Genomic DNA, 71,477 nt, shown 5'->3' with positions numbered 1-71,477 from the left:
GTTGTTGGAAGAAATAAAAAGACAATTTATGTTGTTGTACTGACGTAGTGCTTTTATTTTGAAAGAGACTGCATGAAAACATTAAATTTCCTGTGAAAACAGAAGTGTATTTTGAAGGAAGACAATGCATGTAACAGGCACTCAGGGTACCTTTCACATCGTATGTAGATGTGGAAGGTCCATGACCAAATGTCGATATCTTTACTTTACACATGAACTGATTGAGGCCACGATAGTCCGACAACTCCAGTGTTCTACTACGTAAAATTACTATTTTTGTCAATGGAATCTGGTGGTTGCTTTAACTTATTCTTATTAAGTGAATGTTGAATGCAAAATGTAATGGCTATAGACTAATGACACCATCAGCATCTCTCTCCTCCTGGAAGACAAAGGCTCAATTTACGGCACAAAGGAAGTATGTCAACTATTGCACAACCTAAACAGGAAGAAGACAGTGCTTCTGTTTTCCTGGGCAGCTATCGATAGCTATCACCAGTTACCAGAGTATCAATGTAAGTTCTCTGTCATTACTATCTCCATGCCCCCCCAGGCTTCTTTTTACTGGGCTCTGACAACAAATACTCTTCTATAACTTGTCAGAGGTGGTGAGCAGTGGAGAGACACAACCTTGTGTCAGCTACAACAGACAACTGTAGGGTTTGTATCAAAACTACCCACCAGAATTACTACAAAGCTTGCAACAGTCATGTGGCAAGAAAAGAGGCTTTAAATGTCGTCAATGTCATGGTTATCTTGTGTGAGTCATAAAGCTCCAAAGTAGGACAGATTTTTTTTTTGTTTTTTTTTTGTTTTTTTTTAGCCTGAACTCTTTGTACTAACCCGATTTTTTACACACCGCTCCTAATTGTGTGGTTTTTCCCCTCATGCAAAGTCGAGAGTTGTGGATATATATATATATATATCTTTTGATTTTGAATATAGGCCGCTGTATAAAGGACTGAGAGGGCAAATTATTCCATGAAGTTTCAAAGAGAAATACTGTGTTTTTAGTCAATAACACGGCTGTAGTCAGTATTCTTTGTGTAATAATGTTTTGCATGCAAAATTGCCACTTAAATCTTCTGCAACATTACAAAACTGGCCATTTTTCTAATGAGTACTCTGGCTTTATTTATTTTAATGTTTTAGAACATTTCATCTTTGTATTTACTCAGAGCAAGGAAGAACTGACCTGAAAAAACTTTAACAGGTCTGTGTGATTGAATTTACATTAGTCTAATAAAGGTTAACAACCAATACGACGACACAACAGGACTTTTACAGTGAAAATCTATTGACTAAAAGTGCGATTGAGCTGATTATTTATGCTTTACATGCCTGAAAAACAAAATATTCTGTGCAGTAACAAGAAACTTATTGAGGACATTCACCAATGAAAAGCCCAGGGCTTCATTAAGGAAAAATATCATAACTGCTTGTCCTATTTTAAGTTCCAAAGATAGGAAAACACTTTATTTCCGATTTCAACAGGACAACTAAACTCATGGTTGTGTCCTCTCCTGTCTCAGACCTCCTTTCTTATCTTAAGTCTTAAATCTGTGCTCATCCTGTCATGACTGTATCTTTGATTCGAAAGTGCTTATAGGCTGCTCAAGATTGACAAGCGATGATATCAACGATTATCATGGACCAGAAGAAGAAGGTGTTTAATTTGAGCTACAAGAGTCGAAGGAACTAGTCGTGTCATTAGAGGACGTTAATCAAATTCAAAATCAGTTGTTAATTTTTTGAATTATTAATCATTATTATGCAGTCATTAATCAGTTGTCTTGGCAGTCGATATATGAGCAACTCTGCAACTTCAGTGATGCAACACACACAAATTAAATGATAGATCAGTCATTTTTATTTTCTAAAAAGCAGCATGTTATGTATACTGTAGGTTTCATTTTGCTGGAGGACGGTCAGCGACACTGAGGAGACTGGAAAAAAAGAAAAGAAAGAAAGAAATCAAGGTAATTTTTTGTTAAATCAAGAATATGTTTATTGGATTTCATTTCCAAGCAGCACATATTTTCTTTGATGACAAAAAACAATAAGATAGACAACATTTTATATTTTGTATTTTGTATATATTTAATGCAAATGCTAAATCAGACATCAGCAAGGTAACATATCATGAGATGTCTTTAAATCTGAGACAATATTTAATCCCCACCACAGTCATTTCCTTTTATTTGTTCACTGTGATGGAAAAGACACGTGGTAATGGCAGTGTTGGACAGTTACATGTAAGTAGTTCAGTCAGACAACTCTGGATTAAATTTAGCATTTTTATTGAGCATAAATATTTGCATACTGAAGCAGAGCACTGATCGGCGTCAGGCTCTATCTCAATTTATTCATTCCCTGAAAATGATCTTCATGACAGACATTACAGGGAATGAATAGCAGACCCCCAGCTGGGGATCCTAGAAACAGAGCCCACAGGTGGATGCTGGGGAGGTGGTGGGATTTGAGAAGCTTCATTAGCAGCACACAGCAGCGGCAGCAGCAGTGAGAGCAGCAGAACGCAGCAGAGCAGCAGTAGCACCATGCAGCAGCAGAGTAGCAAGGAATGATCAGGTAAGCACAAGGGGTTTAAATTGCCCGCCCTATCAGCTGGGGAGAGCATGTGGCTGATCAGCTGATCAGGATTGGCGCACTTGAGTTGTCTGCCTGAACTAGCTCCGCAGGCTTCTCATCATTTCCGTGTAATTAAACTACAAAATAAATGTAAATGTAATCAGTTACAGTTACTGAGAAAAAATAAGTTGGCTAATTTAATTAATGTGACTATCAAACTGTTGTTCATTACAAAGGGGTTAAATTTAAGTATATTCAGTAAAAGGTTAATATGTAGAATATAACCTATTACATTTCAAAAGTAACCTTCCCAACACTGGGTTGGAAATAATAACGACAGTGTTATATTACTGACAATTTTGTATCGTTACATTTCCCAAAATATGTATTAGATTTTCTAAAAAGTTTCCAAACCAAAAGAGACCGCAGTTGAATGAATGACCCAAATATCTATATATACGTGGTCTGGAAAATTTAAAGTGTCATCATCATACTGTTTGTGTTGCCACTCAGTCATTTTACTGAAGTGTTCATGTTGTTCCCCATTCACTGCTGCACAGACCTAACAACAGTGCTGCTGTCATTTGTGACAGTTATTTTGAATTACGGCAGAGTATATGCCATCCTACTTTAGGAAAATTACAGTTCTTTAATAGCTAAGTGTCATCCTAAACTTGAGAAAAGAGAGGATTTCAGATTTAGGATGTTTCTTAAGGAGACCTCAGGAATGTGTTTGTGGTGTTGCTCATAAGATCATTGAAATAACAACTGATCTTTTTTCTGACAAAGAAGAAGTTACAAGGAGACATTAAAGTCTGAGGCAAGTGAAGGAAAGAATAGAGGAGGACACTTGCAAAGCAACAAAAGCACTGTGGAGGTTGTTACACTTAACTCAGTTAAGTAACATCCAGTGTTGGGCCGATTACAAAATAAATGTAACTGTAACTGACAGTCTCTCCTTGGCTCTGACTTCCCTATGCTCTTTTCTACTTCTTCATCCTACTCCCACTCGTACGGCACTATTACTCCCACTAACAGTCTCAAGCATGTGCATCAGGGATTGTAACATCTGGTCCCAAGATGAACTGTTAAAGTTACTGAGAAAAAAGTAATTAAATTACAAATACTGATCAAAATTACAACAACAAGTTACATCCAAATCTTTTCTTTTCAGTAAAAAGTTTATATGTAGAATAAAACATTCATTCTGTTTCTTTGGATCTTCTCCTGTGCAGTAATACCTTCTTTTGGCATCGTCTATTTCTGAACATTTTTCAGCTTTATTGCCCAGTGTATAACATTTGTTAGAAAAGCAATCAAAAAGTAGTCAAATGTGATACATTGCTTTGATGAAGTAATAAAAATAGATACATGACTTACTATATTTTTAACAGGGTAACTCTGTAACCTATCACATTTCAAAGTAACCTTTCCAACACTGTGAATATCTCAGTGTCTTGACAGACAACTGAACAATGACATCACAATGTACCTCAGAAAGTCTGGCAGCACATAAAGGAGTATGATTTCAGCTGAAACCTCACAAAGGAGGGATAGCATGTAGACTTTCTGGTGGGGATGAATACTTCCCTACAAAGTTTTCAGAGTTGTGCAATGTTGACAGATACTGTGGGAAACGTTCCAGAGGAAATGCAGATTGGACGTGATCCAGAACAACAAAAATAGGAAGTGAGGAGAGAGGAACTTAAAGGCTGCACAGTTTCTATCAGCTCAGTGAGGTACAACAAAGAAAAATGTAGTTTAGAAATATCTGGCACCATATCATCATCTCGGCAGCATATAAAAAAACCCTACAGTCCAAAGGTTCAGTGGTAAAGCTTCGTTCAAAGCATTTTCCAGTGATTTAATTTGCAGCTTTTGCATTGATTATCTCATTTGCACACAAATAAAAACAACATGGACATATTGATGTACTATCTATTCTACATTCCAGCGAAAATAAAGATAATTCTTGATTTACATCATGAGATATATACATTATCAGACATCTCACTCTTGTTTCATTCAGATGCAAGCACATTTAAAATGCCTGAAGTCACACAAATATGCAGTCTGTATCTCTCACATAGCTTATATATCATTCTGAAATCTTCAAACAGTTGGCAGTGTAGGCTGACTGCTACATACAGACATAAATGAAGCTTACATCCTAATAATCGTCTAACTCTACAGAAAATGAGAAGATTAAGTCGTGCCATGCAAAAATAAAGAAAAAAGAAACTTTCACATTGTCAGACATGAATCATTGTTCATCTGATCCATAAGGGATCCACAGATTTCCCTGCTCAATTCAGTTGTATTCGCTGCTCCTAAATCACACTGACCGCTGCTTAATTAATTAGATGGAAGTGGAACAATCACATGTTGCGACTGACAGCTGCTGTTAAGTGTGTCACAAGAGATACAGCTATGACCAGCGTGTTTAAAACAGGGAAAAACACTCGCACTGTTTAGATGTTTAATTAAGGTGATGTGGGAATAAAAACCAACTTGTCTGGAGCACATGAAGATAAGAAGTCACAAAGTGGTTGTTGTTGTGGACGCAGTGTTTGTGACTTTTGGGTTGCTTCCTCTGAGAAAGCATACATGCAATGAAATGATGAGAAGGAAGTGAACCTGCTGACAAAAAATCTCTACAAAAACATTCACTGTCACGGCAATAATAAAAAAAAGAAAAAGTAATAAACACAGAGTTTATAATAAGAAAATAAGAAATGACAAAAAGATTCTCCTTTAGTTAACAGATTATACCTCAAATACATATCAGAAGGAGTGAGAGACAGTACGTGAGGGGGTAACATTTAGGATAAGGTACAGCTTTGGATGCTTTCGCGGTCTGTTGACATGTTTCCTCCTTTCATGTCTGCAGTCGGTGTCATTAGACGTGGCAATTTGTAGTCATGGTCTGCAAAGAAGCAAGTCACATGCTTGCTGCAGCTGCTTGTCTGTCTGGCGAGCAGGCACAACAGGCAAAAAATAGCTGTGAAGGCGACTCTCTGCGACTGTCCAGCGGTTAGAACAAGCAGTGGTACTCTGGCCACGAGCCACAGCTGATAGCGCTTTCCTGATGCTTGTTGATGAGTGATTGATTCACTGATTGATCGGCGGCTTAGGGCGATCAACAAAACTGGTAGTTGTTGGTCTTCATCAGAGGCTGCTCCTCTTCCTCGTGGTCACAAGACTGGTCACAGGGGCCGTCGCAGCACTTGGGCTCGTCACACACTTCACCCTCAGTGACCTGCTGCTGCACATTCTGGTAGATTAGCTGTGGAGAGGCAGCGTTCAGACGATGAGAGTTGATCCAAGAAAGCCAAATCTCAGCTTCATATTAACATTTATAAGTTATTGCATTCAAACACTATATAGGCTGGTCTAAAAAATATCCGTGTATCTCCCCTGGGAACAGCACCCAAGTCAGATTCAATTAATTTGATTTGTTTCACAGCTAAATCTGTTTGTCTGTGAGAATTAAATATAAAAAAGGAGGGTGTCCTGAGGACATTTGGGCTGGAGCATCACATGTTTTTGCTCCATTGGCAGTTCTGGCAAAGCCACAATGGTGTCACTGAACTCTGCTTCAAGTTCACACTAAGGATTCATTTACACTGTGTTAGGCGCTGCTGCAAAAACGCTATTCCTCCCATCCAGAGGTGGGGCTGTGCACATATTCAACTTTTGGAGGAAAGCTGACCTCAAGTTGCGGTGGCAAATCATGAAACCGGCGATCAGACTGCAAGACACCTGCAGTCCACTGGAAGCAAATTTATTTTTCAAAGGATGGTGAAGGCATGACCCACCTTACTCTGCCTCTGATTAGATTACCCTGACATTTTTACCCTAACCAATGAAGGCAACGAGCACTAGCCAATGAGAGGGAGAGTAAGATGTGTCATGCCTTTGCCATCCTAGAAAAGGAAATTAGCCAATAGGAGCAAGTATTACAGCCTCTTTCTAGTGTTTAATATGATAGTGAGGAAAAACAGAAATAACTTATTAACAGCTTGTGAGTACTATCTTACAAAGGTGAGCTCTTGCCTTGGTTGTGTGCGTGATGTGTGTCTTTTGTGGCAATGAACATACTACAGAAGTGATAATCAAAAGGAATTCTACAGATCTTTTAAGCCAACATCAACAAACTCACAGAAGACAAATGGTCTCTGCATTGGGGAGCTTTTTATAGTTGGTCTCCACCCTCCACTCCACCACAAATGGGTCATCTAAGTGACACTCCCTCAGCACCTGATTGTGTGTAGATGCTGCCTTTCTCACCTGTTCGAGCTCAAGTTGGTCCCCAAGTAGTCTTTCGATCATCTGACTGATCTTGCTAAACGTTGGACGCTCTGTCGGCTCCAGATTCCAGCACATCTTCATGATCATGTAGCTGAAACAAAAGTGAATCACACTTACACAACAGATTTGTTTCAGAGACATTTTCTAGACAAGAAAGCCATTGATATATACATTTCAAGGGGGGTTATATCCCAAACTGTGTGTTCCCTTTTTACAGATCAAACTTTGTAAAATCAGGAAACGGTATAAAGCCAAATTGGACAAATAAGAAGAGGTTTATGGAGGTGGTGACGCAGTTTGATGAGAGAGACCCGTTCATAAGCACTCCTGGCCCTCCAGACTCATTTTGCTGCCGTGAAATAGCAGTTACATGGCTTCCTAGCTTTGAGATCATGTGGCTAACAGGCAGAACTGAGGCCTGACACACAGCAGAACAACAGATGATTAGGCCCTGACTCAGATTCAGTCCCCTCTGATTCCACAGTTATTCCGGGTGGTGTGACAGCCACGCCAAATCAGCACACACAGATGTGAAGGCCCTCTGAGATACTAGGAAAAACCACTCTTTTCATTTTCTCATTTTGCCTTGTTAAGTTTGGAGTCTAGGCCTGTTTTGTTTTGAGGTTATAAGATAACCCGAAGCAAGTAAATCAAAATCAGGAATAATGAGAGAGCTTCATGAGGTTACCTCATGTGTCAGTTATTTCAGATGTTAGATAGAGCGGAAGACTGGCTAAGAAAAAAGGGAGCTTTGTTCTGTCATGGTGAACATTTGGGAAGCGTGATATTTGAACCGACCATTGCTGAAGTCAACTTGAGATCAACTGTTTTTATAAAAGAGTCATTATTAAAGCTTTTATCAACTTTAATTTTACTAGTTGCTCCTGCTGTTCCTCAGTGTCTTTCCAGCTGATAAAAAGACAATTCTTCCTATTGACTCAATTGTGAAACCCCTGCTGATAGTCACCTGATACTCCAGTAAAACTCAACTGATAATCAGATGACAGCATTAACATTGGCAGGACGAGTTTAAGTGTTAGTGCTGCAGGGGAAAAAAGCAGCAGTGATCCATCTTTTTATGAAGCAAACTTTATGTTGCTGAGGGACTTACATCTCAGCAGGGGCAAAGTTTGGTTGACACATCTGGTAGCCACGCTTCACCATCTTGTAGAACCTGGAGTCCACAGCCACGCTGGGGTAGGGGCTCTTGCCTAATAGAGAATAATATACAGTAAGTTCAGCAGGCAAATCAGGAAATAAACGTGTGTAATTGTAGTGTGCATATGCACATGCTCTGACCCAAAGAGAAGATCTCCCACAGGAGGATGCCGTAGGACCAGACGTCACTCTGGATGGTGTAGATGCAGTCAAAGATGCTCTCTGGAGCCATCCACTTCACTGGCAGACGGGCCTTCACACACAATGTAAAAAGCACAAGAAGTGTTTTTTTAATATAGTCTGTAACTTGATTTAAGTGATGCAAACGTCAGCTCTATTCCGGCTTACATTGCCCTTCACCACGTAGTTGGAGTCATTCATGATGTCACGCGCCAGGCCAAAGTCACATATCTTGGCCTCTCTGCGATCGGTCAAGAGGACATTCCTTGCAGCCACGTCTCTGTGAATACACTGCGCACACACAAATACAAATACACACACACACACACACACAATTTGTCTCTGGTTGTAGTCTCACACATCAAAAGACAATAACATTACTGACTGGAGTGTATCCAAATGTAGCATGAAGAAGTATGGGCAAAAACATTGACAAACTATGACGATGAGTAAATATGGAGAGTGTAATTGGGAAATACCCCTCATAGCCCCCTCATGAATGATTTCACACCCTGTATTCATCATATTCTATAAAAAGCAGTACTTTTTCATGCAGATTTGGTTGCTTTTTTCCTCAAATGCAGTTTGTTGTTTGGGTAATTCCTAGGGACAACACAGCAGCTAATGCTGTAAATTCTCACAGCAACATTATCTTTTTCACATCCTTTAAAGTGGTAAAATCACTCACGTTCTTGGCAGCAAGAAACTCAAGGCCCTGGGCCACTTGGTAGGAGAATCTCAGCAAGTCATCAATGTCCAGAGGCCAGTCACCAGTCTCACTGCACACACAGTCTGGACAAGAATCAGACGGGAGTTATGTTAGTAACACCCAGAGTCAATAAAGCAAAGAGGATTTCATTAGCGTGCTCCTGCTTGATGACTAAAGTTCTGTGAACATAAACTGGGATTGGGTGAGGGAGCTTTTCACCTGGAGATGATTCTGTATTTGGCAGCTGGCTGGGTCTCATCTCTAAGTAGCTGCTTGAAGTTGTGCTAGAGATCCCGCTGTCACTGTTGAGTGGAGAAAAACAAGAGGAGAAGGACAGAGCGGGAAGTTAGAGATTTAAAGTATCTCACAAATCCTTCATCATCAGACTGCATGTGTTCAGTTGACAGACCTTCTGATGAACTGTTTCTGACTGCAGATGTTCTTGTAGTCATTACAGTCCTCCGTAATATTGGGAATGTTCATAACAAAATTCTCAAACGTCTCTGCCTTCTGGCGAAGGAAGTTCAGGAGATCGCCGAGGCTGCAGTACTCTGTGATCACAAGCACTGGCCCTGATGAGGAGACAGACGCATCATGTTACAACCCTTTCAACAAAGAAAACCAGGTTGCATGCAAATTACTAGAGTTTCCACGGACTAGGCGGCTTTCATAACCATGTGTTTACAGTATCCTGCTTTAATCCGAGACAAACACAAGATGCTGTCTGACCTCCATAGGTGCACGCTCCCAGGAGATTGACGATGTTCTTGTGGTGTCCCAGGTGACTCAGGATCTTCAGCTCTGACATCAGAGCTTCCCTCTCATCTGAATGAGCACTGGCTGCAGAGACACAACGCACATTGTCGTCATATTATCATCCTACATGATCATGCACAGCAAATGATTTAGGATCACACTAAGTGACATTTTCTTTGGCACATTTTCATTCACCAGTCACGCTTACGTAAAAGCAAACTCTCCATTTAATCTAACATCTTTACATGTGCTCACCTTTTAACATCTTCACAGCTACGCGCAACACATCGTCATCCTTTCCCAGGCCATAGGCTGTGGCCTCAACGACCTTTCCGAAAGCTCCTGCACCCAGGATCTTACCTGGTTGGACAGAAAAATACAGCAACAAAGCGTGTTATTTACAGTCACATTTCAGATCATTTTCTTTTTCTATTCTTTTCTTATTCTATTTCTCTTGAGCACTAAATAATTGTTTCAAAAGTGTTTAAGAATGAGTCCATCTGAATTTATCTCAATTTAGGATTACATGGTGCAGACCTAGCTTCAGCTTGTCTCTTGGGAACTCCCACTTCTCATTGTAAGGCAGCTGAGTGGGGTCAATAAACGTGTAGTTGTTTCCATCTCTTGCTTCAATGATCTGCCAACGGATCTCATACCTGGGTTTCTGAAGATGAAAATGGGAGCAAAAAGGAGGTAAACAACTTCGGCAAGAACACACTGCATCTAAGTAGCCCTTCTTCTGTGGAAATAATTTAATGTCTAAATAACAGAGGTTGTTTTGCAAGTCTTAACATTTAAGTCCTGAGTCAAGTTTCAAGTCCTAAACTTTGAGTTTCAAGTCATGAACAAGTGCTCTTCACCAAAAGTAATGCACTCATTTTTTGTTAAAACAAGTCTGATGAAAAGTTACTTAGTGATTTAGCTAACATTAGCTTAGCATTAGCTCCCTGACGATGTTCATATTAGTCTCGACTCAGCCAACAATTCTTCTTGCAACTTCAAAAGTCAAACAAAGTAGGAAGTTGTTGCATCATTTGCCATTTTCATCCTGCACATTTTGCATACTGTTAACTGTTATTTGTTGATCACCAGTGCGTGCATGGTTGTTCTGCGTTAACAAAAGTAACCTACTGTATGGGGTCATTCTTTCCAACTAGTGCACAGTAATATTAGTTCTTCAAGTTTCTCTCCTGTGACATGAATGAGTGGTGTTGGTGATAGTTGGAGGAAGGTATCAAGCGTTTCAAATCAAAAAGCTCAAGTCCAAGTGAAGTCACAAGTCATTGGTGTTAAAGTCAAAGTCAGTAAGTACACCTTACCTGCTTATATTTGTATAACAGAAAAACCAGAAGCAGGAGGAGGATGGTCAGGATGCCTGCTGCTCCAGTCAAGGTGGAAGTGAAGAGTTTGTCTGCACAATCAGAAAGAGATCAATATTTACTTATTAGTTAACTTGAATTGACTGACTGTGTGTCATGCATCTGATGTTTTGTAACGTCCCTCTGTGGATTTTGTTTACTGTTTGCAACGTTGAGCTCCACAAAAGGAAACAACAAAGTCACACAGTTTAATAACAACTACAAAGGGATCTGCTGACCATGACAACACACTGTCATAAACATTAGATTTGGTTTGAGCGCCATGTGACTGAGCGACGGCGAACTGGGAAGTACAGCACTTGTGATCACATCTGGAAAAATCAACAAATGATAATCAAATGATGCTCACCGGAAACCTCCATGGCAAATGTGTCGCTGCTGACGCCGACGAGGTTGAAGGCCACACACTCGACTGTCATCCTGCGGCTCGAGGGCCCCACGGTGAGGACGCTCTCCACCTCCACGGCCCCGTACTCCTCCCTCTGGATCTCCACTGTGGGAGCCTGGAGAGGGATGGCCATCTGCAGCCCTGAGGTGTTCTCATTGCACCTGCCTCGTTGCAAAACACATACAGTCAGACAGAAGCCACACTGAAAGTTGTGGTTCAATGGCTTCAATTTGAAGCACAACACCAAACTTAACGATGTTTTTCTGACTTCTGTTCTCTGTGCAGTGATACTCACGTAGGCCGTATCCCAAGACACTGGTACCAGATGATTCTGGGAGCAGGATAGCCAAATGAAGTGCAAGTGAGTGTGGTTATGTTTTCCCATCTCACCACAGCAACAGGTCTCTCTGCCAGTGAGGAGAAAAATATTGTAAAGAAAGCAAGGATCAGATTTTAACGAAACATTTCTCTTTCACTTGAGATAACGTAACCATGCCGCAACTCCATGAACATATTTACTGATTTGATTTCTGTTTACTGTGTCACTTACGATACATTTGGACTTGGAATGTGATGGATGCATTGGTCAAGTTGTTCTTGGCGTAGAAGGTGTATTGTCCCTGCTCCTGCGCATTCATTCTCTTCAGCTGCAGAGAAGCATGGTATCTGAAAAAAATAAACCCAAAAAGTTCTTTCTTTAAACTCAGAAAAAGAGGAATCAGGGGTGACTAATTCTGGATTCAGACAGTTCCGATGTATCATCGCTGAATACGTCGCCAAATTAAAAAGAGAACGCCACTCTTCCCTTTAGCATGACCTGAGGAAATATAATGACCTTGGTGTTCCCTGTCAAATTCACACAAAATGCACCGACAGCATATTTTAAATCCAGAGTAGCTTCCCCTTCCTGTAGTACACTTTTTTAAATGTAAACTGTGCTGACATGTGAGAGTGATAAAATAGAGCAATCAGAGACCACTACAGAGAGTCCTCTCCTTTGTCACCAGCTCTCAGCCTCTGTGTTGTACCTGTTGTTGTAGATGATGAGCTTGTGCTCCTGTGTGGACGTGTTCGGAGATGTTGGGGTGTGCCATCTGTGCTCTGTAATGCTGGGGTACGCCTCGATGAGCACGTTAAGCTCCAGATCTTCTCCCTCGTTCACCTCCACTGAAAGACCCTTGTGGGCCAGTTTAGGGGACAGCTGGGGCAGCAGCCTGATGTAGGCCTTGTCTGTTGAGAAGAATTAAAACAGTTTGTTTTTAGTAGTTGATTAGGCTTTTTTTTAATGTGAGACGTAGCAAGAGAGATTGCTTCTGTGGCTCACCTACAACCAGCAGGTATGTTGTTGAACTGTTCACCCCTGCTTCATTTGTGCCTGTGCAGGAAATGTTTCCTGTGTCTGCAAGATCCACAGCAGGGATGGTCAGTATGCTTTGAATGTCCAAGCGATTTTCTCCGCTGGAGCGAACCCGCTCCTCTATCAAAGGTTTCTGAAGACAAGAAGAGTGAATAAAATCAGAGTTAAGAATATGATAATAATCAAGAAAACCCCCAAAGTGCCTCATACTGACCGATTTGGTGGTGTATTTCCAGGTGACGTTGTAGTTGAAGTTGGGGTTGTGTGTTGTGCAGCGAATCTTGAGTTCCTCCCCGACAATGCGCACATATTCCTCTGTCTCCAGGAGGACATATGGTGGGAAACGAAGCTCTAGAAAAGAGACAATCACACATGAGTATCAAACTTGATGCATGCATCACTTCAAATGACTCTCAAACAGCTTTCATCCCAAACAGCCAAGTGGCCTCACTCTGAATGACGTTGATGGAAAAGGCCTTGGAGGTCTTCTCCACTCCGTTGATCCTCGCTGTGCAGACATAGTCGGCGTTGAAGCTGGGGTGGAGCTTGTGGATGAGAATACCTCGGTGCCGGTAAACTGTGAAGTTCATCCCAGGGGGCACAGAGGTGCCGTTGTCCATGCGGAGGCCCAGGTCTGTGGCTTCTGGGTCAGTCAACAGGCAGGGCAGCAGGTAATCCTCACCCTCCTTCTTCACCACCCGCAGGGATGTGCTGCTGGTCCAGAACACACGGTTTGGATCTGATTAAAAAAAAAGGGATGAAGGCAATTCATTAGGTCATAGAACAATTGTATAATGAGACTTGCACTAATAAACAACCATAGGGAAGTATAACCAGTGTGGACAGTGTGATCCATCCAAGCACTTACAACTCAACATTAGGAAGCTTGTCCTACAGTCCTTATCAGTCCGAGCTCACCTTTTACGTACACATGCACTGAGGAGGTCAGGTGCTGTAGCCCAGCCGCTGTGTAATAACACTTGTATGTCCCAGTGAATTCTGCAGAGGGACGTTCCACCTTCAAGGTGCGGGCTTTCCCGTTGCCCCTGGACACATAGCGTCTGTGTTTGGCTAGCCTCGTTTGCCAGTTTACAGGCCCGTCACCTTCACATCTCAGATCCAGGGGGGTCCCAGGTCTGACCACCACCTCAGAACTCCCCACCACCTTTGAGTTGAACTTAATCAGTGGACGCCTCCATTCTGCTGAGAAGGAAAATATGAATACATTTATTGATATTTTAGGCAATGGAAACACAATGTTAGATCAAATGAATCAAACTGGACTTTGCTGGTGAAGTTCTCAGAGAGTATTTTGTGTTCAGGTCAAGACTTTGTTTCTGTTTTGGTCATTTAAAAAAAGAAAAACGGAGAAGCTCAGAGCTGTCTCGCCTGCACCATGATTCAGATCTATTTTAGAAGTAATCCCATGAATTCAGGAAACAGATTGAGGGCTTGGAGCCTGATAACATCCCTCAATCCCTCTCACTTCTGCTTTTTTTCCAATGTTGCTATCTTAACACTGGAGAAACAGTAAATATGAAAAGCCTCACATCTGCTTCATTGTATTTTTACTTCGGCCCTCATGTTAAACACCAAATATAAGAGAAGATACACAGAATTTCAAGTATGGATAAGGGATTAACGTATTTGGGGCATCTTTGAGGAAGCTCATGAAGCCCGTAACCCTGAGGGAGTGCTGTTTTAGTGCTGATGAACAATGATCTCTTTGATGACTTTGTTGAGGATTTGGAAGTTGTAGAAACTCTGGGCAATTCATTCAATTATAGATTGTTTTTATTTTTTGGGTTGGACCTTTCTTGTAAAAACACTGTGGAGACTGACATGTCTTTCCCGTCAATCCTGTCGTTTTCTCAGTAAGTGCTCAGTCTACACTTTCGGTAAAGGTTATAATAGTTTCCATTTAGAGGTTTGCGCTGTATTTTTTGAAGCTTGAAGCAGAACTGAGATTCCATGTTCAGCATTTTTGTTTCTATACACCACAACACACAAGATAATGTGGGAATGAAATACACTTTGAGACCAATCAGCGTTTCAGGTCGGGAAACCTCCTGATTGTCGGTGTGAACAGTCGCCGTTCCTGTTCAATCATCTAAATGAACTATTCATCCAACCTCATAATGACCCCAATCACACCTCATCCAGTAATCCACCAGGAAGCAAAACTAATTCATTCAGCCATAATTAAACCAAATAAACAGATGCTTTATGTGCTCTGATGCAAATACATGAAATTGTAATTTGATGCTTGGCGGGTGATATTCATTTACTATGTGCTGTTCAGAGCCAAACCAAACTGCAAAAAAAAAAAAATAGAGAAAAAGAGCGTGTGTTAGATCTCAGATGGAGCAGTGTTTCCCAGCTCATCTGAACTGACCACGAGTTTATGCCATGAAATGTACGATAAAACCATTAGAGCGGAATACACGAGAAGTCATGTTTGAGAATGCATTTTTAGAGGATTGTATAGTTGGTCAGTAGTAATATGTCCTTTATAGAGTATATTTGATTGTGATTTGATTTGAGTTTAAAAATCTTTTAGAGCTTTTAAAACATTAAATTCTGCATATTATTAGACTTTACATCTGTCAAATCAATATGAAAATGATGAAGAATATCACTTCTGTCATTGTTTTAGTGAAAACAAGACACTAAACAAGACACTTAATGCACCGCAGCTGTAGATGTAGCAGTCAGTGTTTGTCAGGCCTTACCTGAAGCAGCGGAGGCCACAATCCCCAGCAGCAGAGCAAGGTAGGACTGCATCCTGGATCAACTCCAAACCTGCAGTTTGAATGTTGATGCGTACGTGTGCCACAGAACACTCTTCTTTTGATCTGTGGTGTTCGAGAAAGAAATGAGAACCACCTCTTAAGTTGTGCTATCACTCATCCCCCTCATCAACTTCTCTTTTCTAACTGGTCAGAGAAGCTTTGCCCGTAAACACGAATCTCTGCTGAGGAACAATCTATTCAACTGTGATGTTTGTCTTCTTGAGTATACATTAAAATCAGAAAACAGACTAACAAATACTTTAAGGAAGCATTTCCTGATTACAGTTAGGAAACTGATAAGTCACTTCTCAAAATACAGCTTTATGGAAGCTCACTCGTTTATTTCAAATGTGCTCACCTGCTGATGTCTTCAGGTGAAAGAGAGGTATAATCACTTCCCTGGGTCGGATGTTTCCAGCATCCAAAGCTGACATACGAGTCCCTTCCTCCTGCTGTGTTTGTCTCTGCCCTTCTTCTCCTTCTGCTTGTTTACAGTGTCTTCACCACAGAAGTCACACAGCAAACATGAAATCTTCCAGACAAGCAAGTGGTAGAGGGTGGAGGGAGTGTGTGTGTGCGTGTGTGTGTGTGTGTGTGTGTGTGTGTGAGGAGGCGGATCAGCATATCACGCTCAACAAATTGATGAGCCAGTTCCAATTTGCAACAGAAAGGCACAATTCTCCCGAGACATCCGCTGAGGTGAGACTAATCGTCCCCAGCACCACAGGACCATGGCTGCCAGGCTTTTGGTTGTGTGCACTCATGGAAGTCAAAAAGATCTCAGAAATCTGACCTAGGAATCACACAAAAGCACTAACAGATATGTAGAGTGAGACAAGTCAGTTTGGATATATATAGTAGATGGGACCTGGAGATCCTTCAGGTAGATTCATACTGAAATCACTGAATTTGATTACACAAATGATGTTTAAAGCAAGAAATAAGCTGCTACCAGGCAGTATTAAAAATCTGTTCAGTGACCAAGAGGGGGGTTATAATCTAGTTTCAAAACTCAAAGTGTGCTTGCAAGAAATTATTTTGGAATTCAATATGTGAAGTGAAGTTATGGAACAGTTTTATTGTGGAGCTCGAGCAATGTCCGAGCATACGCCAAATTAAAATATGGTATAAAGACATCATATTCAGGAGGTACAGGGTTGAAGAAGGGTTAGACATTAGTTGTTCAAAGGGATTACTGCTTACGTTCTCTACTCTGTAACTGACAGTGTATTAATATATAAATACGTATTTATTCATATATGGGTATGCGGGTACACACACATGTATATACTGGCAGAATTACATATATTCATACTTTGTATAATTCATATGTTCAATTATTAGATATACAAATATAAATATTATTTTTTTTGTAAAGACAAATTGGTATTTTATATACCATACATTTAGACTGGTTTACACATGTAAGTCATGGGTAATTGGTCATTTATATTATATTATATACTAAGACAGATTTTTTTTTAAGATAGATATTTGGTAATTAATATAATATGTGTTTATATTATATACATATATACATGTATATACATATACATGGGTTATTTTTTTGTGACAAAGTTTAAAGGTAGTGACAATTGTATATTTAGACTTGCGGAGAAGAGGTGGGATTTAATAAGTTTATACTTCCTCCCACTCCTTTTTGAATGTGTAAATCACAGTAACTATACATTGACAGTTGCTTTTTATCATGCTTTTCATTATTTGTAATTACTACTTTCTTTCTGTCTGTCTGCTTGTTTGTATGTTCGTGTCTTTTTTGTTTTGTTTTGTTTTTACATGTTCAACATAAATATAAAATGTCAATGTGGAAGACAGAAATTTGACATTGGTGAACCAAACTGTAGTGTCAAGACGATGTCTAGCGCCAACATCAATTTGACATAGAATTCTGACAACAGATGACATTGATATGTTGTTGGTTTTAAGTTAAATCAAATGTCTTCCAAATGTCTCATGCTAACATCATCTTGATGTACAATACCCTCCTGAGACCCTGTGTCCTCATATGGGGACATCACATTTTGGGTTTACTTGACCTCATACTTCATTCTACTTAAAGGTAGGATCTGGAGGATTTTCAAACAAAACAAAATATAGACATATACAAATGAAATCCTGCTTAATCATCACCTATGGGCTTCTACTCATGTGTGGTGGTGACTCTGTTTGCAGAGCTCCTGCCCTTTAACTGTATTTTGATGTTTTTGTGAGCTCGGACCGCTTCTGGACGGAGATTTCCCCAGCCAATGAGAGAGTGCAGGTGCCGTGCCCGAGCGTGACTGAGTGTGTTCGAGCGTGCACCAGAGCGAGCCTTGCCTGAACCTCTTCTGTGAAGCCTTCTTCCGTACCTCCAGGCTCCGTACATCCGGGAGAGTTGAGCCTGATAGGAGGGGCCAAATTTGAATGTGTTTACAAACAGCAACTGGAAAATCCTCCAGACCCTACCTTTAATTTAGACCTGTTGTCCTCGTCCGTGGACACTTTTTTGTGCCATCTAGTGGCAGTAAGAGCACAATACACTGATCCATGTAAAAACAAGATGGCAGCCATCTCTGCCAAGTCAATCTGCAGCTGATCCCGACACAAAAGTGGACAAGGTCCAAAGTCTGATTAAATTAAATGGTAGAAACTTGTTCATTTATGATTAATTGTGTTTGTAGTTTGATATGGTGACCAATTTGAGCAATTTTAGCACCAGTAACAAGATAAGACACTTTTAATTAACAAGTTAATTAGGATTTGAAGACGCTGGGACTTGATTATCATTCACAACATTTAGTTTTTTATACTTATCGGGTCCTACTGATCCCAAATAGCTAGGATACATTAAAAAAAGCATACCGAACAAAACCTTGAGTCTCAGGAGGATATCGACATTTAGTCATAAGATATGGAGAACAAAACCCAACAACTGCAAAATGGTATATTGTTAATGTCCACACAACATAAAATTCTAAAATATCGTCAATCTGATTTTCATTCCAGCCAAAATAAAGCATCTATCCGACATCTTTCTGACATCATTTTGACGTCAGTATGATAGCTTCATATTATTGAAACCACAAGGCATTATCCTGATTCTGGATTAGTGTTTTCAGCTGTTTAGTTTCAGTATCTTTGGCTGTTTTAAAGAAGAAAAAATACATGTACACAGAGTAGGGGAGCTCGATGAGACCATTTAAATCCATATAAAAGACTCACTCCCAGTGCTGCTACGATAATACACATTTATTGTCACATTTACAACATATAAAATGTCACATATAAAAAATACATTTGTAAACGTTAAGGGAGCTTTGGTACCATAGCTTGTGATACAGTGATCATGTGCATTTTAAATTGCTACAGAAAATGACAAAGTGTAGTTTCATATGGTGGACTATCGTCAACACTATAATACTGACAGCTGAAACATTGTGTGAGTGGACGCTATACAGTGCAGCAGAAAACTAAAAGCATCATTCTTTACATGTACACATATGGCTATCTAGGTGTCATAAGTACGGTAGCCCTTCGGATCGGCAAGCGACAAAAGCTGCGAGATAAAAATCTGTCAGTCTATACAAAGGCACTGATGTGTGCCATCTTGTGCTAAGGCAGTGATATGCTGTGTTTCGTTAGTTCACTTGAGTCACCTGTTGTCACAGAAACTGATTTACTGCAACAGCCACGTGTTTAGGTCAAAAGTTGATTCTCAGAGGAACTATTCCATCGTTACTGTATACGTACGTCTTCATTATGAATATCCACATTTTTCTAAATAAAGTGCAAGTCTGGCACAGAACTATGAATTAAATCTACATAAACAAGTATTCAAAATTCACAAACGACACATTTCATATAATCCTCACACACACAAAAAGAAAGAAAAGAAAGAAGTGTCTGACACTATGGCATATGTAACTAAAAAGAAAGTATCTGTCATAGTAAAACAGTGCATGTAGATTCTGTATTTCATATCCTGGAAATAACATTTTACAAAAATATTATAATTCAGTGAATACAGCTGTTGGTCGTACTTAGGTTTTAATTGAATTATTAACTTTCCATTATTGTGGTTTAGGACATAATGTTAATGATTCCCACTAATATGGGAATGGCATGTGGTTCTTGTTTATTTTTATTTATTTGATGTATATTTGTGTAGTGTTTGTTTATATTGTTGTGTTAATCATTTTGTGTTATCAAAACAAATACATTTTCTCATTTAACAAAACAAAATAAAACAAATAATACCCGCTTTTCTAAAAATCTACTCTGGTTGTTAACAGTAAAGGGGGTAAGAGCCAAAAAGAGGCACATGGCAAAATGTTTCTAAGATAAAAAGAAAAAGCACATATCTCATAAGGCCTCATGGGTCTCTGGCTATGATAGAAAGTACAGTAAACACATGTTTAGTTACTGTAAACTGATTCTATAGGCGAGTACCATATTTGTATTATGTCAAGCCTCCAATGAAAGACTGGATCATAACATCATGCTAGTTATTTGTAACCGTTTTGTCGTTTCAGAGGTACTAAGTTTGATTCAAATCTCAGAAGCAGGGCAAAACTTTTCGAGTGCTTAGTGGAAATACAAAGATTGCCTTCTCAGTCTCAATTTTGCTACATTCTTGTTTAATCACGTTCCTCTTTTCAGGCAGCTTAGAGAAAAAAAAACAACCAATTCCCAGAAAAGAGGATGTTTTCTCAGGGTTTCTACATGTGGCTACAAGAAGCTGTCTTCTACCTCGGGCGTCCCGGAAGATCCCAGCAGAGCGTCTCTCTCGCTGGTCTCCTCCAGCCTGTCCTCCTCTGGGAGGGTGTCAGCAGTGTCCTGCGACAGGGAGTCAGTCTCCTCCTCCAGAGCCAGAGAGCTGAGGGCAGGAAGACAAAACACAACTTCACATTGTGCACTGAGTTACATATGAGTCATAGAAAGACACAACCGCAGCTCATATTTATTAATGTCCGTCTGTGGTGCTGAGCTTAATGTTGTGTTCACTTAAAGATTGTGTACAAGTAGAATACAAGAGGCAATGCTTTTTACCTCACAGGGATGTTAAGCATCAAATGTCTAACATCCTAAAAATAGTTTTAAAAGACATTATATCAGGTTGACAACTAGAGGGACAGTGATTTAATGTCTTAAGCCATAAATAGAACTGTACATAATGCATTATTTTTCATCTTTGATTAATCTGCCAAAAATCTTCTCAATTATGTGAGAAATTAAATGGTCTATAAAAATGTCACGAGGTTGCAAAAATGACTAATGCTCCTAAAGCTCAAGGCCACTGACAGTCTGATACCTCAAACCCCAGTTTACATTTGGAAAGATGACCCATGTAATGAATACTTGGATTTTAAGATGTTGTCTGAAGTGTCCATGAGTTCCTAATTGATCGATCTATCAATCTATGTCTATTGCTCATGGGCGTCAAAGACAAAGTCACAGGGGAATTACTCTACTTTCAAAATCCATACATGCCAATCCTATGGTCTGAGACAGTCTAAAAATGATCGTTAAACATGAACAACTCTCTTCCAAATCCAAAAGTAGAGTGCTTAAACTCAATTTGTGATGTCATCAAGTATGAAGTCTGGAGCTGCTCCACTGCCAATGAACCGAGAAAGATGTGATAGATGACACTGAGAGCACCCAGGGGAACATTCTGAGTATATGAGCACATTTTCTGTTTCAGAGCTGACAACACTTCAGCAGAATAAAAGCTAATTTGGACATAAATAAAGAAAAGAAAATAAGCACTGGATCCAAAAACTCAATCTCCCATTAATTGTCTATGGAGCAGCTCCAGGCTTTCAGTTTGAGTCTTAAAGTTTGAGACTTTCTTCTCCGGTTTCTGGCTCAAAGAAAGAGAGAGTCAAACATTTATTTGGCCTTTAAAGCCAACTTGGCTGCATGTTTACATCTGCCCCCATAATGCAGCTATTGTTTCAGCTCAACATCTGGATGAGTGGGTGTGTGGTGATAAAAAAAAAATGTTTTTGTTGAGTAAATACATCCTCATCTTCCTTGCAACCCCGACATTTGGCACACATCTGTAGCATCTTTTTCAGCGACTCTGTACCTTGCAGGGCTTTCTGACGGCACGTCAGTGAAAACATCCTCCGGCTTGGGGTCTGGGATGGGAATGATGTATTCGTTGTACGAAGTTATGACTTCCTGTGTGTCTGCCTCTTGTGTGAATTCCCTGGGGCTCGGGCTCTGGTTGTAGGGGTCCGGGGGGATGTAGGGGGGAGATGGGGAGCCAAATGCTGGGTTGGCGATCGGAAAGGGTGAGGAGAGTCTGGGTTTGGTGCGGGCGACTGCAGGGTGGTCACTCTTTAGGAAGTTGTCGTTGACTTGGTTGTATTTCTGTTGCCAGGGGACAAAGGTTTGATCATTTCAGCAATCAGGAACCAGTTTATCAACCGTTTGTGAATTTTTAAGAAGCAGACTGTGGATATGAGACGTTGATTTTACAACACAGTCGACAAAATGTTCTATCTACTTAAAGAATCAGTGAGAAATCAAACTGGTGTGTGAACTCTTAGTTATCCTGTAAGCTTTCTTTCTTTCCTCCAACCAGCCACTAGGGGGCAGATAAACTGACTGTGAGTGAATGAGGAGAGGAATGGATGATCTGGTGGATCAAGTACAAAATAGCATCTGAATATCAGGAGCATGTGGCAAAGTTATAAGTCCAAGCTCACACTTAAAAAGTTCTGGATGCAGCAATATTAAATAAATAAAGTACCTTTTTATAGCTGTCTGCCAACATGTTCCCCACACTGTGGACCAGGAAGGAGAACTCAGGCCTCTTCTCAAACTTCTCGTCCCAGCACTTCTTCATGATCTCGTAACTGCAGCATAAACAACAAAAACTTAGTTTATTAATTTACATGTTCACGTCAGAGTTACTGGGGGAGCAACATTAACCTTCTGAGACCCTGTGTCCTCATATGTGGACATCACATTTTGGGTTTCCTGCACCCTATACTTCATCTTGCTTTCTTTAGACCTGTTGTCCTAGTTCAGAGACACTTTTTGTGCTATGTAGTGGTAGTAAGTACAGCAGCGTATTGATGCCAAGCAAGGAGAAAAAACTAGCAGTATCAGATAATAACATGAAATGATTTTTTTTAATATAACACGCTTTTACAAGATTTTTTAATGTTGTTAATGTTCTTGGTGTGGCATCTTCATGCTGCTGTAAGTAAGACCACAATGCACTAATCTATAAAAACAACATGGCAGCCATCTCTGCCAAGTCAGTCTGCAGCCAATCCTGACACAAAAGTGGACAAGGTCATAAATCTGATCACATTTTATGGTTGAAACTATGGCAACAAATTTGACCAACTTTAGCAACAATAACAAGCTAAGACACTGTTAATTGGGAGGTACTCTTGGAGGACGTTGAGGCCTCATTCCAGAAGATTTCAAGAACTACTTAGTGTTCAAAAACATTTTTTTTTTAAAATATACATTTATCAGGTACTTCTCATCCCATATAACTAGGAGAAATTGAAAATCCATCCTAAACAAAGGCCGGGGCCTCAGGAGGTTACAAGATAACTTTTCTATCTTTCAACTTGGACCTAATTCTTCCATGTTTTTGTATCTAAGTGACTGATGGGAAAAACAGTTTTTGGAATTTGTCCAGTGTTGAGCGAGAATGCTGCAACAGGCAGCGCTAAAACAGGCTGTAATGTAATCAATCAGGGCTTGTACGTCCACAAAAAAAATGCTTGTTTTTGCAACTGAGATGTTCAGATTATTATTCAGAATGTCTCAAAGGATTATGGTAAGACTCCTTCAGAGACAGACATTTTTGTTTAAGAGTACAGCTTTTTTATTTGACCAGAAACTGCACCAAAATCACCATCATTGGAGCCACCAGAATGCATCTAAATAAACAGCAGCTTTAGCATGTAAAGAGCCGGCATATTTTCATATGTAACTGAGTGAATTAAGGGTTTATTTAAACCAAACAAGAGTTGGTGATTGATGGAACAGTGGAAAGACGAACCAAGAAGGCTTTCGGAGTTCTTTTTTGTTTCTGTCGACTTAGAATGAAGTTTGTTTTACTGTGATAAAATTATTGTTTATTTAAATGTCTGGTGGGTTTGGTGATGGCTGGTTCAACAAAAAGGAACTTACTCCTTAACAAAAAGGTCTATCTCTGTGGGGGTCCTTTCCAAAATGTTGTCAGACACTTCAAATAATAATCTGAACCTGTCAGTGGCAAAAACTAACACTTTTATTGGACGAACATTTGCTAAATACTGGACAAATGTCAAAAATTGTTGTTCCCATTAGTCACTTAGATACAAAAACGTTAGAAAATGGGGTTCACGTTGAGGAGTACCAAAGTTACACTTTAATTGCAAGGTTACAGTGAGACTCACACGTCATCCGAGGCATGGGCAGGTTTGGCCATTCGGTAGCCTCTCTTCAAAGCACTGTAGAACAACTCATTCATGGGCAAATCAGGGTAGGGGGTTCCTCCTGCAGAAGGCATTTCAAATAAAAAATTATTTATAGGCTACAAATATAAACTGGCACTAAATTTAAACTGTAATGCAAAAGACAAATCTGAAGTCACGCACAATTATTTTCTGAGAATAAACTAACACAACTGATTATTTTGTTGTTCTGACCCAGATCTGAAAGAAAAACAGTGCAATAAAAGTCAGATCCAAACAGGGAGCTGCAGTGTATCGCTGGTTATCATCACGTACAGAGGCTCAATTGTGAGTTTGTTTTCTACCACTGTGGCTTACGATAAATGAGCAATAATCTGTTGCCCCTTTTTTCATGCTGGTTTCCAAAAGTCGTGGGAAGAGGGTTTTTATTAAAAAGAAAAAACAACAAAAAAAGCTCCAAATACTCTGAGCCAGGAAATGCTGATTCAAACCTTGACTGTGCCTAATAAGATTTAGACCTCATATGAGTCTTCAAACAAACTGGTATACATGTATGATCAGACATGGATTGTGAAATTTGCTTTGCATACACACATTTACTGTCGTTTTAGACACGTTGAAACATATTATCATAATTTACAGTTTACCAGAAGAATGCAGGAGAAGTCCAGGAATGGTTGTGTAAGTCAAGCAGAGAAAACCATACATTGTGACCTACATCAGCAATTAAAGAGGACACATCCCTATTGTGTCTAAACCAGTTCTGATTTGAATTCGAGTTATTGGCATTTTTTGTGTGTTAAAGCTGGAGTGCGGGACTTTTACATAGAAATTAACATTTGTTACAGTAAAGCCCTTGCTTAATCAATTCACACTACGCTGATTAAGCCTATCGCCGCCAGGGAAAGCTCCCTGTATCTTGCAGTATACCGGAGTTGTGGTGTCTTGTGTGTGTGGCGTCTTTCCCGCGCTGGTGCACCAGAGGCAATGCGTTTTACAGCAGCCAGCCAGAGCTAAAGGGAGCAGGAAGGCGGGAAATACCATAGCGACGGTAGTCTCTATATACAGACTCTACATTCAGTGAATGTAGAGTCTGTAGGCAAACCCTGGAGATCTTGCCTCCGGAAGAAGAGCGGAAGAGCCCTGGTTTCCGGTTGTAGGCTGTTTGTAGTCCGCGTGATATTGACTAATCAATACAAAAATACAAAGAAGCATCTCAGAAAAGTTTCTGGAGTGGATGCTCCAGATAAAACAAAAACTTGCTGCAGTTGAAAATAAGCCAGCTGGCTAACACTCGCACATGTTGTCCTTATAAATAAAAAAAAAAAATGGTGAAATATACTGACCCAGTGTGAAAATCTCCCAAAGAAGAATGCCATATGACCACACGTCGCTCAGGGTGGTGTACAAATTATGGAAAATACTTTCTGGTGCCATCCACTTCAGGGGCAGGAAGGTCTGAACGAAAGAAATTAGACATTAGACAGTCAGTTGAATTATAAACATGACATTCATTTGGCAGCTACTTTTATCCAAAGTGACTTTCTAAACATGCATTTAAACCTAACAGGAAACCCTTTATGATTTCACCACTTACGCTGCCTTTGGAGATGTAGTTGGAATCATGCATGATGTCTCTGGCCAGGCCGAAGTCGCAGATCTTCACCAGTTTGCCCTCGCAGATCAACACATTACGGGCAGCGAGGTCACGATGGACACACTGTGGTGGAATAAAATAAAATGATAAAATAATCTGTTTTTGTGCAAATTAAATTAACAAGATATGAGGTTTTAGTTAGTGAGCTTTAAGGGTGCTGGTAGGTGTCTTTTGTTGTCTCCAGACAGAGCCAGGCTAGCTGCTTCCCCCTGTTTCCAGTCTTTATGCTAAGCTAAGCTAACTGGCTGTGAAGTAGCATATTCAGTTAACCCAAAATGTGGAACTTTCCCTTTAATTGGTAAAAAATTCACAAAATCTAGAGGCTTATTTTTAATATCCTACATTCTTGGAGGCAAGGAACTCCATCCCCTTCGCAACTTGGTAGCTGAAGCCCAACAGGTCGTCATAGGTGAGAACAGAAGAGTCACTGATGGCCAGGTCCAATCTGCCGCCACCTGAGCACAATGATAGAGTGGGAGGACAAACATGAGAAGGAGAGAAGGGGAGGAGCATCTCATGAATGAAGTCTTGTTGTTGGCAGGAACTCCGGCAGACGTGTGACTGGCTGAAATGAAGTTCACGCCCTTCATATGCTGTAACATTTGTCAGGGCTTTTCATCAAAGACCGGAGAGAATACAGAGTGTATTCATTGATTTATGAGGCTAAAACAATTTATGTGTGCATGAAATGCACTATTTCAAGTTCACTGATTAAAAATAGTACGTTTTAGACAAAAATGCAGCGGATATTCCCAGAGTTCCTCCATTATGAGCCATATTTGCATGAGAGGATGGCACTGTGGATATTGGAAGGGTGGATCTGACTGAAGAGCTGAGGACACTGTTGGCAGACAGCCTGCCACTCAAAGCGGCCTTCCCTTAAATATGCGTAACTTTACACCTAAATAAAATTTAAACTATAAAAATTCACCTCTGGCACAGCTGTCATAAAGGAGGAAGTTATCTATGGAGACCAAAACCATGTATTGTACCAGGCTGTAAACATGTTTAATCATACTGTTAAGTTGGGGGATTGGCTCGCTTCAGGGGCCAGCCTCAAGTGGCCATTAGAGGAACTGCAGCTTTTGGCAGTTCTGCATTGGCTTCATTTTTGAGCCCTGGCAGCTGCCACTTGGTCACTCCTCTTTTGTTTCGGGAATGCATGTGGCACATATTTACATTAATGACACATTAATTCATTTTAATAAATCTATAAACCCCTGGGCTTTAATAGCTCATATGTGTTGTCATGTTCGCAGAGAGAGAACAGAAAACTTGGATAAGACGAACCTGCATCAAGAAATCTGTTACTCATCAGCGCTGCACTTTTTTGGGTCATTTTAGAATCAGTAGGTCAGGGGGGATTTTTTTTAACAGTATAATACAATACATTTTTGTCTTTTATATTTTCATTGCATTGTATGTGTTTTTCCGTGCAAATTAACCTTTTTAAAAGTGCATTTATTAGTTAACATTTCTTGGCGCAAGCTATTTTTCCAGAACATTTTGAACAAATTATGAAGTGATTAAAAATTAAAAAGTGATGGGGCAAAATCAGTCGTTTCATAAAGTGATGGGGACATGTCAGCGTACCCAATGTAAATCAACACAGACACACAAACCAAACCTTGCTCCTGGTAGATGTCCTGCTGGTAGGGAGACTCGTATGGGGAGGGCTGGATGTCCGCATACTTGATGGTGTCGATCTGCTCCTGCATGGGCACGTAGAGTGAGGGCTCATCTTTACTCATGTCCATGTATCCTCCATCACTCTCACTTCCAAAGGACACGTAGCTGAAGGGATACAGGAAGTATGAAGAAATACAGTGTGATAAATGGACCCCAATGCTTATCTATTCATGTTTCTTCATCATATCAGACTTTATGTTTTTATATCTCTTGGTATTCGACAGCAGAGATTTCATCATACAAAACGCTTGTCTATTCCTCTCACCCTTTCCTCTGGCTCAGCGGAGTGCTTCCTCTAGAGATGAGGCAGCTGTCGTCTTGGTTCTTCTCAGCGTAGTACTGCAGGAGGGTGTGCTTGTTCCTGTGCAGGTAGTCCACCAGATCGCCATAGCGACAGTACTCGGTCACCAGGTACAGAGGGCCTGATATCATATAAAGTTATTATTTTTTTTTTATTTTAGATTATTTTTCTTTGTTAAATGTCAATTTATTCAATAACAGAAAAAGTTATTCAATCTGTGAATGATCAAACAGTGTATAACTGAGGTAGACAGTCTCTTTGTAACTGACATTTATGTAACCAGTCAATAAATGAACAGGGACTAAACTGCATAAATCTTAGACATGTGTGTATGATAGCAGCAGCCATTAAACATTTGATTTGAAGTGTTTCTAGTCAAAGCAGAACTTAGAAAGCAGCATTTCCACAACATGTTTACATCCTTCCGTCTCTCTTCAACAACCACAGAAGCCACATGAATGTTTGAACCCTTTGTATGACATCCAAACTGTCTTGTTTTCCTCTCTAACACACTCACAGTGCCAATGGGACGTCTGCTGCTCAGTCAGATAAAAAAGGCACATTTCTATTGAATGTAAATATATTTATATCATAAACTGAGCATATGGGCCATGAACTTTTACATTAACACTTCCATCTGGAAATACTGACAACAAATTAATAGAGCACTGACGCACACGACACTTCAACAAACTCTTATGACATCAGAATTGTTTGACAAATGCTAGAATCACATAAAAATCTACACATAGTGACTTTAAAATAAACCACAACACCCACTACTTTGTGCAAAGTGACTGGCATAGTCCTGATAGATGCTAAAAAATAATGCTTTTTAAATGTCCTTTTTTCTGGGCAGTAAAATTGGAAACTATCTATGATTAACGTCCTGATAAATAGCTTATATTCAAGGGTTCATCTCATTACTCATCTTATACTAAACTGAACTTTATATGTGTAACTGTTAGACTGGACAGAGTTTAACCTCAGTGGGAGGTGAGAAATGAGGAAAAGTTGCACTGATGTTCCTTTTTAAAGAATATTTTAAATGTGTTTCATGAATTCACAGACAAAGAAAATAAGTGCTGAGGATAAAACAAGCAACAAATGTCTCTGAAGCTCTGTATGTTTCCTTTGCAAAGAAGGCAATTCTTCTAACTGAACCACTGGGACACTTGCCTAAAGGAAAATGCTCACAGTTGATCTAAGGAAGTGTTTTTCAAATGGTGTGCTGTGTAGCCAATCCAGGTGTGCCGTGGGATTTTGTGATAACCACACATTATTATTACAATATTCATTTGGGCCTACACAAAAAGTTATGAGTGATTTTTTAATTGACTGTATCAGTATGTTGTGCACACCCATTACCCAATAAAGAGGCAAACTCTAGCTAGCCGCCCTGTGGTGCACCTTGGGGACAAAAAGTTTGAAAACCATTGATCTAAGGAACTCTTAATGTATAAAAGGACTTCAAAATGACCTGAATATTTATGTTTTTACCACAGTATAATACTGGTGCTCACTGTGATGCTCTGCTCACCATGTTTGGTGCAAGCTCCCAGCAAGTTGACGATGTTGAGGTGAGGACCCAGGTGACTCATGATCTTTAACTCTGACATCAGAGCCTGAGTCTCACTCCTCCTGGCTGTAGCTGGATGGAGAGGGAGACACACAGAGAAAGGGAAGTATAAAAGTAGGGCAGTATGAGGGGTAGGTATGAGAACAGGAGAACTAATCATACTGCGACCAGGACACACTGCATCATTGCCAAACTGCTCAACGACCCATTGGCTAAAACTCAAACCAGGCTGGCAACCAAACTAAAGCTCAGCAGGCTGCTGCTCCCTCTGTGCTCGCAGCCACATGACACCGGTGTCACAATATTTGACAGCTACTGCATGCAGGGGACTCTACTGTGCTCACACATGACTTTGGACTGTGCTTTAAAATTGGATGTCTTACATTTCAGCATTTTCACAGCCACCTTTGTGCTGGACTGGGAATGAGTGAGACCATACGCGGTTGCCTCCACCACTCTGCCAAAGGCTCCTGATCCAAGAGTGCGGCCTGAAACACAAAGAAAGGCTCAGTGGGACAGAGTGTGAATGGAGCACATGTTAGACCTGAAAAGGGAGGGAGCTCCTCTCTGTTCATTAAAATATCAATGATAACACATTTCTCTGGTAACTGGCTCGAGATGGTTATAACAGATGGTCCAGGAGACTTTCTTGAGTAGAGGTCTAACAATGGAGGGCCTGTAAGGAACAGCTGACTACCGACAGCACATCATCGAAAACAAAAGTTTAAGAATGAGGTGGGATTGGAGCCAAGAAGACAAGTTTAACAAACCTCACTTATTATTCTCGGCTTAACTGCGCCCAGACAACCCAAACCACCCACAGCACTAAAGTCACTAAAGTCACCTGCTGGTAGCTACATACTCGTTTCTTTGCTCTGTCTAACAAATTACTGACTAAAAGTCTGTTTAGTCTGATATTAACAGGTGATATGGACTATTTAAGTTGCAACTAACAACCATGAAGGACCTGACTAAAGCAGGTTCTAAAGCAATTAAAGATAAATAATGCATGGACTCAGACAGAGATAATCCCTCTCAATCATCACTTATGACCCACTAAAAGTGTGTAGCAGTGTATTTATTTGCAGAGACTCTGCCCTCAAACCGTTTTTCTTCTCATTTTCTTTATATTTTGCTGTGTTGGAGATGTTTTTGGGCACAGCTCAGGTGCAGTCGGGACTTTTTAAAAGGTAGTGACCAGGTGGCAGACTATAAGCAGCACACATCCAAGAGGAAGCTGCAAAACTCTCAGACACAGCGCCTAAAATGCAAATATAGCAGACGAGGCTGAATCTGGGGTTGGCTTGCACTTTCACTTTCACTGGCGACACTGTTTACAGACCGTGACTGACAATTCCTGCATAGTATAACTTTAATAAATTGATCAACGACAAAAAAGAGGGGGCAAAAAAATATATAATTAAATCAATCATAAAGGTGTCAAATAAAACATGATTTATCCAAAGTAACTGCAAACAACAACAACAAAATAACAATGATAATTACATTAAATATCAGTAATCTAATATATAAATAATAGATTAACTAATCTATTTCATACATGCCATTGCTAAAAATGATATCTAAACTAATTGTTTTTGCAAACAATATTATTATATTTATTTAGAATATTTGCTTTTTATGCATTTTTTTATTCAATTAATGGTACGTATTAATTAAGTATTATGAATCTGTGTTTACATACATATTTATAAAATGTTTACTCTTATAAAATTTAAAACAAGACAAAAAAAGATTATTTTTGGGGGCTATTCTGCTTTTAATGGATAGGACAGAGTGAAATGGGGAGAGAGAGAGAGTGAGGGGATGACATGCAGTAAATGGTTGCAAGCCGGAATCGAACTCACGACCGTTGCAGAGAGGCATCACCTCTATATATAAAATTAAATGTATTAGAATTAAATTAATGGAGTTATTGCTTAATAAATAAATTTGTCTGACCTTTACCTCTGCATTACATTCATTTCTATGAAGAGATAGAGCACTAAAACTTTTTAAACTTAATCTAAACTTTTTAAAGATTTATTTATTTATTATTCAAGATGTATACCTCAAAAAAAAATCTCACTAGATATGAGCATGGTTAAGACCTGAACACAAGCTATATTCACAGAGCCTTCAATCTCAGCTGAAGAGCCTCGTCCTGCATTAGAAAAGTACGCAGTTAAAACAACCACTTCCTTACATGACTAAATTTTGTATTTCTATCTATTAATAACAAGTTACTTTGTAAAGCCTAGCTCACATATAGTGTCTCAATGGGCTTCATAGCCCCACATCAAACCCCACCTCTCCACACTATCATCCGTCCTCGAGGACTCACCCAGCACCAGGTTGTCTCGTGGCATCTCCCATGCCAGGTCATAGGGCAAGTGGATGGGGTCCACATAGATGTACTCATGACCGTCCTGGCTCACAGATTCTATCACCTTCCACCTGATCTCGTAGCGAGGTTTCTGAGAGACACAGAAAATAATACACACAAGAGAAAAAAATCTGAGGATTCTTTTGTACACTTTAATTCACTGTACTTTGTATTTTCATATGACTTGTGGAGAGGAACTAAAAAATGCTGATGGCTGAGTTTGTTACCTTCCTCCACACAGCAATGAGGATGATGATAGATATGATAATGATGGCCACCAAGGCTAGAACAGCAGCCAATACTGCCACCTGGGAGTACAGCGCTGCAACAGGCAGACGGACACAGAGGATTAGATGGAGAAAAAATGTTGTGAATTCAAACAAAGAACTTTTAACCAAGTTGTCTCAAATCCTCAAGAGACATAAAACTTCACATTATAAACATGCTGGTGATAACTCTGTAAAGAAAGTTATTGTTAGACGGGTATTTATATAAACATGACTTACTGTTTAGTGAAAGCTTTAACTGTGTCTCTAAAATATAAACTTTACAGATTTAGATCCGTTTTTTACCAGACCACCATGTGTTTAATTGAACTGAGCCAAACGTGAAAGAATTGTATGTTTTAACTATTTACGTAATAGTAAAGAGTGAAAATGGTCAACGTACATATAATATAATGTTCTACAATATTCCCTCTGTCCTTTAAATGACTCTGTAATATAAATGAGACATCCTTTGTGTGACACCTACTGCTGGACACCAGTTTGACGTCTCTTCTGTCAAGGAGTCCTGCTTGGTTGGTGGTCTCACAGCGCACCGTGACATGCTGGAGCTTGTGGAAGGTCACCTGGCTCCGCACCTGGCTGGTTTTACGAGTCTTGCTGTAGCTGGCGTTGGTCTGGATGCTCAGCACCTCTGGCTCCGGTGTCAGCGGCTGCCACATCGCTGTCTGGTTGCTACACCTGCAGCCGAAGAAGTCAAAGCAGACGTGCAGAATTTGAAAGTCAAATAAATTTCTGTGTCAGCCCCCCCCCGTGTTTGTTATATGACAGTAACGTGATGAATGGGCGACTTACTTGTGCATGCTGTCACAGCTGTACCACTGGATAGTTGGGGTTGGGACCCCCTCGGCTAGGCAGGTCACCATGTGTCTCTTCCCAGGCAGGGGGTGGTCGGTCAGGTCTTTAATCTGAGAGGGAACTACACACAGGGGGTGCAGCGGCCATTAATCACTACTGACATGGATAAAAACAAAGTCTGTCCTCGATTTTTCTTTTGCACTTTTCACTCAAGATCAGTACTGCTGTCTAATAACTAAAAAATAATACAAAAAAAATAAAATAAAATAGCCTCTCACCTTGGACCTCCAGGTCAAAGGTCACCTCCTTTGTGTCATCTCCGTTTGTGACAAGGACAGTGTAAAGGCCCTTCTGCTCCGTTCTCACCCTCACCAAGGTGAGAATAGTGACATACCTGATGTAGACGAAACATGGACAAAGGGTCAGGTAATTTAAATAAATCTGACTATGCTCTTTAACTCAAATTACTATATACACATGCAATATTCAAAGAAAGACTCAGTTCAAGACCTGCACAAAATGAATCGATCTCCATTTGCATTAAAGGTTAACTTTGGTATCTCTGAACCTGGGTCCTATTTTCCATGTAACCACCATGTAATAAAACCACTCGCAGCATTTGTACACCGTCAATTTACATCAACTAAAAGTGCTTGTTTTTGCCACTGATGGGCTCAGATTATTGTTTTATGATACCATTATGGTATGATTTCTTTTTTTTTTTTTTTGTTAAAGATTAGATCCTTTTTGTTTAACCAGAAACATCCCCAAAACTACTATGGACAAACCCACCAAACGCCATTAAATAAACAGTGATTTTAGCATGTGTAAAACCAATATGTTTTCACATCTAATTGGGTGATTTAATGGCTTATTTTAACCAAACTTGAATTTGTGATTGTTGAAACAGTGTGAAAACAAACCAAGACAGTTTTTGTGAGTTTTATTTTGTTTCTGTCAACTTTAAATAAAGTGTGTTTTATTATGATAAAATTAGCTGTTTATTTTAATGGAGTCTGGTGGGTTTGCAGATGGCGATTCAGAGGCAGTTTCTGGTTAAACTGAAAGGGTCTTACTCTTTCACAAAAAGGTCTGTCTCTGTAAGGATCTTTTCCTTAATGCTGTCAGACACTTTGGGTAATAGTCTGAGCATTTCAGTAGCAAAACCAAGCAATTTTAGTTGACGTAAATTGACGGTGCGATCCAGTGAGTGGTTACATTGCAGCCTGTTTCGCTGCTGATGACTGCAGTCCTCTCTCCCAATTGTGAACCAATTCAAATTGGAAAAGAGGGTCCAGGTTAAAAAAAATGCCTTTAAGAATCATTCAGATACCGGGATATGTTTCAGCTCCTTCTGGGAGTGTAAACTTATTTCTAGATTTATTTCCAGGGGGATATTTAAGAAAAGTAATTCCCTAGGACGATGTTGTTATGTACTGTTCTGCGTTTTTTTAGTCGCAATTCAGTGAAGTTTACTAAAAAAATCTTCCTCTCTTCTTTATTTGTGGTGAAGGGTTTGTTGGTGTTTGTTAACACAGGGCTTGTTTCTCCATCTGTGAATCGAGCACTCGGCTTATATTTCACTTTGTCGTTTTGATTTTGAATGCATGCTGGCAAAATGTGAAAACAGCCCTGTAATTACAACCCTGTTTGGCATTTTTACTGAAAGACATTTGTGAGTTGTGACAGGTATGTTGCGTTTATGGTTCCTGTGTGATGAATGACGGAGCTCTGCCCTCTAGAGAGTATTGTGTTTCTCTCTGCGGAGGCCTTGTTTGGTGATGACTGACAAGAGCTGGACGCCTCCGGAGGCTGCCGCCCAAACTGAGGTCCAGTGCTAATTATTTAAACGCATCAACTCCTATGAGGTCTTGTGTTACTTTATGATATTTAGGGCATTTTTAATGGGTTTGGCTGGATGTCTCACCTGATCTCATGCTCTTGTCTGGTTGTGATGGGTTTGTCTCCCTTGATGGTGGCGCCATCTTTGATCCAGCGGACCTGAGGGGTAGGGTAGGCTTCAATCTCCACTCTCAGCTCCACGTTCTCTTGGAGCTTTGCAGAAATGTTTTGATGCTGAGGAACTTTCACATCCACGAAGCCTCGCTCTGAGGAAAGAAAATAATATCATCAGCAACACAATGGAAATTCCTTACACTTGATCTACTGCACACAATATGTTATATAATTCTCTGAAGGTTTAACACCACAAGCAATCTCTTTCACAGCCTCATTCAGTCATCTGACGAATTCTTAATGTAAAAATATCGATTATAGCATAGTTAAATAATTGATTATATTCAAGTTACATCGCTGGACATCAGGCTGCAGACAGTGTACTGTACTGTGGCTGTTCATTGCCCTTCTGTGGCCAGACATTATCTGTCTTTTCCACTGAGATGTCCAGAGAGAACTACTAAACTTTCTTGGTCTCCATGGAGCATGGTGGTTCAAGTTATTCATAAACATAACACACCTCGCTGCAGACAGAATAAGCATTCACAGACTAAAATGCATTCAGTGACCGTCAAGAGAGATTGAGCAAGAGAAGTTCAGTGTGATGAATCCTGCTTTTACTGGCCCTCATGTTGCTGCTCACAAGGTCAAACATTTGCCTATAGACGCCGGTCTTACTGTATGTTAATAGTTGACATCAAAACTCAATATGTCTTGTGTTGTTTGGAGTTTATTTCCATAAGTCTAAATATAGATCAGCTGTACCCCCTGGTTTGAAGCTCTGTTTTTCAAAGTATCATTCATCCACACCATGCGAACGGTTTATTTCACACTTTGAACAGAAATAAATAGAAGCCATCTTCATTTCCTTTAAAAGACGCACCTCTTTCACCTTGACTTGTAAAGGTTTACATAATAAGCGGTCTTTGCTCTGTCAGTGAAACACAATAATAATCTGTCCAGCATCAGTTTGTTTTAGTTCTGCGTGTATGTGTGGGTTACTCTAACCGAGCACGGTGATGTTGATGCTGGCAGAGGCACTCTGGCCTTGGATATCCTCGTGGACATGGCAGATGTAGTTTCCGCTGTGGGCAATCGTGGCCCTAGGGAAGATCAGGCAGGAGTGCATGCTCATGTCGGGCAGGACGTCTGTCAGAGGCTCGACGTTAATAATCTTGAAGAGAGAGGGAAATGAGGATGTGACATTTTATAATCATACTGAATGTGATCAAATTTTGAATCAGACATCTGCATAACAAGACGTCACGTAATTAGTTTTTTTTTTTTAGATATTTATATTACTCTAGATACTACACATAGATGTGTTTTGCTGCCTTCTTAAAGTGACAGATCACCCCAAAATCAAAAACACATATTTTTCCTCATACCTGTAGTGCTATTTATCAGTCTAAATTATTGTGGTGTGAGTTGCAAAGTGTTGGAGATATGGCACTCGTCTTGTGGTGCTCAAAGCGCCAGAAATGCTAAAAAAAAAATGTTTTTGCAATGTCTAAATAATCCACACCTTGTTGTGAGCAGTTTCACGTAGGAACTATTTTCTTTTTACCAAAATACACCTGTAAACCACATCACTGTGCAGAGGGAAGCGTGCTTCTACTCGTGGATGAGAGGCTCGTGCCTGTGACAGCACAAGAAGTCCTCCTCGGCTGAGCTGTGATGTTAGCTGGCTTAGTGGTGTAAGGTGAGCAGTAGATGCATGCATCCTTCCTTCAATTTTGATAGTTAAATAGCACTACAGGTTAGAGGAAAATATTTGTTTTTAATTTGAGTTGAACTTTCCGTTTAAGTCACATTGTTTTCAGTAAAAATATGAGACAAATCTGAAAAGCTGAAACTTCTCTGTGGAGATAGACTAACTTCATCACGATCCAAAAACCCAAAAGAATCACTCATTACAATACCAACACCACATGTTATCAGTAGGATTTCACAGGAGGATCAAAATCGAGGTGTGTCTCTACATCTTGATGCAATTTGGGCTCGGTCATGAGGCCTAAGTGTGATCACGAAGGGAGAGCTGAACAAAAGCGCTTGTTCTGCTCCACTCCCACTCACCTCTCTGTTGGGGATATCCCAGGAAAAAAACACCAGCTCCACTCCGTGCACCGTGCAGTTTACTGTCAGTGGTTCACCCTGCTTCAGGACTGTCTTTGACGCATTGATGTAGGCGTCGATGGCCTCTGGGACTGGAACGGGAAGAGAGAGTGTGGGGGAGAGGAGGAGGAGGTAGAGGTGGTGACGATGTGATTTATCAAAACAATATGTTGAAAAAGTTTCCTTCATTACTAACTAACCACAGAAATGTTTAAAAATAAACCCTGAAATTAATATTTTTATTGCATCAGTCTTAGTCAGAGCTGAACTAAAACTTTACAACACCAAAAAAGTAAAAAAAAAATGTTCAGATTTCTCCAAACAGCTTACCACATTATGTCCTCACAAAAAAAAAAAAAAAAATTGTGCTCACCCTCTGGTAGCAAGTCTCACACTAGTGAGCCGAAAGGTGACCAAATTATACTTCTGGACTGTGCTAGAACAGTTAGCAACAAAACTTGAAGATTATGCTGCATAAGCTGTTTGAAGAAATGGGATGGACATTTTATGGGTATTTTTATGGAGCTTTAAAAAGATGGACTCATTAACTTTAATAGTTTGGGTGTGGGCTGAGATTGAATTAAAGGGGCCAACTCTGTGTGTGTGTGTGTGTGTGCTTGTGAGTTCTCTGGAGTCTCCGCACACATGGGGGTGAGTTGATAACGACCGCATTTTTATTTTGGGAAAAGTTGTTTCTCAAACCCAACACTTCAAAATGAACACATACCAACAATGCTGAAGACGTAGAAGGACTGAGACTCTTTCACCTCCCCGTTCAGCTCTCCACGGCACACGTAGTTCCTGTCCTCCAGCAGTGCCTTGTACCCCTCACTGGGGACATAATGCCCACTGATGGGCAGATCGGTGTCCCTCTCATATAGGGTGACATTGATGCTGGGATTGGTGACCACACAGGGGATGGTGCTCTCCTCACTGGTCTTTGTTACCATGCCATGGGAGCTCTCTATGAACCACATATCAGGGTCTGAGGACAGAAACACAGCTTGTTTTATTACCCATCTTTATAGTATCCTGTTTGTACAGTTAGTATACATAACGTCAGCAACAGCAAATTATATAATCGTGTCTTCCAAGATCGTCTTGAAGCTCTCTCATCACTGTTCACATTTTCTTTTTGCTGTGCCTTGCATTGTGGGACAATAATGTGCATCAACAACACACTCAGAACCTGCTAAGCATTAGTATGCGGGATGTAATTAAAATACAGCTCTGACAATTTGTAAATCAATTTGTCACGTTACCTTGAATTCATGAGGAAAACCTTGTTTTTCTTGCATGCCTCCACAGAAAACAGCGAGCATATTTTTTTATTCATTGACTGGGGTCCACGTTGGACAAGAGCAAACCTATATCGAAACATCCGTTTACAAACTCTCACACAACAGATGAAAATGGATGGGATGTGACTAAGTTTTCTCCACAAATTAAAGGTAACACAGCAACTCTTATTTATATACAAATGGTCATTTGGTGGGTCAAGTATTTTGTAAATGTTTCCACTTCACAATACACTGGGTGTCAATCTGAATTAAAAAAAAAAAAACAGGCCTCACCTGGAACAAAAACAGCCACCTCCTTAGTCTCTCCATTGTGTTGATCAATGCACTGATACACCCCTGTGTGCCTCCAACTCACGTCCTTCAACTTCAAAACACTGGACGTGGAACTGCTTTGCACGATTTCGTAGCTTTGCCCACCATTTTGAACTTGGAAGTACGGCACATCGTCTCTTTTGAACTCCCACGTCGTTTCCCCCGAGCCGGAGCAGGTGAGGGTGAGAGAAGAGCCCTCAGTAAGGACGAGCTCTTTGTCATTGGGTGTGATCTCCAGACAGCAGAGCTCAGTGCAGAAATACAGCAGAGCTGCTGTTGGCACAACAAGGAAAAAGGTCAGGCTGGGAGGTCAAAGAGGCAGCGGCATGAGGTCAAAGGTTAAATCAACAATACAGATCCTGCTCTGTTTCTAAATGATGAAGGATATGAGTTGTCTGGAGTGGATATGTGGGAGGGAAGTGATGCCTTTTCAGTGACAAATGTATTTTAAAAGACAGAGGTTAGTTTGAATGCATCAGTTATCCTTTAAATCAAAGTACTGCTTTATCTCACAGGCTGGACGGCTAATAAATAATCCAAAAAGATACATTTTTAAGGGGTCTATAGTTCAAGCATCCTTGACTTTATTAAGGTATATACACCAAATAAAACCTTGTGAAATAGGATATTCTTACAGTAAGAAAAACTTTTTCAGAATTGCAAATTGCAATTTTTTACAAGGTATTTTTAGGGCACTTTTGCCTTTAATTGATAGGATAGTGACATGTGAAAGGGGGAGAGAGAGAGAGAGAGACATGCTGCAAGGGGCCACAGGCTGGAGTCGAACCCTGGCTGCTGCGGCAACAGCCTTGTACGTGGGGCGCCTGCTCTATCCACTAAGCCACCGATGCCCCAGCTAAATTCTTTTTTAAGTTGGGACTCTTTCAATTGTTAAATGATTCATTTGGATGTGTTGTTAAATAGTGAAAGTGCAAAATACTCAACCTAAGCTTGGTATCATGCTCTTCGCTTCCCTGAAAAGGAATCTGTGGTCCTGTTACAGATTTTCATTTTTTTGTTTGTATTTTGAAATTGAGTTCTTACCTGTAACCGTGACTGTCAGATGGAGCTTGGACGCCATCACCGTCCTAAAGGTGGCCGCCTTCAATGCACTTTGTTCTGCTGGACAGACAGAAGGGACAACAATGGTGATTAAACTTCTTTTATACCCTTTTTTGGGAATACTGTGGCTTGCTAATGGTCAATTTTACAAGAAACACAAATCATCCAAATAAACAAATATTCAATAAACCCAGTGGAAATTAAACAGAAACAATAGGAAGAGCTAGTTTGAGTTCACTCTAAGTGACACACCACCACAGTTAACATCTCATCAGGCTTCATATCATGATGGATTGATTGCTGCCCTCCTGAGTGTCAGCGGGTTATGTTAAGCAAGAGTTTAGAAAATAAATCACACTGCCTGTCAGAACAAATCTGCTTCCAATCACAGAAAATACTCTGCTCATACTGAAGGAAACAAACAAAAAGTATTTAGTGTGTTGTCAAGCTGCTTTCTTTAACAGTCTCAGAGTCTGAGGTGCAGATGCAGCTCGCTCTGGAGGTATTTGATGCCTCGCTGCACCCGGACAGAGCGACAATGTCTGGCTCTTTTTGTTCCTGGTTCACCAGCATTCTGCCCACTAACAAACGGGTCACTGTGTGCGGCTTTGCAACACGCTCACTGGCAACAATGCTGCGTCCAAGCTATTCTAGAGGCGTGCTGAGCCATTAATTAGTTTTGGTGTAAACAAAAGTGAAAATGAGGGCATTCAGATAAGCTGCTGACACAGGAGCATACCCAAGATTTTAAAAGGCTGCTTTGGTTTTGTAATACAAATGACATATCATGTTGTACACCAACACAATATCAACATAATTTATGAGCCATTGAAGTCAAAGGTGACTTATAGTAACTGTCCCATCCTCCCATGTGCAACATTAACCACAGTTAACCACTGCAAAGTCATAGGCAGAAGGAGAGGTTGAGGAGGGGAGGAATGGTTTGTTATTATGTTTGGGATGGGGGTTAAGCCTTGCAGCACACAGACGTCTGGAAACAGTTAAGGATGGATCACAGGCCTGCACCCAAGAGGGTGGGAAAGAGAGAGAGGGCGGAAGAGTGAGGCTTGGGAAGAGCGAGGGTGGAGGAGGAAGTGAGGGAAAGAGTCAGTGGAAAAATTGTGAAATGTGTCTTAAGAAATCCTACCCCATTTAGAGTTTTCGCCTGATAATGCAATCCAGTTTTACAATCTCTATTTTAAGAAATTGGACTATTTTTACGCATTATGTAATAGAGCATGTATTTTAAAGATGACATTTCTCCATCTTATCTCCAACTATGAGATAACTCGGAGTTTTGTCAGCTTTCATTTATCAAACGTTTGGCAACACCATCCTTTAAGAGTGTATCTATTAAAGTGTATCACAGTTACAGGTTGTTATTTTTTTTTATTTCAAGGCATAAAAGATGTGAAAAAAGCACTTTGGCAGTGGCGGTGGGGTACAAGAAGTTCCATGACTAACCCAAAGCCAGTTACTCAAACCAGAGATACATGTTGCCTCTCTAAATTAACAGCCTTTGGCACTTCCGCTCCCAAAACTTGAGTTGCTCCAAAAACATGACTGGTCCATTTCCTCCCCCGGCCTCCTGGTTCTAATAAAAAACGGGGGAGGGAGAAACAGACAGAGATACGTTTTTTTTCCCTTTCTGTCATAGTTCACACACATGTGCACATACGCACATCCTAACTGGTGCATAATGCATGCGCTAAAGCACACACAGTGTTCACATGGGCACACGCTGTATTACACTTATTCACCCACTATCTACACACACACACACACACACACAAACACACCAACCCCCCCCCCCCCCCCCCCCCCCCCCCCCCCCCCCCCCTCCCCCCCCCCCCTCTGTCCCACTCCTCTCCCCCCNAACCCCCCCCCCCCCCCCCCCCTCTTCCCATTTTTGTCACTGCAGTCTGTGTACAGTTCACGTTCCCACAGTATTCCTCTGGAACTTTCCCAGGGCCGCTGATACACTTGGGACCCTGCTGGTGATGACGGCAGGAGCAGGAGAGGTCACCTTATCCCGAGAGGCCCGAGCGAGCAGCAACAAGGGGCGGTCCACTGAGGAAGCCATACATCAGCGCTTACGAGAACCAGCAACCTCAGTGTCAGGGATGATGACTTTGAGTGACAACAGCCAAACGCGGCGACGCCAAAGGCATGTGTCACTTGGCAGCATGAGGACTAACAAATGTTATTGTGACTGGCTGCTGCTGGTGCTGTTTCTGCTGAAACAAGCCAAAGAGCTACGCTAGGGCTACTGCAGGATATGAATGTACATCTGAGATCAGCAGAAAACTGGTGTGCTTAAATCTTATTTTTGGGGGGCCTTTGAAATGGACGGAAAAGTAATGTTTGGCTACTGCAACATGATGAGGTTCTATGTTGACTTTTAACGGGGAAAGAATCTGACCCTCAGGATAGGATGTGCTGACTGGGATCAGAGGACCAAAGGGAGCCAGTGGACCACTTCAAAAAGAGTGAACACTATGGCAAGATTTATCCAAGATTTAAGAACATGCAACACTAACATCAAAGTCATAGTCCTGGTGCGAGGAGACACTTTAGGGTAGATCTAAGAGCAGTTGCAAACATAGCTGTTTTTGTGCTAATCTCTGTCGCGGTCAGGTCTTTGTGCAAGAGAGGGAATATACACACAGTGAAGTGTTAAAAAGGGTCAGGACACTGGTGAATCTGCCAAGAGTGTTTGGCAGCATTTCATTAACTTTGTTCTCCGCTTAATAAAAATCCTTGGGAGCAGTTGGACCCCTGAAACAAAGAGTAGCTCTTTGTTTGAACCTTACAAACAACAGAGTGGTGTTTGAGGCAATTTACAGTAAGAAACATCCACAATGTCCAATAAGTCAAGTTAACTCAAGTGGCTCTCAGTCTGAGGATCTTGTGGAGGGTCTTAAAGATGATTTAAAGGTTTTGAAAAACATTTTTCTAACACAGATGTTTATTGTTGTCTTTTTAATCTTCCACATGGAATACCCACAATGATTGTGGAGGTCAAAAACAAACAGTGTTTACGCAAGTGATGGCGCGGTAATCACTATGACGGATAAACTGTTATCCCACTGTATATGTTTTCCCACAGATGCTGGGAATTTGGTGGCTGACTGACCCCTCATGAGTTTTATAAACAACGCGGCTACACTCAAAGTGTCACCGGCTAATGAGGAAGAATGTAAAAGTCGACCTCAGCGGGACGCACGCAGCCCATGCACAGCCCCACAGCAGCCTGTAATCCCACTTCAGGGATTATCTATATATATACTGTAGCTGCGTGTTTCAGTTAAACATCTGGCAGTGATGAAGCAGTCCTGGATAAGGTGGGAACGGTTTTGTGAACCACATTTGCAGCCAACTGTTTGCTTGACTGTGTCCCAAGGGGGGGTGTTTTGCATTTATAAGGCGGGGGGGGAAAGTGTAATCTATAACAAAAGAGAGAAAGATGTCCAAAAAGCTTGCCAAAGTGCAGCTGGAGAGCTCCGACTTCCTGCATGGGGAAATTTTCTGGCCATGTGTGGGTGTAAGGCTGTGATGCATCAGTGACACAGCAGACCACCACAAACACTAACCAAATACTCAATGCAATACCACAATGAGAAGAGGACAAACTGCACATCATGAAACTTCTGCAAAAGAGAAAACAAAATGCTCTAAATAACAAGCTGCACAGAAAAGATGTAAACTCACAATCAGGAACGAGGAAAAAAACAAGAACAAAGACAGAAACAAACAAACAGAAAACAACAACCATCAAGCAAAAACAGACCAATTAGACCAATGACAAAGCGTGACAAACCATTGACACACCACAACAACGCTGCACACAGCACCAGACAGTGGAAAAGAATACAAAGGGAGCATGCAGACGCGCAGAATGCAATTTATAGGAAACACCACATCAAAAGCAGGGGGGCAGCAGAGGGAGCGCACGCACAGTCTTACATCACAGACGGTGATGTTTACTCTGCTGAAGTGTACAGGAAGCTGTGATCTGCAAAACAAACATCTCCAATTTAGTAGTCACTTCTTTCCAATGCAAACAGTTATATCACTGACCACTTTATCAGGACTTGTAGTAAATCATGTCACTAGAATAGCCGCAGTGCGCGATAAATGTACAAGCCAGACTCTTCTTTTTTAGTTTTTAGAAGGATGTCAAGTTTTCTTGATGTATCTCTGACTTTGGCGAGCACTGTGGGAAAAAAATGACCCAGTGTGTCTTTGTTAAAACAAACCTCCATTTTTATCACTCCTCTTGGACGGACAAATCCCCCTGAGGAGAACCTTCTGGTCCCTCGGCAGCAGACCCATGATGCACTGCACCCACCCCAGGCGGCCTCGCTGTCCCCCAACATGGCTAAGACACATACGGTACATTACCAGAGCTGTAATAATGATAAACCGCAGGCGCATGAGTAAAAGGCAGTTTCAGCTAAGACAGCACACATGTCATCAACATGCGGTCAGAATATGTGAGTTAGAGTAAACAGGAAATGTGTGCAGTCTGCTTATGGAGTCTGTGTCTGAGTCATAATTATCCATCTTTCATATTGTAAAAGAACAGCGGAAGACAGTTGCACATCTTCCATGTGAGCTCTCAGGCATTTCTGTTTACGAAGAACTATCAGTGCTACACAGATCTGATTGTTTTGTTAAGACACTCTCCGCGCCATATGTGCCATGTTTAAAGCTGCAATTATAAAGTCTTTTTGTTACTTTGTGGGGCAGTGGAAACATGCTGTGAACTTAACACAAGTTTCCATCCAAATGTAGATCAAATTTTAAACGAATGCCCAGAAAATGCCAATTAATGCTTCCACCCATGACTGTGAGGAGTTGGCAGCATCAAGTGTGGCACTAATCACAAACACAACCTTGTCCCCTTATCCCCTGACAACAATTAATTTACTGGCCTGTATTCACTTTTGTAATCACTTTTCGTATCTGACCTGTATTCAATTTTGTATTCACTGTCTTTGTTGTTGTGGCACTAGTTGGGTGACAAACCAATGCAGAAGAATACGAAGCTAGTTCTCACCTCCAACCAGAGACTGTATATAAAGATGGACAGTGCATATCTGCCAGAAAACCCGAATCTGCGCAGTATCAGTGTTTGACCAGTGGTGAGCAACACCACTGATCCCGAGTAATAAGTTGGCAAATACAGCTGTCAATCATAATGTCACATCCCCTTTTCATAGCATTAAATAACTAATTAAAACCAAACTTGTCAGAAAAAAGAAAACTTAAAGACCAGTATGATTAGAAGTACCTAAAATGACAAAACCATCTTTGGGAAAAGCTTATTTGAAGTGTACTTTGATGTTTTAGTTTGGGCCATGTCCCATCCACTGACATGGAGGAGGCGGGGTTTATGACCTATACTGCAACCAGCCACCAGGGGGTGACTGAGGTGTTTTGGCTTCACTTCTAGGGAGCTGTCATGTCGTCCATCTTCATTATACAGTCTGTGCTCCCAACTTGTCAAATACAGCAGCTTGGTCAATGGCCCTAAACTTCAAACTATGGTGCATCAGTTTTGGGCGTGTCAGTTTCTGCTCGTTACCTGATGTGTCTTTTCAAAATAAACTTCCGTGATAGGTTAGGTACTTGATTTGGTTTAGGGAAAGATTATGGCTTGGGTTAAAATGACATCGACTGTTGTCTCTTGGGTGAAAGTCCTGTCTTTGTTGACCCATCCATCCACCCTGACCTCCTCCCTGCACAGACTATCTCAATCTTTAAACAGTTCTATGTCAGTTCTCTGAGCATCAAATATTGACATGATTGGGTTTACATTGTAGTTGAAAGCCTGAGCGTCTCTAACAGACTTTGTGCATCAGTATCAGACAAGGGGTTTTATAAAGCATCAGTATTTGAGAACTGGTTGGGATATGATGCAACAAGATGATGTAAATAAAAGACTGCCATTCAAATCTTGATGGTGGTACAGTTGAAACTTCACAATCCTCCTGTTATAGCGGTTCTCCACCAGGGGTTTGTCATTCCCGGAACCCATCGGCTGTATTCGGCGTCTGACTTCCGGCGGATGGCAATACAGCCTCTGGGGGCAGACCCCCGATTTTTTGGCATTCCGGTTTAATTTGTGTGGAGGAGGCGTATTTCCATTTCTGACTTCTGTTAATATATATAAGTAAATATGCTGAACCATTGCGATGGATTCAGAGTTTGCAGTGACGCCAATTATGTTCCGCCTCTTTAGTTCACCGCACGGACCGTTTAACCTGGCAACAACTGCAGCCGGCTCAATTGTGATTGGTCAATATCACGCGGACTACAAACAGCCTACAACCGGAAACCAGGGCTCTTCCGCTCTTCTTCCGGAGGCAAGATCTCCGGGGTTTGCCTACAGACTCTACATGAATGTAGAGTCTGTATATAGAGACTAGGGGTTTGTGGACCCCCAGCTTTCACCTTCTACAGGGTTAAATCCTTAACTGTAGCTGACAACTATGGAATTCTGGTCTAAATCATATCCAACAACCACAGTCTTTTCAGATAGAGGTCCTTGAAGCAAAATCTTATCAAATGGGAGCCCATGACCTCAGATTTATTAATGAAGGGGTCCTTCACATGCAAAAGGTTGAGAACCACTGATGTCGCCTACGTCATGATTTATGTGCTAATTCAGTTTCCAAGATGCTAAAACACTCTGTAGATCTATGAGCTGCAGGGTCAGCTGATAAGTCTCTGTGGTTTCATCATTATAAGCTTTTTTTCTTCTAAAGAATCCATCACATATATCCCACACATTTCTACACTCCAGAAACTCCAGTGTCTGTGTCAAATTGAGTAACTGTTCTTAGAACATATTGAGGCTGAAAAGAGAGCTTACGTTTTCCTTGCGATTGCTGCAGTGGCTAACAGAAAGAGCTATATTTAGTTAGATTTGGCTCATTTGTGCTGATCCCCAACAAGAAGATGCAGTTACACAGCTGGACACAAGACTTTGAAGTCTTCTGTATCAGCAAAAAGCAGCTTGTTTCCTGTAACTTTAGAGCTTGAAGCAGCACTAAAGACAAGTTTGCGTTATCAGATTCTGATGCACTTTAAAAAAAAATCCCTTCCCTTCTCTTTCTGGTTTTATTCAGTTCAGCATTAGGACACAGTGACTGTGAGTGGTCTCACCTCAGCAACCAATGTGACTCTGCACTCATGCTGAGGCAACACATGTTTGGGAAACTGTGGATTTTGGTTTGCTCCCTTTCAAACAGAGTTGTAAATGCTGTTTGTAGTGGCGGTGGGGGGAAGTAAAGGGCTTCTGGGTAAAACTGACGGTTGTAGAAATGACGGCCTCAGATGTGGCTAGTGTTTGATATCAGTTTAATGATCTAATTTTCTACTCATTTGGGAACCTAAATGAGGGAAAATAATTAGGATGTCAAAACTACAGCAGCTCATTTTTTTCCCTTTTCTTGAGCAGTAAATCTTTGAATTGCTGCAGCTAGGCTGTAATTTTGCATGCACTCTGTCCCACTCCCAGCAAATTCACATTGCTCAGAGGGAATACAGGGATATCAGATGTATTTGCTAGCATAAGCAGCACCACATCCTCCCACTTTTTTCTTCTGAGACCTCTGCACCCTCCTTTTTGCTGCACACCAACACTTGACGGTATAAGCCCCCAACCTGCCCTGTGAGAAGTGAAGGACTCCCACACACATTTCCAGTCCCTCCACTCTGACATACCCACACCCCCCTAAAAGAAAAAAAGGCAGAAACAGCTGAATACAATTAGGCCCGACTGGCTTTAAATTCCACTCGTTTCCCTGAACACGATAATGTTGAAAGGAAGGGCAATCGGAGGGAAAATAGTGACAGAGAAGCATCAATCTGGGTGATAATTTCTACAGTGTGTGCAGTTTTGGCTTTCATCTTCGATGTTTACAGCAAAACAGTGTTGGAGCAGCTCTTTCGGGTATTGTTTTCTGTGCATGAGTACTGACAAATCAGAGGGAATACCATTGATGAATATAAATCTCACTGTAGCTCACAACAATGTGACCACTAACTCTGAAAAGCAGCACATAATCATAAGACAAACTGAGAGAAAACCAAACAAGTCTCCATTTTCCATTGTGTGGAATATTTGTATCTTGTAAAAGCAAAGGCTGTTTTTCTTGGTCCTCCTGTCTCGCTGCACTGTATCACCAAATCCAGCATGTTTTTGTTGGACTGAGGACAGCACAAACTCCAGAGAGAAAGAGTGGGGCTTTAAAATAATCTGATGGAGACCAAAACTTCCTGCTGAAAATCTGGATTTTTCTTTATGCAGTTATATCAGAGAGGAGATTGAAAAATCTCTCTGATGTTATACCTGTACAGGGAGCAGAGGAAGTAGTCAAATCCCTGATTTGCGTAAAGGAAGTGAAGCCCCAGTATTCTACTACAAGCAGGTCCAAGTTTAAAATATTACGTAAAGCCCCTGACAACTTGGCTCCCAATCTTATAGGAATAGTTCAGCATTTTGGGAATTACTTTCTTTCTGAGAATCATGTCTGTATCATGAATATGAAGCTGGAGCCAGCAACCTGTTAGCTTAGCCTAGCGCAAAGACTAGAAACAGGGGGAATTTTGAACTGTCATTTGTAAACAAACTAGACATAATGTGTTAATTAGCGACCTTTAAAAAAGTATTTCACTGCTGGAAAGATGATCTTTTCATAAAACCGTGCAGTCTATGTGATAGAAAGACACAAATACTTTTGAAAATGCTGCTACATGATCAAATAAAACAGTGGAAAAGGGATGTGGCATTCACTTTTGCTCAAGAAGTAGAAAACCTACAACTACTAGAATGCACTGTGCTCCATCTGACCAATAAGCGCTCCCACTGGTGGGTGACATAATGCAACATTGACTGTTTTTTCTACAGGACACAATATGGTGGCCGACTGATAGTAAACAATCTTGAATTGCAGTCAGTAAGCTTCAGTATGTCTCTGGAAACCATTTAGACACACAACAGGCAACACAGTAACAGAATCTTGGTTTAGTTAGTTTTGGTCTGAGTTTGTGAACTTTGGGGGTGGGGGTGGGGCGTGTTCATGGTGGCGGGAATACAAAAGTGAGGAGGTACAATCTGTAGTTTGAGCAGCAGCCTGTAAAAATCATGTGGTGGATATGAGCTGAGAGATGAGCAGAGAGATCTGGGAGCTGTTACCACAGTTCATTTACACATACTACCCACAATGCTATGATACAAAGATAGCTGAACACTGGCAAAGTATCCCTTTAGGTTGTGCTAGTAGGTATGATTTTCTTTATAACATAAAATAGTTATGGCTGAATAAGTAGCACTCAAGTTAAAGGTCAGAAAAAACACACTTAGGCCCTAATCACACAGAAAACATTTTCAGCAGGAGGTGGGTTTTTTTAATTGTTTTTAATGAGAATGAATCTTTTTACTCCCTGTTTTTGCATTGCTACGTACCTCGTATTTCTGCGCCCTAGACGCCTGGCGTTTTTGCTGGAGCGCTCTAAACTCCTCAACTTCAAAAAACTTCTCCACCTTTTTCCCATTGTCCAATCAGATGATTTGAGAGGCGGGCATTGTGTGGTGGTCATGGCCACAAGTTTACAGTTGGTTAACGATGAGGGAGAAACTGGTGGTGCTCAGTCGCTTGGTAGGACCAATGGACTCCCTGTATTTAGTGTTCATTTTTGTTATGCTAGGTCTGACGATAGACAGCAGGTTGTCAAACTGCGCCTGAGTCATCCTAGAACATGCCTGGAAACACCCATCATCAAGGCGAAGCTCCTGGACCAACCGGTGGTACTCCCTCCCTAATGAGGTGGTTGCCTGGCAACAAAAAAAGGTGCAGCTAGTGTTTTTTTTAACTAGTGGCATTGAATTTAAAAACAAAGGCAGTGGAGGGTGCTACGCATTTTGCAACCTGCAAAACACTTTCTGTGTGATTAGGGCCTTGATTGTCATTTATTAAGCATTTAACACTTAAAAACTATTGATTATGATTATAGGCAGGACTGTGTGGGCATGGTTTGATCAGATTTGACTGACAGTGGCCTGGAAACATAAACAGATTTTGGTTTTGCAGGGTTTTTTTAATGAATATTAATCTGAAAAATAGCAAGTTAGTTGGCCAATAGAGGACGTGTAGTGGAGTATAAAGAATTATTTCCGCATGAACTACAGTGGAGTAGAAGTATAAATTATCATAAAATGAAGATCCTCATAGAGAATTTCTCTTGAAAATCACTTCTGTGCATTTTAACACTGTTCCCGTAAAGTCTGACATTATTACTCAAAAGGAAACATTTCCTCCAGGAGTCGTCCTGTAGGAGTGGCTGAAGTCTCTGGCTGAAGATGAGATGCAGCTGCCTGTCAGCTCTGTGTGAGTGGGAGGGAGGGAGGGAGGGAAAGAAGGAGGGAACAAGGGGGAGGCCAGATGGACGGGCAGCCTTACAGGATGCTGTATGCAGCACCACTTAGTGCTCTTCATTAAAGCTATATGACTCAAATACGAGTCTAAGTACAACATTAAAGAGGCAGTGACCTAAAGGCAAGGCAAGGGCATGAGACTGATAGACTTCCAAAGAAACAACAGCTCAGTCTGAAAGTATGAGGGATGAATTATGAATCAGCCAATAAGCAACTGAGTCATAGACAGTTCTATCTAAATAATATAAAGGAAAAAAACCCAACTTGCACTCATCAATACATATCATCACGTGATAACATGTCTGAGTGCTCTGAATGACTTTTTAAACTCTAAACTTCATCCATATCTAAACAACGTCACACTAGTTGTCAGGGCGCGACTGCTGAACAGCTGTGTGTTCAGCTCACAGAGGATAAATCACAAGCGGACAGAATGGGATCAACGTGTTTCAAAACTCACTGTCGAGCTCAGGCCGCTACATATCGGCACATGTGAGCTGAATCAGACTTCTGGCATGTTTTCTGCATGGTCATAATGTGAAGCACATTTTCTCAGCGCGGCTGGCATGTGGAGGGCCCAAAGAGTCAGGAAACAGCTGATGACGAAGGATTAGGTCTGGGCCAGGGGAGTGGAGCCGACTGGGCCGCGCTGCATCAGGGCCGGGGAGAGGAGCTCTGCTGTAGTACATACCAGCAGCCTGACGCACAGGGAGAAAAATCCCCAACGGTCAGGAGACAAATTAAACTTCACTCTGTTTTACAAATCCATGCTATAAAGAGTTGTCAGAGTATATCCACTGTTTTTAAGGTGAGGCTGTGAAGTGTTCAGCAGGAGACATCCAGCTGAGGGTAAAACTATGATATGAATGCAACACCGTCTAATACCGTTGATGGTAAAAGTATGACATGCATGCAATTTTCCGAGAGCTCATCTGCAACAACAGTACTATACAATGCCTGGACCGAAATATCCACAGAGCCGGAGAAGATCAAAAACTTCAGAAGGCAACTCTTGACTGTAGAGGAGGAGAGCAGCAGACACAAAACACAACAATGTTTTGATTACAGCTTATGCTCATTCAGATGCCCCCATATCAGAGAGGTCATCTGTTTAAAGAAGATGGATGTGGAGTTAATCGACTCAACAACTTCACAGTGCAGCCGCTACACATAGCAGGGAAGCCATGAGGCTTTCAGGTGCCAAACATATGGCGGGTTCGAGTGAAAAGACATGCATGACACATGTGTCTGCCATAAAATAGCTCACATTGCTATAATGTAACTCATCCCAGGTACTAAACCCTTCTTCTGTGATAAATGAGAGGAGATGATTCAGCCGATTGTTTATGTCTGCCCGGCTCTGCATTTCTCACACCACACCACACCGAATCACATCTTTATGAGAGATTTGCATTTTAAAAAGGGTGACTGAGGCATTAAGCTGTAAATTCAAGCTGGTATGTGTTATCTCTAAAAGATCCAGAAGATGTTAGTGACAGTGACTGATGCCAGGTCTGATATCACTTCACAGACACAGCTTTTCAATGAGCTCCTCCATGTAGCAATGCAGAGAAGACTGATCCTGTTAGGGGAGGAAAAAGACTGATGGTCATAGCGGTGAGGACTGCCGGTTCACTCAGGGTGACTGAAGAGAGCTGTATAAACAAGCCCTTTAGCAGTGAAGCACAAAGTGGAGCGCATACAAACAGCTTGTGCTATAAAGCCCACTGTGTGTGTGTGTGTGTTTGTGTGTGTGCGAGACCCCGGGGTACCTTGTCAAACGTATTCTCTCAGTGAGAAGATAAACATTGTTAAAGTTGCGCCGTGTAAAGAATGAAAAGGTGTCTACGTGCAGAGATGCAAGCTGTCGTTGCCATGTTGATGTTTGAACAGGTTGCTCACACTCTTTCACATTGTAATTCCTGGTGTGTACACATTCAAGTATGTGGGTGACAAATACCAGCAACAGAGACACATCACCTCTAACTAGCAACATAACACCAACGAAACAGACTCGTGTTGAATCAGGCATTTGTTTTGTCTTCAATTAGATCATTTGTCAGTTCAAATCAAATGGAGCAGCAGCCCAGTGCTGTACAGATGAGGTGCATCCTCTCCGAGACGGACAGCTATGAAATTCAATCTGTCACAGTAGGCTTCCCGTTCAGGCTAAACGGATTTTCACTAGTTCATCTTCACTTCTGCCAACAGCTGCCAAGCAGCCGTGACTAAAAGTAAAATCCTTGACAGTGACAGAGAGATAAGACCTCTTACCTTCAGAGTGATCCTAGAAGCACAGACAAGTCTTCCCTCTCTGTCCGAGGAGGTTGCCGGCCAGCAGTCGGTCTCCTCCTTCTGAAATCAGAGGAGAGGTTTCCAGCTGGTCGTCTCTACAGGGGCTGCTGCCTCAGATGTATAGATCCCTCAGATGTTCAGAGTCTGAGGTTAATCTCTGCTGTCCCGGGAGTATGCAGGAGGAGGTACCGCTCTGAAGCCCGGCTGTTTGTTTAGTCAAATCACAGCGCCATGGGGGTCTCCTCTCCTCTCTCACACTCTGAAAAAGCCTGCCCACCGCTCCAAAAGAGTGCTGTAAGTTTAAAAAGAAGTGGCATGCGCACACACACACACATACACACTGCTTCCCTGACAGATTCACACAGAGGAGGGAGACAGTGGTCCGGCCCTGCTGAAGCTAGAGTAAGAGTGAAGTGGAGAGGAAGAGGAGGGAGGGAATTGTGAGTGGGAGTTGAGCAAACAGCAATAGAGGGAAGTTTAAAAAAAAAAAAAAAAAAGAGGAGTGAACGGAGAAAGAGAAAAGACAGAGGGAGAAAAACTTCAAAATACAGGTTCTGCTTGTTGTTCTTTGGTAGCAGCTCAGAGGACCCGAGCCGGAGTGATTTGTTTATGAATGGAGTGGCGAGCAACTGGAGGTGAACTGAGACAGTCTCTATTGGCAACAGCAATCTGGACCGCATCTAACCCCTCCATAAAACAACAAACACAATAAAAAGGAAGAGAAAGAGTGAGTGAGAGGTCCAAGCGGAGGAAAAAAAAGGGGTTTTGGCAGAGCTCATGGTGGCCTGCTTTGGAAACAAACATGGAAGTCTCAGTTTCTCAGGAAAATAACTTCACTTATATAATCACACCGATAGAATCGGGTGTAAAAGAGGTTAAACACATACGGTACTTTTAGCCTAAGTGAGTCCATTTAACCCTTGCGTGTTACTCTTTTTCCATTCATCCCACATAAAATAACTCAACACCTTCCTCTGTCTCTTTTCTCTTTCAGCCTCTCTCTCTCAAACACATGCATACACAAACACACACACACACACCATGCAGATACCTCTGTTTTCTACACTGGCTCTCTCCCTAATTTCTTCCTTTCCCAGGATATGAGTGGATGGCTTGAAATTCATAACGCAACCCTGCAGCTGACGAAGGCCTTTTGTCTCTTACAAGGGGTAGGGGGGGCAGACAGGGGGGAGGAGGGCTAAATTGGACAGTAACCATGTTCTCCTCTAATTGTGAGGGTAAATCTAAAAGCCCTGCTAGCAGTAATTAGAGAGCCACTGAGGCCCCCGTTATTAGATAGGAGGGGAGCGACACCACACAGGACTGTCCCACCTTAACATCAATCTATTTCTAACTATGTAATTAACACCTTCTTGCAATAAATCTGCCCCAAATCCACCCACTTAGCCCCATGAGTCTACTTTTATACGTTTAAGTGCTTGCAAAGTCAATTTAAATGTTTAAAAGAGATAATAGGTAATAATGCAGCAATAATACACTAACATTATGCAATGCACACAATCCTGGATCAGCTGGAGATAAGACACACACTCTAAACATGCTGTAGCTCTAACAAAACACACTGGGTGTAAATGTTTTAAGCGTCCCAAGTCAGATACGCCTGCTGTAGCCCTATAACTGTAGCATGTTGTTACAAAGCTGGTGGAGACGGGAGAACACAAGGGGGTGTATGTGGCTTTATATTTGGCAGCTGCCCTTGTTTATTCATACCGCTGGACAAAGTGGCAAACCACTTGATAAATTGGACTCCGAATCATCCTGCTACAACAATACCCAGCCTATTCAGCCTATCAGAGCAGCCAAAGAGTGGTTTCTCTCACTGCTGATCTGGGCTGTTTCCATAGCTGGAGTGCAACTGGTGCAACCTGTGGAGTGGGTGTGAGCGCAGCAAGAGGGGAAGGAACCCAATGCAGACAATGCGAGCAGACAGAACAGTTTAGGAGTTGACTGAAAAGATGAACAAACATAAGCTTACTGGCATGTCTAAACAGAAGTAGTATTGAGTCCAAAGGGGCTGGAAAAAGTGCAGGCAGGCAGATACAGATTCCAGTTAAGTGGAGTTCCCAGGTTTGAGGGTAAAAGGTAACAGAGGCTCTAAAGCTAAGGTGCAGTGCAACAATGGCAAAGAGTGAGTAGAAAGGGGCTGATTAAATATCTGGTGGGGAAAGTGGGAACAGGTGAGCAGAGATCAGGTGACTGGGACTGAAGGGAAAGAGGTTACTGCAGGGCAGGAGGGAGTGCAGTGACTGAGACAAGGGAAAAAGTCAGAGGGCATCATGTGGATGGGAGGAGAACGGCCGTGATTGGGTTTAAGGAAGTGAAAATGTGTCTGGACACAGAGACAGAGAGGCAGAATCTGACACAATCACCCTGCATGCTGGTTCTGTGTTTATGTTTTGCTGAGTTTTGGATAAAGCTAAAAGTTATCTCCCTGTGTCCGACAGACCAGGGCCCCTGCAGGCCCCTGGGAGCAGGGAGGGGGAGCTAAAAGCAGGAAACACTGGGGTTGGGGCCTGGACCTGGAGCTGAACCCAACATACCTCCGATAGATGAAGATGGATGAAGCAATAAAATTACTCATCTGGAGTCAGATCACCGATAAAGGACCTAACAGTCAGAGGCTCCTGAAGACTTGATGCAGATGTTGTTCAGGCCCAAACCTGAAACTCAGAAACATATTTTGGGATAAAAAAAAACGTCAAATCAAACAGCACTATTCAAGCAGCATGACTGGACAGTACAAGAAAAAATAAATTTAGAGCTGGAACAATTTGTTTTATTAGCGAACAATGAAATGTTATCAGCAGCTATATATAATATATAATTGATTAACCTCAATTTTACAAGCTAAAATCATTTCCTTGTTCTTTTCCAGTGTGAAGATTTGCTACTTGTCTTTGTCTAACGTGATTGTAAACTGAATAGCTTTGTTTTTTTGACTGTTTCTGACTTATAGAAATTCCCGTTACAATTTATGATGGGGCATTTTTCACAGTATTCTTAGATTTTGTGGAAAAAATGTTAATCGTCAATTAATTAAGAAAATATCAGGCAGTAGGTTCGGTTCCAACCTGCGGCTCTGTGGCTGTCCAATCAGTAAAGGCAAAACTTCCCAAAACATAAACCAAAATACATAAATAAATAAATATTAAAAATGGAAAATTACTGTTTCAATTACATACAAAACATCATAACTGGATTAAAAGCCCAACAGAAGAAATTAGAGAAATTAAAGAAAGCTGTGTCGATTTCTGTTTGTGAGACACTGAACATTTATTCACAGCATTCCTGGTCTGAGTCGGCCTGGGACCTCTGCTGCATGTCATCCCTCTCTCTGACTCTCATTTCCTGTCAGCTTTGACTGCACACTGTCTACTAAAGGCAGAAAATGCTAGAAAAATACGTACTTCAAAAAACAGGAAAGAACTAAATATCATCTGTTTTATGTTGCTGTTTGGAGAGCGTGGTGGGATGGAGTTCAGACTAAACAGAATCTAACTCAACTTTAATCATTTTCTCTATCTGGTTTTTAAGATTTAATAAGAGAAAAATATATCTGTGCATCAGGAGCAGTAACCTCTTACTTTCAGTGCTAAGAAAAACTTGGATGCTACTTTTCTGTCTGTGATTAATTACAGTGACATATTGTATACGCATGCATCCTCCATTTTAAGTAGCCTTGATTCAGTGTACCATGCATCTCTATGTTTTAATTACAAATGCAAAGTCACTTACTCACCACTGCATTCTTTATGATTTGGTGGGTTGGACATCACTGACCACTTGCAGACAACAGCACTGGTATATTTTTATCTATAAAGCAATAGTGGGCAAACTTCCGGCGGACACCCTTCTGTGTGTCAGCTCTGGTAGTTACCAGCTACAGGTGGTTGCTTTTCAATGTACCCCGGGTTTTATCTGGGGAAAACTGCATTCTCCTACTCTGCACCTTGGACATGGAACAATCTTAAGAAAGATCTAAAATTAGAAACCCTAATCCATTGTTGAATTTAAGGGTATCATAAAGAATGTGGTGACAGAGACATGTGCTTGTTTTTCTTGAGAGGCCACTATGTTTGAATAGTTGTTGTTTTATTGTGGATTTTTGTATCATATGTTGTATTTGTTGCATTTTATATGTGTTTGGATTGGCTGCTACCTTGGTCAGGTCTCTCTTGTAAAAGAGATTTTCAATCTCAGTAGGACTTCCTGGTCAAATAAAGGTTAAACAAATAAATAAAAATAAAGAAAACTGATGCAGTCCTGCATGGTGTCACCATAGTCATTACTTAAACCAAAATTTGTCTGCTGTCTTATTGAAATCGAGGCACTTCTTAGTGGGTACACAGACTGCCTCACACTCTATGATCAAATAAAACAACTGAAACTGGAATGAGTTTTCAGTGTTTGACTGTCTTGGTGAAGCAGAATCTTACAGACGTGCTGTAGGTGTTTAGCACTTGATAACTAGACTGTAATAGGCCATAGAGGAAGCCTGAGTGTGGAAGATGAAAGCTCTGGGTGTGTCTGGGCACCTACAGTACAGCAGCTCTCTTTCTGACACATGTGAGCTTTTAGAATTGGTGAAAAGAGGATACAAGCCTCTTATTAGTTCCCCCTCGATGAACTTGAACGTTGGGTTACGCTGCACTGTTTTAACTGAATCTCTAAATATCATTCTCTATAGTAACCCCTTGTTCAAATAAATATTAAAGAGTTATACAGTCTGAAAATAGCTCAGGTTTTCATTTTTCGGACACAGCAGCAGACATGTGCTACACATCATAGGGATCTTTTTGGAGATCTGAATGTTTGAGAACATTTTCAGCGCCAGTTTTAGGAGCATGTAAAGCCAAACAGTCCAGTTTGTACATTAGCACACGCTCTAATGTATACTGTAAGTGCTAAAACCACATGTCCTTATTTTTATCCAAGTTGTTTTACTTGGCGGCTATGTTTCAAGCTTTGTGCGATATAAGTTTGATGTTGCACTTAATGTTCAGGCCTGTAGCACTTTTCTCTCCATTAACATGCGCCTGTCTCATGCTAACAGCTGATGGCTGTTATGGCAGATAATGACTGTTCTGACCAACGTGCCAGCATGAATCTTTTATGAATGTTCGGCCGACTCAGATGCAGAAGACAAGCTCAACATATGGAAAACACAGTATACTTCATTCATGACATTTTGAGTGAAAAATATGCTCATACTGATCATATGTTTGGAAACTACAAGTCTGTATCTCTGAGAGACTCCAGCTGTGGTGAATTACCTGCTAGTATTCAGTTTTTTGCTGCCCTCGTGTGGCTGTTTTAAGCAGGGACATAGTGGATAATAAACTTATAAAACTTTACCATGACTTTAAACTTGATTATAATGGCCAGCTTCTGTAAATCTGTATTTGCAACACATTTGTAGCTGACTATACATTACAGAAAGTAGTGAGGATAGGTTGTTTTTCAGATGGAAATCATAAAAATCAACAATTACAAGCTCATTTTTTGCATATGTGTCCTCTGGGTTCCTCACCTCACTGTCCCCTAAATAATAATATCATAAAATCATATCAAATTTGTCTTCCTGCATTCTAACCTAACTGTCTGTTAAGAGAATAAAAAGAGGAAGCTGTGTTGTTTTTTGATGATATCTTTTGTTTAAAAATAACAGCCAGTGGAGGGAAGCATGTTAGAGGAACCACTAATTTGTGCTTAGCACTTGTTGTTGATGAGCATGCAGTACATTATGTCTTCTTACTGGGGAAATGTAACTGATTACCTTTACAAAAGTACAGCTATGATACACTTGTACTTTACTTGCATCTTCCCATGTTATGCCTCTTCTCTTTGTATTTCTACTCCACTACATTTCGCAGGCAAATATTAGGCCTTTTCAAACATCTATGTGGCGGGGCCAGTTCCTGCTTTATACATTTACATTTGACATTTCAAATATAGCTTATCTTAGAAAATATGTCACTTTAAACTACTGATCTGTATATGAATTCATTAAGGTTAGTTTAACCTCAATATAGCTGCAGCAAGAAGAAACTGTGCCCATGTGTCAATGTGTCAGTTACGATAATCTGATAACAGAAACAAAAATACTTTAATGCAATATACTTTATATAACTGACAGGCGCCCTATGTCTACCATATCATCATGTTCTCTGTAATAATTCTGGGAACTTAAGGGGGTTGTATGACATCAAAATGTGTTTATACTTTACAAATACACATATATTTCACATGCTAGGTTTCTTAAGGTTAGTTATGATATTTCTTTAGTATGAATATTTTAAATTTTAACTCTTTTTAAGGCAAAAAAAAATAAATAAATACAATAAATAGGAGTAAATGTTTCTAAAAATTATTGCACATATTTCACAATGTTGTAAAAATAATAATAATGATAATAAAAAATGTAAGAAGATAACATTTATAGAAAATACAATTCAAAAGTTAAATAATATGATAAATATGCAAATTAGTATATGGGGCAATTTGGACACATGACCTCTGCATTTATGAAATACCTTCTGACCTGCCTAATGAATACTTTCACTTTTCATTTTGCTTATAATATTCATGAGGTACAATTGTGAATATGCTTTTCATTGTGGTAATACTTAAAAAAAAATATATTACCACCACTGAGCCTGCTCATATCTCTATTTACAATCTCTATGCTGAATATCACATGATGCACGTGCACATGTAGGCTACACCTCACGCACACCTTACATGATGGCCCTATCAGAATGATCCACCAGGGCAGGATGGGTAAACCTAGGTCAATGCCCTCACGTCGCCAAGACGAGCAGGCAGGTGGGTCTCAGGTAAAAGGTGACGTCACTATGATACTTTTGAACTCCTCGGCAGTAAATCTATAAAGGTGTGTGTAGTCTTAGTGCACAGGTAGCCGAACCTTAGACTGATGTGAAAGCAGAGCCTGCTGGGAGTAAACAAGGAGGCCTATCATGCGCCCGGTAGTTTGATTCACCGAGGTTTACCTGAGAGTCACCCTACCTGTCGCACGAGGACACCGGTATGTACCCCAACTCACAGTCGGCCAGACACCCGGCTCAGACGCTGTCACTGAACAGTCAGTACTTCCCGCCTCCGTATGACTACACCAGTTACCATCACGTCCCGGGAGTCGGTGACCCGTCGACAAGCGCCTGGAACTCCGTCTACGCTCCCCGGGAGGAGTATCCGTACAGCTTCCCGGGGTCAAGCCCCAGCGCCGGGCAGGTCAGCTTCTGCTCCCCGGAGCTGAGCGGCACGCCCACCGCCGCTGGAGGAGGGTCGTTCACGCCGTACAACTTCATCACCGGACAGGACCCCTTCAGCTCCAGGAGGAAACCACATGAGCCCATCAGACCATCCGCCACAGGTGGGATTACATACTGGATACCATGGTTACATGTAGGCACTGTATTGGCCAATCATAAATAGTCTGTGTAAAGATATAATTATTTATTAAAATAATTAAAATTTTTGGTGCTGATCACAAATCAAACATGACATAGGTCTAACCATACTCTAACATTAAGGATGTCAAACTAACATCACTTCATCAGTATTGGTGCAATCACATGATGATGACAAGCTAAAAGCCATTTGCTGAGTGGGTGTACAGATATGGTAAAACACACATTCATAGGCAGGAACAATTTCAACATGCACACAGAGTGAAGTCAGACTGACTGCACACACACATTCATCAAGCTTTTCGCCTCTCCCTTCCGCCAGCATGGTTTGAGATGTCAATGCAAAGCTAACAGTGGCGGCCGACAAGTCTGCAGAAATGTCATTCCCCACCCTCTCTGTCCACTGGGTGGGTGCGAAAGGGTGACAGCCTGACGAGATAACACCAGCACTACAGGAAGTCTGCAGAAGTCAAACCGAATCTCCACTAAAGGCGACACTCTCAGGCCTGCTTGCTTACTGGTCTGCCTCGATCGATGCTGTCACACAGTCAAGATTCCCGATCAATAACTCTGACTCACCTTTTCCTAAGAGTGTGTGTGTACGTGTGTGAACATGCATGTCAATGAATAGCTGCCTGTGTAAACACCTATGTAAACATCACTCACGGTGATAAGGGGAACCACTGATGCAACGCAGTGGGAAGTCTTTACATTAGTTCTAGTTAGTGTGATTAATAGAGTTGATGAGGCTTTAAGTGGCGCCTGAACTTGAACGTGGCACCAGACGCACACACATTAGTCATCTGTTTGGCTCACAGTGCACGTGACTCACTGACATTATGATCACGTTTAACACGCCTGCTTACTTACATTCACTGAACCCAACTAAGCTTGTATTTATTGTTTTACTAAATCAGGGTTATTTCTGTGTGATCCAGGAGCAAAGACTCGCACTAAGGACAAGTACAGGGTTGTGTACACTGACCAGCAACGCCTGGAGCTGGAGAAGGAGTTTCAGTACAACCGCTACATCACCATGAGGAGGAAGACTGAGCTGTCGATGGCACTGAGCCTTTCTGAGAGACAGGTGAGACTGGAGCAAATTAAAGTTAGAGGTAGAAAAGTAAGGGGTAGACAAATGAAAGCAGGACATCCAACCAAAATGGAAGGAGCCTCTTCTCTTTTGATTTTTTGGACAACCATTCATCTGATCGACTTCACACTTGGCAAGTTGCTGAGGACCCAAGGAAGTGCAGTGTCAAGTGTGAGCTCTTGAGATCTACAGGGACATATTAGTAGTGCATTAGTACCGCCAGAAGAACACACTGTGTAGGGATATGAGTGGGGACCCTATTAACTGTTAGGTATGCTGGATTCAGCTCGCCATCTGTTGCCCACTACAGTATATTGAAGAACAGAGGAAGAAAGAAAGGCCAGAGATGTTACATTATGACAAACTCAAACATTTCAAGCATCAGTGATGCAACTTTTCAGAATGAACTCTTTTGTTCCAGGAAATAGACGGGCTATGATTTCATTGAGGCCAAAAATGTTTGTGTCAGCTTTTTCACCCAAATGATGCATATACTGTAGCACTGCTAGAGGACGCAGCTACGTCAGGGTAGGGGTGTTGCTCAGGACTCAAGGAAGAGTTGCGTCAAGTGTGAAGTTGTTTGTATGAGCAGTTCTTGAACGGACATTGCACTAGTGTTTGAAATAGGCAGGAGCAAATGTAGAGGAAAAATTAAACTCAAACTCTTTAACATTGTTAAAGAAAGTCATTATTTAAGGGACTGTAATGTAGCAGGGGGACACTAGGACCCATGTAGGGAGCATTAATCAATCAGGTGAGAGCCACATAGTTATTTGTAGGCCAACACGGAAGTTAACATCGCCCTGGTTCCTTCAACAAAAAGCCTATTTAATTTTTGGATTTTGGGTTATTGCAGAAATTAACACCACTTTTATGATTTTTTAAGCATTAATGCTATTGCCAGAAGTAAAAAGCTAATGTTAGGCTATAAATGAACTACACCATGGTTGCATTATTTCGTCATCACCACACAACAAGGCTGTAAAGCTGTGTCCAATGTGGTGACGTTCTGTAGTCTCATTTAGCCACATGTTAGCGACCATCTTTTTTAAGAAACCTAAAAGCTTCAGAATTTATGAGTGGGGTATTTACTGACATATTTTATGTCATGGAACAGAATGTGAAAATCTCTTAATTTAACCAAAACCCATTCAGCAAACTCATTGACTGTGAGACAAGGAAAACAGGAGTGCTAAAATGCTAACTCATTTACAGGTTTTAGGACTCAATCCTGCAACACTCTATTGCCTCCTGTGTAGACACATTATTATGACCTTCCTGCAAACTACGTCTGCTGAAAGATACTGTGAGAAAATGCTTCAGGAAAAGCCAAATGTAAGAGTTAAAACATTGTTTTTCTTCCCATTGTGTTACTCTTGCTGAACAGCAGCCACAAGTTTTACTGTAAATGTTGTGTTTGTAAATGCACCACAAGCTGGTGGTCGTACCAGCTCTAGTAAGGTTGTTACACAAAAACCTCTGACGGCACTGGGTTGCACAAGGGTGTGTTGTATTAGACATGAAAGTTAAAAAAGTTCAAAAGTTACGTAGGCTCACTTTAAAATTGGGCCTGGAAAACAATAATAAATAGACTGCCAGTAACTCAGAGGAACTGCAAGGGGAGTTCCTCCTTTTCATGAAATGAGGTGTAACAATGGGTTGATCCCTTTTGTTTCTGCTTTATGTTTTTGTGAGGTGGTAGTGGGCAGAGGTTAGGAAAGGGTTAGGTCGGCTTTCTTCATGTGATTTACATTATTTGATATTTTAGTGATATTAGAAAATAAAACTGCCGCTCCTCAAAGTACAGTTATTGGTCCATGTAGTTGCTTGGTGCTGTATTTTTCTTATTGTTATGAATATAGATATCAATACTAACTCCGGACACATCAGCAGAAAGTTCTTTAACATTCTCATTTTGAGAAACCAGCTTTAGATGAAACAGCAGAAACCTCTATAAACCATAATGTTATGTGGCCAAACAAAACATCTCGCATAAGTAGTGTTAATGGTGAAACCCTGCCTCTCTTTCAGTACACAATCATTTCTGTTATTATTGTTCTATCCGCCTATTTATTCTGCTCGACAAACCCACAACTGAGTGCAACTCTCTCGCGATGCTATTATTGTTGTTATTATTGTTTTATCCGCCTGCTCACTCTGTTTGTCAAACCCACAGCTGAGTGCAGCAAAGTCATTCTGAGCAAAAAGGAAATTACTAAACTTTAGCAATAAATAGTTAAAGCAGAGGCGAGAGAATGTTCAGCTGATTCACTGCATGTCACCAACCACCAAAGATATCACACTTGATAGCAAAGGCCCAAGATATAGATCCAAGGAAAGCGTTAGAACATTTCGTCTTTTGCTATTTCTGATCTAAATACTTAACAAATATATTTTTGGTGTTGATATCTCAGGTGAAGATCTGGTTTCAGAACAGACGTGCCAAAGAGAGGAAGATAAACCGGAAGAAGCTGCAGCATTCTCAGCAGGCCTCCACAACTACACCCACCCCGCCTGCGCTGTGCGGACCCACTGACACCCACATCACCACCAGCCCCAGCAGCAACATTTTGTCCGACACAGTATCAGAGGAGTACTAGGTGGATTTCACATGGAAGACTGACACAGCGTGAAATATGTACATAGCATGTTTTGTTTTTATAAGTTTACCACAGAATGAATGATGATGATGATTCACATCAACATGATGTCATAATGCTGTACTTCCTGCCTTTCACAATGAGAAGCACTACATATCTGTCGCACTGATCATCCCTGGTGGCCGTTTGCCAATTACAGGACTTTAATGTGTTAATATGGATCATTTTCAGCACAAGGATATTGATTTTAAGAACAAAGATTCACTTGATAACTTGTCACTTGTCAAATTTCATTAAGAATTGTAGTTTAAAGCAACAATGAAAAAGCATTTCAGTCCTTCTCTCTTTATCAGGATGTTGAAATTTGTCTTAACCATGGTTGATAAAAGTGACAATGCGTCTGTCCATCTGTGGTCAAATATGTATGCATTAATATGAAAATAGGCCTAAACTTGCCCCCCTAATGATTAGGGGTCAGCAACCTTTAACATGGGCGGCACTGTGGTGCAGTGGTTAGTAGGGCTGCAACGATTAGTCGACTAATTGATGACTAATCGACTATTAAAATAATCTGTGACTATTTTAGTAGTCGACTAATCGGTTTGAGTAATTTTTCATAGAAAAGTACTATTAAAGTGCCCCAAAATACTCTTACTGCAGCTTCTTACGTTCAGATATTGGCAGCTTTACACACTCTCCCATGACAGTGAACTAAAACCCTTTGGCGTGAGTACGAAACAAGACATTAGATGACATAATTTTGGGGTTTGGGAGAGACAGATTGACATTTTACAACATTTTAACACATTTTTTCGATAAAATGATTAGTCGGCTAATCCAAGAAATAATCGACAGATCAGTCGACAATGAAAATAATCGTTAGTTGCAGCCCTACTGGTTAGCACTGTCACCTCACAGCAAGAGGGGTCCTGTTTCTGACCCAGGGTGGGGGAGCAGAGTCTGTGCGGAGTTTGCATGTTCTCACCGTGTCAGCGTGGGTGCTCTCCAGGTGCTCCGGCTTCCTCCCACAGTCCAAAGACATGCAGGTTAATTGGTGACTCTAAATTGCCTGTAGGTGTGAATGTGAGTGTGAATGGTTGTCTGTCTCTATGTGCTGGCCCTGCCAGGCGTGTGTTGGCCCTGTCCCTGGACCCTGTATCCTGCCTCTCGCCCAATGTCGGCTGGGATAGGCTCCAGCAACCCCCAACGTGATAAGCGGTTATGGAAATGAACGAACCTTTAAATGTAAAGAGGGGGGTAACAAATCTAGAGTCACAAAACACATTTGTGCCTTATAAATAAGGTGACACAGCCTAGTAATTCGCCTGACTGACCATTCATTAATATGTTTTATGGCAAAGTCACGACTCTGCAGTGGGCTATTTATGATTATTTAGTGCTTAAACTTTGACACCAGCGATGACACCAACACATCTGTCCATGTCCATTTCACTAAGGCTTTTCCTCTTTTGGATTTGGAATCAATAGGTAGCCTAGTAGGGAGACTGAGGACTGCTTTTGAGATTTGCCAATTTAGAAGAAAAAGCGCCAGGCCGGAGACTTATGATGCACATTTTAGCTGACAAAATCTTTTTTTTAATTTAGTGTAAAGGCCACACATTTTTACAACTGGAGAAAATCAAAGTCACTTAAGGCCTACAACAATGATAACTGAAAATTAAAATGTTGAAAAGAAATAACCATTAATCGTCTCCATATTTTTGTTTGTCAAAGACAGACATAGGCAGCCTCTGGATAGAGGCTAAAGAGTCGCTTGCAACCTCAGGTTACCCTTGCCCTAACTCCAATTCGATTTAACTGCATGAGGAAATGCATCTTGAAATCAAACATGAGCATAAAAACAGAAGGGTAGTAAAATGATACTAACTCATCTCTTTATTTGCATTTGACTTACAGGAACCAGAGAAAGAGCAGAGAGCATTATGTTTGTTACTTACAAAGGAAAGAAGAGTAAAAAAAACACTTTAAAGAGATAATGCCAAAGTTAAACAAGCATTTAATGTTCTTTCTGTTGAAATGTAGCTGCAGGATATATCATAGGAATAGACCATTGAAAAGTATAAACTAATGGGTTTCAGTTGGGGAGGGGAAGGCAGCTGTGTATGGCATAATGGAAGTGGTGAATGTACAGAAATATTTTTTTTAAAAACAGGAGTGAAAGCAATGACATTTTGATTTAAAAAAAAACAAAAACAACTGTCATCACTTGGCATTTTCTGTTGAAGGTGCAAACATGACATGAAAAAACTAAAATGCTTTTTTTTTTTAATTTTTTTTTTTTAGCAAAAACATTGAGATAACAGCAAGGAACTGAAATATCACGCTCAGACATAAGTATTTAGCCACTTCCTGAAAAACTGCTGCCACATGAGTCATGGTCTAAAAACATGAACCACTAAATGCAAACATTTAACTTTGTCTGAGTATTTCAAGTGAAAAAGTTCGTTTTTTAAGTCTTTTGGGACTTACAGTATGCATGTCTAAAACATTAAAGTATCTACAGTACAACCCTGTGCATGTTAGAAATGTTCAAACATTCGGATTGTTCCTGTTCGTGTGTCACTTTAAAAGAAGAGGAAGGAAAAGCTGCAAATGTAGCAATGTAAATTTAGTACTGACCACAGTCAACCGAGGATTGCTAAAGCTGTCTTTTCAAAGTAAACCACTGTTCCACCAACTTTGTACAACTCATGCGTATATCAGTGTGTGTTGTTCCCATAATCTCTCTTTCAACACAATCTTGACAGCGTGTTTGCATTTTTTATAAGTTTACGCTGAAGTTTATGTTGCTTTTCCTGCACATTATATAAAAAGCATTCTCAGTCCACAGGTTTATCGATCTGGTTTGCATTTTCTGTTCATTAGCACTGTGATATACCCACAGTGACCAGCTGTGAGTGTATCTGCTTTCACTGCACCACAATCATCTTAAACATTTCCACAGAGAAAAGCTTCTTGATAAGTTCATGCCACCAATGAGAAAGTGCAGCAGTGGTATAGAGCTTTACCTGCCCACAAAATGATTTAATTAACATTTGAGTTTAATGAAATTACAACCTGAGAAGCTTCTTGTACCATAATTGTATATTGAAATACAAATTTAAAAAAAAAAAGGCCAGACTGCGGGATGATCTCCTCACAGAAATCTTTTTTATACATTTTTATAACACTGCATTTCTGAACATTCACACTGTCCCACAGAAAACATCTGTACTGCATAAATACCAAATTACACTTCAACGCTTCAACAATTTCGAATCAAACTATTGACTTTTTTGTCAAATAGCTGACAAATTTTTTAAAAATCAAATCCTAAATCTCCTGATGGATATCTTTAATGTAAAACTGGCGTGCTCAGGGTTGAAGAATCAGCGCCAGTCTTGGTTTTATAGCTACCTAAATTCAACCTTACGTGATAACATCACATGAATGTGTAACAACACTGATAAAATCATGTGGTTTTTATGAGGAAAAAAAAAAATCTGTAGTTATGATTCGATCAAACCTATCAAGAGATAAGGTGCAGCACTCTAACCTCAATGTTGTTCACATATTAAAAAGGCTAAAAGCTGCAAAATACTAGACAGTTTTGGTTCCCATTTAATCATCATACTGAACAAAGTAGGGCTGGCTGACAAGATGGCAAAAGGATTCTGGATTTTTGGAGCAGTTTTATCGCACTTCATTCGTGTTGTCAATTATTTGCTCAGTAGATTATGTCGGTCAGAAGTTCGACTGTGTGGGTTCAACTAAATAAAAAGCTCTCAGGCGGTTGTTTAAGGACACTACAACTCTTATGAACCATAAACACCGATTTTATGGCTCTGTGAATCAGCTGAATGGTAGTCCATGGTTATCAACCTTTAACCTCAAGCTATCAAACCACGCGAATCAATTAAATCCAAAGCAAATAAAGAATTAAAAGCACATGGATTCATATGACCTATAAAAATTTAATCTCACTAAAATTACCATCGGAAAAACAAATTGATAATGGCTGCTTTGTAAAGAAGTTATTTCGGTTAAAGCTGAAGTTACAAACCATTTTTAGATGTTGATACTGAGGTGAGAAAAGGAGGGTGCTCTGCCTGAGGGTCAAAGGTTTGGCTGTACACTTTCTAACTTAGTCCACGCCCATATCAAAAGGCTGTTGGCACATGCAACAGCATCTGATTACAGCTTTGACAACTGAGTCCACCAGTAATGAGTCTTAAAACCCGGAAATGAGTTAGCATTTTACCACTCGTGGTTCCCTCGTCTCAAAGTCAGTGGGTTTCTTGAGTGGGTTTTTGGTTAGGTGCTTGAAGTTAAAGTATGTCAGTGAATACCCCGCTTGTGAACTTTGAAGCTTCGACATATTTTAACAAAGGTGGTTGCCAACATGTGGCTAAATGAGACTACAGGTCATCATCACACTAAGCCGCGCCGAACACGGCTTTACAGTGTTGCTAGGGTGGTGACGTTTAGTCATGCTACCATAGCGTAGCTTGTTGATAGCCTAACGTTAGCTTTTTACCCCTGGCGATTACATTTAGGCTTCAATAATCTTGAAAATGGTCATTTGTGGAGATTATCTTGCTGAACAAAACATGTAAGTAAATATTTGTTTTCCGCAGAGGTTATTTTCAGCAATAATCCAACATTAGGCCTATCCAACATCCAACAGGCTTTTTGACAAGGGAACCAGTGCAATGCTAACTTCCATGGCAGCCTACAGAAAACCATCGAGGAGCACTCGATATGAAACGTTATTTCTCCAAAATATTTACTATTATATGCTTTGTTTGTACATTCTTCTGTCTCTAAGAGTCAAGAATTCAACCTAGAAAAATTAGGGCTTCAACAAGCAATAACTTAATGCAAGACTTCATTCCACTTGCTAATGCCTTCAAGTGTTGAACCATTTGTTTCTGCCCTTGCTGTATATTACTACATCCTCTGCAGCTGAGCACAACTATGAAAGCAAATAAGCGTCATTCATATTTCGAGCTTGTGAAATGATGTTCACAAGTAGTTTAGTTTAGCAGCTGTGGATATATTGTGTGATTGTGTGAAAAGGTTTTGTGCACACAGATGCAATTTGCACATGTGATATTTTCAACAGGATGAGAGAAGGACGCAGAAAGTCCCTATCTGTGCATGTGACACTGAAGTTACAAGTTACGAGCTAAAAGCTGCGAGTTACAAGCACCAATTATCGAGGAGGCAGGAAAGCCAAGAGTCTGGGGGGTATTTAGATTTGTTACTAGAATAATTCAACGAGTACTGTATGATGTGGTCTCACAGTAGGGTTAGAAAACAGCATTTCCAAGGGTCAGTGTCAATACATAAAAGATTAAATTTTCTTGTGCATTATTGTCTAAGTCTGACTAACTTACCTGCCTAAGGCACGAAAAACGCTATAAATTACATATTGATCTACTTGTTGTTCAGCTGACTTTCTATTGACCCAAAAACAATTAGCATAAATATCCACAATGCAGAATAGTTCCACCTCCAGACTTGAAAGCTGCAGCTCAGAATTACACAAATTCTAAATGATTAAAATCAACACATCATCTAAAATGAGAAAAAAATCTGATCTTAAAAGATAGACACACTGACTGCTCAGAGTGTGCAAAGTTGGTAAGTTCCTTAAAATGTGTCCCTCCCAGTTCTCCCTTTTGATTCAGCTCCTTTGCTGCTAAATTGAAACCCTGAGCAACAGCATGTTCTGTTGCAGGCTTCGTCTAAGATATAATATAATTAGACTGTGTGTTATCTGTCTCTGCATCTACTGAAAAAGATAAATTCCCTCACTACTTTTTTTTTTATATCAGAGTAAGGATGATTAACACTGCACAGCCCATCCTTATGTATGATTGCATTAAGGGGGAACTGAACTGTTGAAACTGTCACACATATAATGAGGTAATAATAAAAAACACCCCTTGTAACTGATAAGACAGTTTTGCAAGACTGAGAGCACATGCTGGAGAAAAAAGCAGAAGTGTTTACATCATGGAAACAAATACGTGGTTACTGTGAGCTTCCTGAGAGGCAAGACATTTCTCTACAAGCTTATCTTATGGCAAGGCAGCCAGTGGAAGGTAGCATGATCAAATCTGAAATAACTCCCACACACCACACCGAACCTTTAATAAATGTACACTAACATAGGAGCATACTTATTTGATATACTCCAACTCTCAATTAACCCACCCACGTCTATTTAATAAATACATTGTTATCTAAGTAAATGCTTATAAGTCTGAAATAAAGTTAAATGTAGCCAATTTTGATGCCTTTGAAACACAGACCAACATAAACGTACTGATGACACCTGCCAATCACCGTAGAGTGATAAAAACCAAACATACTGTTATTCTTAAAATTCATACTAGTATTATTGCGAGTTTGCAGCATTTTAACAACCAAATAAAAGTAGATATGCTCATAAATAAAAACCGAGCCAATAAAAAAAGAAGTACAACATAATCTAAATATAAAGATAGTAGAATAAAAACTGTGGCACACATTTAAAAAATATTGAAAGTCTTGTTTTTCTTGAACATATTAAATAGTCCGCAAAAACTAGTCTATTAAAAAATGGTCACATTGTGATGCAAATGATGGAGATGATACTTTGATGCACAGTCAACACAGAAGTACACGTAAAATGGTGAATAATAATATCTATTTACATTTTTGCTATTAAACATCACATTAAATTAAGATGAACAACTACAGTATTTGGCCTCTGGACAAACACCTCCTCCATCTTCAGTGGTGCGGTGAAGTCTTTGTGAAAACACTGAACACCCTGAATCACCTGGCTTTACGGACCTTGGCGTACATACAGTCATCTCCCGCTGGCTCTACGGGCTGCCGAGGTCGCTCTGAGAACTTGACCTCGCCGTACTCCACCTGTGTCTCCTGCCTTTGCTGCATCTGCATCCCCTGCCGCTGCACGATCCTGACATCAGCATAGGTCAACTCCTGGTCGTCTTCTTCTGCAGAATGACAGGAAGAAGTGGCACAAGAACATCGAATTTAACAAAATATACTCAGTGTTTGCAGTGGTGGAGTGTAACAGAGTACATTTACTTCAGTACTCTACCTAAAGGAATACTTCACCCACAAAATGACCATTTGTACATGAATTAGTCATGTTGTGCTACCCTGAATTTGTGAAGAAGATTTTGTTTTTCTTGCATGCCTCCACCAAAAATGGCAAACATATATCATTGATATATCTATCAATTGACTGTGGACAAGCTTAACAGCAAAACTAATTCATAGCATGCATTTACAAACTCTCCCACAACTTGTGCAATATGTCGTAAACTCAGTACTTTCCAAACACATGCATTTTGTGGGAAAGAAAACCTTAGTATTTTAAACTGAACTGAGAGTGAAACTTATCTCTGCTCTCTTTAAAGCAGGACTCTGCTGCTGAGGGTTTTCAGTGTAAAAGCATGTGTTTGGGAAGTACTGAGCATACAAGTGGACTAATGAGACTTGGATTATACTGCAGGTGTTGTGTGAGAGTTTTAAACAGATGTTTTGAGAAAGTTTTGTTGCTGTTAAACGTGGTCCCCAATCAATCAATAAATCAATATGTTTGCAGTTTTTGCGTGGAGGAAGAAGGTGACACAGCATGACATTTACAAATGGTCATTTGTGGATGAAGTATTCCTTTAAGTACAAATTTGGGGTAATTGAGCTTAACTTAAGTATTTTCTTTAAATGCTTCTTTCTACTTTCAACTTTACTTTTCAAAGTAAGATAATGTTATGATATAGATTAAACTAGCCAACATTTGATACAAATAATGACTTAATTTACCATTTAGTAAACTGACAGAAATATGTTTGTAACTATTTGATGATAAAGTAGGCTAATGTTGAAATCTTTAATGGTTCCACCTTCACAGATTCAACAACTTGTTACAGTTACTGTTACATAAAATGTAGCAGATCATTTAATTCACGTAAATTAATTTAATTAAGCTTTAAACATTTTATAATTTGGACTGTTCAGTGGACAAAACAGACATTGTGAATGTGTCACTTTGGTTTCTAGGTAATTGTAACGAAC

General features: G+C 40.6%; 4 protein-coding genes across 10 annotated transcripts in view; 1 reads left to right on the top strand and 3 right to left on the bottom strand.

Moving 5' to 3' along the window:
- Positions 1 to 2,116: 2,116 nt before the first annotated feature.
- csf1ra (colony stimulating factor 1 receptor, a) lies at positions 2,117 to 16,142 on the bottom strand. 2 transcript variants are annotated; one of them, XM_050042740.1, is made up of 22 exons: positions 15,978 to 16,142; positions 15,560 to 15,682; positions 13,746 to 14,030; positions 13,279 to 13,566; positions 13,042 to 13,178; positions 12,795 to 12,960; positions 12,499 to 12,700; positions 12,021 to 12,136; positions 11,766 to 11,877; positions 11,432 to 11,631; positions 11,023 to 11,114; positions 10,241 to 10,367; positions 9,959 to 10,063; positions 9,677 to 9,787; positions 9,357 to 9,519; positions 9,167 to 9,249; positions 8,927 to 9,030; positions 8,407 to 8,529; positions 8,200 to 8,311; positions 8,012 to 8,111; positions 6,880 to 6,991; positions 2,117 to 5,875 (listed from the first exon to the last, which is right to left on the bottom strand). In XM_050042740.1, exons 2-22 carry the CDS (start codon positions 15,609 to 15,611, stop codon positions 5,729 to 5,731), a joined length of 2,937 nt encoding a protein of 978 aa, XP_049898697.1. In that variant the 5' UTR covers positions 15,612 to 15,682; positions 15,978 to 16,142; the 3' UTR covers positions 2,117 to 5,728. The 2 variants fall into 2 exon arrangements, with proteins under 2 accessions (XP_049898697.1, XP_049898698.1); XM_050042741.1 differs by having other exon boundaries at positions 13,746 to 14,027.
- Positions 16,143 to 18,850: 2,708 nt separating this feature from the next.
- Positions 18,851 to 52,668, bottom strand: pdgfrb (platelet-derived growth factor receptor, beta polypeptide). 2 transcript variants are annotated; one of them, XM_050042394.1, is made up of 23 exons: positions 52,213 to 52,668; positions 39,474 to 39,551; positions 38,391 to 38,702; positions 37,544 to 37,801; positions 36,778 to 36,908; positions 35,710 to 35,875; positions 34,673 to 34,853; positions 33,024 to 33,139; positions 32,743 to 32,866; positions 32,417 to 32,628; positions 31,891 to 31,985; positions 31,622 to 31,754; positions 29,661 to 29,765; positions 29,239 to 29,349; positions 27,663 to 27,819; positions 27,336 to 27,502; positions 26,051 to 26,163; positions 25,649 to 25,771; positions 25,398 to 25,509; positions 24,034 to 24,133; positions 22,380 to 22,485; positions 21,711 to 21,997; positions 18,851 to 20,495 (listed from the first exon to the last, which is right to left on the bottom strand). In XM_050042394.1, exons 2-23 carry the CDS (start codon positions 39,508 to 39,510, stop codon positions 20,348 to 20,350), a joined length of 3,294 nt encoding a protein of 1,097 aa, XP_049898351.1. In that variant the 5' UTR covers positions 39,511 to 39,551; positions 52,213 to 52,668; the 3' UTR covers positions 18,851 to 20,347. The 2 variants fall into 2 exon arrangements, with proteins under 2 accessions (XP_049898351.1, XP_049898352.1); XM_050042395.1 differs by having other exon boundaries at positions 39,474 to 39,548.
- Positions 52,669 to 58,724: 6,056 nt separating this feature from the next.
- On the top strand, positions 58,725 to 63,782 carry cdx1a (caudal type homeobox 1a). Its single transcript, XM_050042263.1, has 3 exons — positions 58,725 to 59,647; positions 60,623 to 60,771; positions 63,192 to 63,782. The coding sequence occupies exons 1-3, from the start codon at positions 59,302 to 59,304 to the stop codon at positions 63,375 to 63,377; spliced, it is 681 nt and encodes a 226-aa protein (XP_049898220.1). The 5' UTR covers positions 58,725 to 59,301; the 3' UTR covers positions 63,378 to 63,782.
- Positions 63,783 to 66,570: 2,788 nt separating this feature from the next.
- LOC126388896 (pregnancy-specific glycoprotein 22) overlaps positions 66,571 to 71,477 on the bottom strand; it is a 23,466-nt gene continuing 18,559 nt past the window's right edge. For all 5 annotated transcript variants that reach the window (XM_050042253.1, XM_050042252.1, XM_050042255.1 and 2 more), the window contains one exon: positions 66,571 to 70,390. In XM_050042253.1, the coding sequence (XP_049898210.1) occupies positions 70,206 to 70,390 (185 nt within the window). In that variant the 3' untranslated portion in view covers positions 66,571 to 70,205. The remainder of the gene's footprint in view (positions 70,391 to 71,477) is intronic.

This window comes from Epinephelus moara, chromosome 4 (genome assembly GCF_006386435.1).
Source record: "Epinephelus moara isolate mb chromosome 4, YSFRI_EMoa_1.0, whole genome shotgun sequence".
In the NCBI taxonomy this organism is placed as follows: Eukaryota; Metazoa; Chordata; class Actinopteri; order Perciformes; family Serranidae; genus Epinephelus; species Epinephelus moara.
The sequence above is the reverse complement of the archived record's forward strand: the minus strand, read 5'-3'. Positions and strand labels throughout refer to the sequence as shown.

Excerpts from the sequence above, each read along its gene's own strand:
- cdx1a (XM_050042263.1), top strand. The coding sequence starts at position 59,302 with ATGTACCCCAACTCACAGTCGGCCAGACACCCGGCTCAGACGCTGTCA. Across the intron at positions 59,648-60,622 it reads CATCAGACCATCCGCCACAG|GAGCAAAGACTCGCACTAAG; the intron begins GTGGGATTACAT and ends TGTGTGATCCAG. Across the intron at positions 60,772-63,191 it reads TGAGCCTTTCTGAGAGACAG|GTGAAGATCTGGTTTCAGAA; the intron begins GTGAGACTGGAG and ends TTGATATCTCAG.
- csf1ra (XM_050042740.1), bottom strand. The coding sequence starts at position 15,611 with ATGCAGTCCTACCTTGCTCTGCTGCTGGGGATTGTGGCCTCCGCTGCT. Across the intron at positions 12,137-12,498 it reads CTCATCATCTACAACAACAG|ATACCATGCTTCTCTGCAGC; the intron begins GTACAACACAGA and ends TATTTTTTTCAG. Across the intron at positions 8,112-8,199 it reads GTGGGAGATCTTCTCTTTGG|GCAAGAGCCCCTACCCCAGC; the intron begins GTCAGAGCATGT and ends ATTCTCTATTAG.
- pdgfrb (XM_050042394.1), bottom strand. The coding sequence starts at position 39,510 with ATGGCGTCCAAGCTCCATCTGACAGTCACGGTTACAG. Across the intron at positions 31,986-32,416 it reads CGTCAAACTGGTGTCCAGCA|CGCTGTACTCCCAGGTGGCA; the intron begins GTAGGTGTCACA and ends TGCCTGTTGCAG. Across the intron at positions 20,496-21,710 it reads CCGTCAGAAAGCCCTGCAAG|CTCTCTGGCTCTGGAGGAGG; the intron begins GTACAGAGTCGC and ends TCCTGCCCTCAG.